This window comes from Helobdella robusta, assembly GCF_000326865.2.
Source record: "Helobdella robusta unplaced genomic scaffold HELROscaffold_78, whole genome shotgun sequence".
Classification (NCBI taxonomy): domain Eukaryota; kingdom Metazoa; phylum Annelida; class Clitellata; order Rhynchobdellida; family Glossiphoniidae; genus Helobdella; species Helobdella robusta.
This window is the reverse complement of record NW_008705446.1, coordinates 420,850-492,938: the sequence shown is the minus strand read 5'-3', so window position 1 is coordinate 492,938 and position 72,089 is coordinate 420,850. Positions and strand designations below refer to the sequence as shown.

Genomic DNA, 72,089 nt, shown 5'->3' with positions numbered 1-72,089 from the left:
CGTCAACTATTAAAAAAAACCAGCGATGAAAAAAAAATTTATTTTTAAATAATTGTAAAAAAATTTTTCTTGGTAACAATAGCGAGAACAGAAATGATGATGGACGATGACGTCATTGTCATCCATGACATCTGCTTGTTTCTCTCAAGAGATGGTGCTGACAATTGTTAGGATAATGCTTATCATCTTGAATATTATTATTATTATTGTTTTTATTGTTTTTATTAATATTATTAATATTTGCAGTTGTTGTTGTTGTTATGAATATCATTATATTATTATTAATACGGTAATTATTATTATAAATAATAATTATCATAATTAATATAAAAAAATTGGTGTGCGAACATTTCAAAAGTCATAAATTTGATATGGATTAGTAATATCATTATTATTAAAATTATTATTATTATTTATGACATAAATTTGAATATATTTCATCGCTCTGTACTTTTATTTTGAATTGAGTAGTGAGCATAGTGGTCTTATATTGGCATTTCATTATTTTACCATTCCATAGTTTTTACCATTACCCTGACTTTGAATAAAAGAGTTATCATTATTGTTACTGTTTAATTATTACAATAATTACTTTTTTTTTTTTATCAATTATTTTTTTCTTATATTACTTCTAGTTGTGGTAGTGGAAGTAGAAGCAGCAGCAGTAGTAGCTAGCTCTGTCGGTTGTAGCCAAATATTTATGATGCTGACAATGAGGATGATGTCCATGGAGAAACGATGATGACGACTTCAATCATAACGTCATATGCCATCAATCATCAATATGTTAGATAGCGAAACGATGCATTTTTTACAAAATTGCTTCAGATGATTATTTTACAAAACTTGTAGACCGTTGTGGAGGAAGCTGAAGTGAACAAAATGGTGATGAAGATGGTGTTGAAGATGGTGATGAAGATGGTGATAATTATGTGGTGATGGACAGAAAGAAGTGTATAAAAACTTTCGCCAACAGAATGAACGAGAAGAAACGTACCAAAAACTCTTAAATCAATAACAATATCGACGAAGTTACTACAAATAACAAAAAAAAAACGAACGAGCGTTGACGGTGATGTTTATGTCGATATAGTAAAAACCGGTTAATAAAGTATCGATTGGAATATCGACTTGACGGTATCCGGTGATTAGTACATCCCTGTTTGGCATCATTCACGTAAATGTCCATTCGGACGATGTCGAGCAATCCTCTCATATTTAAGCTGATTATTTAATTTGTAATCTTAACTTGATGTCGAATTCACCACGATCTAGATGTCAAAATGTTTGAATGCTTTTGAAATACGTTTCCAACTTTGAAGAGATTACTTTTATGAAGTTTAAACTGTTTAATATTTGTTCATAAAAAATCCAACGCTAATTACTGTCATCAGAATTTAAAATTTATATGCCTTTTCATTCTATGAAGTGATTGAAAATTGTTTAAAATTTAGTTCGAATTAATTATTATTTATTCGTGACTTACAAACAAAGAGATCGAAAACTTAACTGGGTAAAATACATCAATGAAATTATACACAACAAATTTGTTTACAAACTTTAATTATCAAAAACGACAATTTTGAAAAAGGTTTCAGAAACCAATAGAATTCCATTTAATTTAATTGAGTGCTAAGCTATTCCATACATGTTAGAAAGAATAAACTGAATCGTGAGAAAGCTTCGATGGAACTGATAATGTTTGAAACATAATCATAAATAACACAGATGTTTTTAATAGGGTACATAAAATTGTCTAATTTCCGTATTTAATGAATAGTGGATTTTCAAAATGATAAAAAAGTATGAGGCATTTATTATACAATATTTAAAATTGCATATGGCTGTTTCGAAAGAGTTTTGAAATGATCTCCTCTGTATTTTTATTTCTTTTAACTTAACCTGCTCTGCGTTGCGTTGCTGTGTCTTTGAAATGTTCAACTTTTTTATTTCATAATAGACTATATAAATTACCATTCAATTCTAATGAGTATATAATTGTAAATAAAGTTGCAATACATTTAACAGCATTCAAACAACCGTATTTTTTGTTTCTAATTTTTAAAAAATTCAGCATGTGTTTTAACCACATTATTCATCATAATTTTTAATTTTTGTACTTTCGCATAGTAAAAAGTTGAGTGGTTCTAGAACAAAATAACAAATCATTTTTTAGATGAGTAGTTGGAAAACATTTAGTCCTTTATTTTACAGTAAACAAAAAAAGAGTTGAACCTAGAATTTCACAAGCTTGAAAGCTGCCACCAAAAAATGCAATCGCGATCCAATCGATTGAAAATTTAGAACCATCTGTGGATAGCAGTTAAAATTTTGCTCCAAACTTCATAGAAAAAAGGGGCTGCAGAGTTTCATCGAAAACTTCCATTCTGTAGTGACAGCCTTACCAACATCATCAAATCTAATTTCACTTACTTCGGCATTTTTGTTGATGATACTAACAGATTGTTTGATTAGCAGTAATACAAGTAGAGTTGGAAGTAGTAAGAGAAGTAACAATAGTAGTACTTATGATGATGATAATAATAATAATGTTATTAGCGCTGAAGTGATAGAATTGCATTATATGATTAGTTTCATTTAAGTATTGTTATCTTGTTATATCTGTTATCCTCGCTATTTGTCAATCGATTGTAGACCATAGAATCTTTTCAGACCCTAGAAGCTATATAAGGGGCAGGAGTAGCGAAGTCAGGCAGCGAGGTTTGAAGAGAAGTCGTAATTGTGATTCATGTAGTTACTTGGATTAGTTTAGTGTCATTATAATTGTTAGTGTTCAAATAAACGTTCAACAAAGTTTTCGTTTGATGCAGTTGTGTTCATCTATCGGGAATCTTGAACCTACCCAATAACGAACACTTGACGATCGTTGGAAGCTACAAAACTGGTGTTGGAAATATATAAAAATCATTGAAGTTGGTCTTGGTAATTAGGAGAGTCAAAGCTTACAACAGCAATAATAATATTATAATAATAATAATAATATTAGTAAGTGCAACTGTAGTTGTATAAGTAGTAGTGGTAGTAGTAGTAGTAGTAGTATTAGTAGTATTAGTAGTAGTAGTAGAGGTAGCTAAAATATTTACTGGAACAACTATTATAATTTTGATAAAGAATATCTTGGTTGTGGTAAAAGAAGTTAAGAAGAATGTAACAGTAGTAGCAGAAAGTTCATTGAAAATATTCAGAGAATTAATAACAAGTTTGATAAATTTATCAATTTTTCGGCAAATTTTTGAGTTTAAAATTTTAAAAAGATCATGTTTTCTTTCAGTTTTCATTTGTTTACGAATCTATACAACTGAATTATACATTACATAAATAAATTGAACTTTTATTTCAAGATATTCTTTTATTCATCAAAGAAAAAAATCATTTAAACTACATTTTTAAAAATGTGGTTGTAGCGATGACTGAAGAACTGGAGTAAAAAAGTTTCATTTAATGATGGAATGATTGGCGAAGTGAGTGATGCAATGACGCTTGGAATGAAAAACTGCACTCCGACTAACCTCCAACCATGTTGAATGATGACCTCACTGGACGAGTTTCTAAATTTTTTATTTAAGATTTTTTTCCTCTTTCTTTCTCTTTAAAAAAATTATATTTTCCGCGCAACGTAGCAACAAACTTATAAAATATATCGGTTGATTCTATAAAAAATAAACTCTAAATGCTATAAAAATAAATTACAACCAGCAGATTGTATACAAAAATAAATCAGTTTTTATTTTATTATTCCTCCAAATTGGATGTTGTGTATGATTTATTGAACAGTTCGAATGAAAAATTTTATCAAGAAATGAGTTCAACAGTATCGGCGGATGACCATCATTCACGAAGCAACATCCAACTGACACAAAAGCACCAAGGAACTGAACAATATGCTGAACGAGGTCCTCCTAACTCTTATATCAGTCAGCCAGCAAAAATATTAAATGTTAAATATGGTAAAACAACTACAGATGTATTATTAGAAAATAAATATTCAGAGCAACACGTAGCGGCGAATCGATGTTCCTTATTGAAATGTCAGCTCAACTTTTCCTTATTAATTACAAATAAGACGAATAATGTCGCTTGCTTCCTCCCTACACACACGTGTGCACGCCACACTCTCTCTTCCATCCTCCTCTTCCTCTTCCTCCTCCTCCTCCTCCTTTCTTATATCCAGCAATGAAATATCAGCGGCTGCATACATGCATGTACTTGTGTGTGTGCGCGTGTGTGTGCGTGTGTCTGTTTATATATATGTGATTGTATGTTTGTTTGCATGCATGTATGTATGTATATGTGCATTTGTATGTGTGTCTGTTTATATATATATATATATATATATATGTGATTGTATGTATGTGTGGGTGCGTGTGTACGTGTGTCTGTTTATATATTTGGTTGTATGTATGTATATGCGTGTGTGTGTGCGTGCTTATTTATGCAAGATTGTATGTATGTATGTATGTATATGTACGTGTGTGTGTGTGTATGTATGTATATGAACGTGTGTGTGTATGTATGTGTGTGCTTGTGTGTGTGTATGTATGTGTGTGTGTTTGTGTGTTTGTGTGTGTGTGTGTGTGTGTGAGTGATTTTTTATTTTATACGTCTAAATCTTCAATTCAGTGCGCTGAGCAATACTCGAGAGTGTGCACGTTCGTTTTGCTTCTTTGAATATTTAGAACTACCATTGAATGGAATAAAACAGCCAGCCAGAAAGCATTTCATTTTGTTGTTTTGTGTAAAAATTAACAATTAACAACAAAATTTATTAAAAATTAACACGAACACAACCATACCAGTGTAGTGGCATTGAATGAATGAATTAGATGGATGAATGAATGAATGAACGAACGAATGAATGAATGAAGAAATGAATTAATGAATTGATAAATGGTGAAAAGTAGTAATGACAATTTTGTCAAAAAAATATAACGTTATTTTTATTTAAAAGAAAAAAATCAGAAGCAACACAATCAAATAAATACGAAACATGGATGGCATGATGTAATAGAAAGAAGAACAGAACCTTGTGACGAAGACGAAATTGATTGGTTAAAAATAAAATGTACCAACAGTCGATAATTTTTAACAACTCAAACGTGCAACAATCCAGATGCATGTCTGCAAGTTGAGCAAGCCCACTCATATGGCACAATTACAAAAAAATATATAACGCACGAACATTCAGCAACGTCCAACGCTCTGAAAACTTACAAACATCACAGCGTTATTTATTTAACGCAACAACAACACAACAACACACCTTCAATTACTTAACACAACAACAGCAACAACAACAACACATTTAATAAACTTGGAACTACTCGGTGAAACAAAACTGAAATCATGGGCATTGTTCGATACAAAGTAAGATAGAACCACAGGCAAGAAGAAAACGAAATATAACATCCACCGCCTAGCTCTGAACACAACTTAAGAATGATGCTACGCGTACACTCTTCGTATCGGTCAAGCCATCTTGTGATGTTTGTATGCTTTTCTTGTATGCTCAGTTGTATAGTTTGCCTGTTTGTATGTTTGTTTTTGTGTGTACGCTTGTGTGTGTTTGTCATTGGCGTGTACATCTATTAACGTACATATGTTTGGATGTATGTGTGTGTGTTCGTGTGTGTATGTATGTTTGTGTGTGTATACTTGTGTGTGTATGTGTATGTGTGTGTATGTATGTGTGTGTGTGTATGAGTGTGTATGTATGTATGTCTGCATGCAGATATGCGTATACGCAAGCATTTTCAATTAATGTGTTTAAGAAGAAGGAACAGGTATCAGAGTGTTGGTGGGTCGTGTGGCAGCGTGTGGTGATGAGAAGGATGAGGTTTTTCTGATTGAGCTAGTTCGTGCACTGAGAAGATACTTTGAAATTGAAACAAAATTTTTAATTAATAATTTCGTAAAGATTAACATAATCAGCAACAACGATCTCAGCAACAACGAGAACAAGAGTAACGACGAAACAACAACGTTTGTGGAACATTGGAAGTGTAAGGACGAAAAATATAAATAATGTTAGAGCGGTGACAAACCAGGCGACACATTCGCGTCGAACACGTTTCGCTCAACAAACTTAATGCGACAATACACGCAACGAGAACAACATGTTTGTACATGTGCGTGAACGTATGCGTGAATGCCACGCAACATTCAAGTTGTACGTCCCACCATCACTTCTGTAAAACAAGCCCATTTGTTCCGTGTGTTGTACGTTCGTTTTGTGTACACGCATATACAAATTATACATGAAGACATACACATGCATGTTACATTACAATTTTAATTGTCTTCTGCTCCTTGCGATTGTGTCGTTGTTGATGTTGTTTTTGCTTTTGTTGTTGTTGTTGATGTTGGTGGTGGTAGTGCTGTTGTTGTTGTTGTTGTTGTTGATGTTGGTGGTGGTAGTGCTGTTGTTGTTGTTGTTGATGTACAAAATTGTTTTTATGATTTTATGAATGTCAAACACTTCATCAGGCACAATAAAACATCACGCTCCAATAACATATCGAGTATTGTGCAAAGTTGGGCGCAGATACCTTCAAGTGTACAGCACACAGTACCCAAGGGTAGGTACACTAAATATGTACAATACACAAACAAAACACATACACACGTGTTGAAGGTGTGCAATACATGAACAACAAACATACACACAGATTAAATGTATACAATACACAAACAACACACGTACACAAACATATTGACAATCTCCACAGAGCTTAAACTAACAAATTAAAAGATAAACTAAACACTTGAACATTTGAAAAACACAAAATATTCATAGTTTTAAACATTTGAAATACATAGCCAAATTGTAAAGAAACAAATTCAAACTCAGAAAATATAAACACCAACAGACCTACTCAACACACCAGCATACAAAAATACACCAACATACAAACACATACAAACATACATTACACTTTGAAATCTGTCTGAATTGTTTTCTGCATGTTTTTTTTATGTTGCTGCTGTTTTCATTGTTGCTGATGCTGTCATCTTGTTTGAGTAATTAATTTTGCATAACTTTTTTCCGTTGCTTCGGTGGTTGTTTGTTAACGACACGGATGAGAAGCAGTACTGAAGATGATAAGAAGGATGGTGCATCTGTTTGTGTGTGTGTGTGTGTCTTTGCACATGTATATTTTCGCATTTATATTTGTATTATTTTGTATGTATCTTTCTTATCCTTTTTTTAGTTTGTTTGAGGATGTATTTGTGGTTATCTGCAATTGAATGTTCGTTTAAATAAAGCAACATTTGTTTGTGTGGCTGGCCTGTGTGTGTTTACTGTTTATGTCCGGGCACTTGTGAATGTGCACGTGTGTGCATGGATGTACGTGAACTTGTGCGTATGTGCGTGTGCATAAATGTATGTGTGCACGTGTGGGACTGATGATGGCCCAGTGGTTAACAGGATTAGGATGCTAGAATAAATGAGTTTAGAATGCCTATGAATGCATTGAGACTTTTATTTTTATGTGTTGGTTTGTAGGTAGGTGTGTATATGTGCGTGTGTATGTGTGTGTGTGTCTCTGTGTGTGTGTGCTACTGCGTGTGTTTAAGTTTATTTTTGTTCACTTACTCAGAAATATTGGAATATTGTAATAAGGTCATCAAGAAATTATCGAAACCTCAGTTTTTGCAGCCTCTCAGTTTAATTTCATCATCTGCGCTCAGCAACCACTTATGTGGCACGTCTTTGAACCCACCCCCTTTGATCTCATCAATCTGCCATGGTGACGAAACTCTTGCAGCGATTTCAAGTTTAGATCTCATCAGTGTCTTGTGCAACAATATAAAAGACTTCTTAGTGAGATATTTAAAATTTTTTTGAATCAGTTCCTGCAGCATGAAACTTGTGTTGAATGTTTCGCGGATATGAATTAAAAATGTTAACGAATCCTGAAAAGATAACCCTTTGTCCTTAATTTCGTTGCAATTATTATTTACAATTAAAATTATTTCCATTAAAATTGTAAAACCAACCATCATCATATTTGTCACGACCACCAAGTTATTTACATTTCAATCAAGCCTCCATCTGATTTAACAACCATAAAAAAGTTTTGTAAAAGTTCCATCGAGTTTATCGAACAAAACAATTTGGCACCACCATCGAAAGGGCATAACTGGACAGAAATACTCTGCAACTTAGGACGTGTCATTAATGTGGATGATAAAGAGAACAAGTAAAACGAAACCGCCCGATATGGGACTCGAACCCATGACCCTCAGATGACTTGAGGTACTCAGCTCTTAAAAGTCTGATGCTCTACCGACTGAGCTAACCGGGCTTGTACTGGTTGTGTGTAAATAGTTCTTACGTAACTGCATGCGTTAAAGTTGGAATGATGACGCAAGTGTAATGGGGATGGTTGTGGAAGGCTATTTGAAATCTTTTGTTTTTTGAATGAAATGCAAGGCATAGAAATATAGAACCACATAAACCCAACAATTGAAATGAATGCTTTATTTAAGTTTCAGTTGTTGCTTTGATTGTAGGTTTTCATCTGTTTTTATTTTTGTGTTCCTCTGTTCGTGAACTTTCAATTTGAAAAGTTGGTAGTTTTCGTTTCGTTTCGTTCTGTTCTTCTTCTCAAGTTGGGTTTGTGTGGTGCTGTTTGTTTATCAAATGCGTGTGCACCACATATTTCCTCTCCTCGTCTTCCGTCTCTGCTGCTGCTCTGCGAGGTGTTCAAGCGGGGTTGATAAGAAAATTATGCGATAACTAATGCTTCATGGATGTTCGCATTGAAATGAAAAGGTTCTCCCATTCGACGGCTTAATGTTGGTTTGTATTTGGTTGGTTTTGTTTGTTTGAGTTTTGTTTGTTTGTTTGCGTTTTGTTTGTGTTTTGCTGGTTTGGGTTATTATGTGATTATGTAAAAAAATGTTTAGAAAAATTGAGTTTAAAAATAACAAATCTTTTTTATAAACATATGTTTAAAAAATTTATTTGATATTGAGGTCACCTAGAATATGAACCAAGCTAAGGAACTACCTAATTTCATTTCTTATGAAATAAATTTGTTAAAAAAATCAAAAAACTGATAAAACTGATTTACAAAAAACATTCCAATCATAAAAAAACCAGGCTAAGTTTGAAAACTAAATATACAACTTAGAAATAATTTCTTAAAAGAAGTATTTGTTACAAGCATCGCCGTGAAGTAACGAACATCTGAATTAAATGAGTTCTGTCTTAAACTAATTCATTTGTTGAAGTTGTCCAACGAAGATTACAAACAATTTATGGATATTTTAATGGTTTACTACTACATTATTAGCAAATCAAAACAAATTCATCACTTGAAAAAAACATTAAAAACAAAGAGATAATTACAATAATTTTAATAATTTTTATTAAGTATATTTACAAATATCAACTAAATATGAATAAATATAAATTAAATATAAATATGAATAGAAAATATGACATACAAACAAACAAACAATAGCAGCCAACCAAAACAACAACTGAGTATGACGAAAGAACAAGCTTCAAGAGACACACAAACATATAACCAACCAAACAAAAAGGCTTACTTTTCCGAAAGATGAAATGTCAACCCAGTGGCATTGCCTGCTACTGCATGGCATTCTTTATAATGCAGAAGCATAAAATACATCAACACCACACACGCACACACATCACACACAACATTTACTCGCAAATCAAGAAACAACAGACACACACACACACAGACACAGACACACACACACATACACACACACATAACAAGATACTATAAAACACATAAACACCTAAACGTCACAATACAACAGAAACACACACACATCATCATCACACACACAAGCACAAGCATACATACATACATAGCACAATGCTTCAAATACAATACGACACCCAACCTTCAAACTAAACACAGTTGAATACAATTCTATAAAAGTCAATTAGAAAACCGTGACGAACAAAAGATGTGAAGAACGATGTTCGCACGTTCACAGCAAACAATCGATGAACGTGAACATCGCTTGATACATAGAAAAAAAATTGTAAAAGTTAGGATTATATCTCTCAAACACAAAAAAAAAAAAAAAACAAAAAAGTTATATTAGAAAAATTGGAGCTGCTGACAAACATATAATACCGTTATACAAACATTCAAAAATATGATGCAAGTAACTTGACACAAATAAACTTCTTGAACATGCGACACAAAGACACAGATATAAACACACACATACTAACACAATGGCATTCTCGCTTACACACACAAAGACACACAAAAAGACAAAAGCACCTACATAGGGAAAAATACCAGATGCATATAGAGACGAAAAGACTCTCACCGACAGCAAAACAAATGTACAGACATAGAGACAAAAAAACAGACATGGGTACATACAGACATAAAAATACAAACACAGACAGAAGAACACTCGCAAACATAAACTCACATACAGATAGACAATGACACACAAATAGGTTTAAATACACATTTAGAACCATGAAGACACAAACATTTACAGACTTAGACACGACAGACAAAAAACAAATATACAGACAGACAGACATGGACTCACATACAGACATAAAACACGCCCACAGACACATGAACAGGCATACAAGCAATGACACACACATACAGACAAGCAAACAATATTTGATACACATCCATTTTTTTGGTTTTGGTTTAGTACGCTTCGTGTTAGTAACGATGGAAGATTTTGTCTTCATTTAATTTTCTTTCCTCCATTGATCGATCAAAGGCCTTCAAAAAGAGAAGGAAAGAGCAATTAAGTGGGCATACAATTTCTTCAGCCATGCAACTCTTTTCCGTGCACGTGTTTGTCAATACATCCAGCTACATCAACCAGCTATCGTATAGCATTATTATTATTATTATTATTATTATTATTATTATTATTATTATTATTATTATTATTATTGTTGTTATTATTATTATTGTCATTATTATTATAATTATTATTATTATCATTATTATCTATAGTATTTATTGCGAGAGAAATAATGCATAATTAAATATATCTTTCATCTGCATGTTTCAAAATTGAACCAACAGTTTTTTAACTTGAAATGCCAAACGGTAGGTATGTGAATATGATCGAGGATGTTCTGGAGCTGGTGCGACATTTTTGTGATGGTTCGATCTGGTTAGATTGAGTGAAAAATTACTCTGCCGTCTCCAGGGGAGATGTGGATCCAGGTAAAATTGGATGGTGCTTGGTGTTTGAAGATGTAAAGATTACACTGGTCTGGAATTAATTAAGAACAAAAATGAATATTTTAAGTTGAAGTGTGTAAAATAAATTTTAATGGTGTGTGGAGTTGTAGGTGTTTTTGACAGGCAGGATAAATTTGAATCTAGGGTTGGATGGTTGATTGTCAAAGGTTTGGGAAAATAAGGAACTAGAAGATAAATAAAGTTTATTATTTTTTGAAAGTTGCTGGAGCAGTAAGTTGAAGATGGCCGTGGTAGGTCTTGTGGGGGAATGTGAACTGATCAGGTAAATGAGGTTGTGACTTTGAGGAAATTTAACATTCATGATTAGAATAGCTTTCATCGTTAATAATATAAAAACGTTATCGTATTCTTGGTCATCATCATCATCGTTGTTACCATCTTGTTCTTCCTTCTCACCAACAACGTCGTCATCATCATTTTTTCCATCCCTTTCTTAACGTCTTCTCTCTTTTGAGAATACTTTTACTTCAGACTTCTATTGCACAATTTGATTCAGAAATGTTTTCTCATTTCATTTTATTTTTTTTTTCTTTTGGAAATTATTCGGACAAACTAGAATAGATTATAACGGAAAATTCCTAATTGCAAACGTCAGTCAAAACTGTTATTTCAGAATTTTTGAAATCTTCAGAAAGAGACGCATGCACGCACAAACAAACAAGCGAACAAGCGAACGAACGACAGAACGAACAAACAAACACAAATGTACAAACAATAATATTCAGATGAAATTTCATTCACTCGATTAAATGTTTAGTATTGAACATACACCTTCATTTGAATATGTTGCATAATGTGTTTCATTGTGCTATGTTGGATAATAACAAAAAAACTCTTAATAACAATAGTGTAAGGGGAGGATATCTTCAGTTTAAACGCTGTTGTTGTGCAAGAACGCATCCATTACAGCTGTCTGGTTCATTTGACAACTGGCTATACAACATTTTCGTTGCGTAATTGGATGACACATGTGCGTGATGCGGTTTACTAGGGAGATAGTTGTGAGTTCGTTGCTTGAAAAAATTTGTTCTAAATGTATTCATAAATTATTTTATCATATGAAAAATAAATAAATAAATTTATTGAAATTTGTGACCAAATAATAAAATTTGATTAGTTTAGCAAAGTTTGAAAATATAATGAAAACAATCTGCTCGATATGCGAAGAAAAAAGTTATTTAGAGCAAATTAATCACCGCAGATGGTTAGCAAACCGAAATAGACGACTTCCATATTTCATTCCGCTCTTTTTTGAGTTTGTTGGTTGAAACAAATTTTAAAAATAAGAGCAGGTACAAAGTTTTTCTCATCATTCAAAAATAGGAATTTAAAATCTATTTCTTAATGAACTTGACTTGTTCAAAATAAAAACAATAAAATTAAACTTATCCAGTTCTTCGGTTAGTAACATGGAAGATTGCAGGGGGATGTAGTCTTGTTAATGATAAGTTAATAAACTTCTTTTTTTAGTGGATCTAGTCACCTCCCCAATAAAAGTTAAAAATCATTTATGTAAATCTTTCCATAATTCAATTTTTATAATAAATAAAATTTGAATTGTTTACCAATTTGAGCGTTCAACATGTTTTGAAGATTTTATATAAATTTTTTAATGTTTCAACACGTGTCTGTGTGTTTGTGAAACATGTCTGTAATTTGTATTCTTGTGTTTGGCATGGCCGGTGAGCTCCGAGGCATCCAAAAAAGGTGGTCCTCACAAAAAAATGCAACTTGAACACAATTCTGTGTGCAATAATTGTTAAAACCGCTGGATTAAGCAATGAAATTTGCGCCGATTTTAATAACAAAAATTGTTTAAATAATTGAAAAATATCAGCAGAGCAAAAATGGAAAAAACGCCAGCCTTTTTACAAACCAACTACTGCAATGTTAACGCTGGAAATGAAAAAAAATAATTAAAAATAAATTATTGTTTAGTTAATTAATTAGAGCCTCCATTTAAAGTTTAAATGCATTCACATTTTTGTAACCCTGAGCTCTCCACGTCTGTGGACCAGGCATTCTAATTTTGGTTGATGTGGATATGTTCATCTTTCCCTGTGCGTGTCCGCGTCTTTCAATTACCCATCATTCCATTCAACAGTGCTGGAGATAATTATTTGACGTCAACACGCCACTCCAAGCTACGTGCACTTTCTGTATATTCGAGAACAAAAATATTAGACGAAAATAAAAAATTATATAGTGAAAAATTCAAAACTTCTAAAAGCCTGCTGCTTCCAGCAACTTTTTGCTTTAAAAAACACAGACCGAATCTAAAAAAATTTTAAAACACGTCAACGTAACTTGCTCATTTGACTTCTAAACAGAAATAAAAACTACGACAATCTTATTTCAAATTTGTAATAATTTAATTGAATGCAAATCGTCCTGAGCACTTTTATCAAATATCCCATAATCAAGGTTTCTATTATTATTTATTTTCATTATCGTTCGTTTTGTTGAAGATTTTGTGAAGGATACCTATCTCTAAAAAAAGCAATTTGAAGCAAAGTGCATGAGAACAGTGGCGAATCTGAGTGAGGCCGAAAGGGGCTAATTTTGGCTACACTGCCATGAAGTTGGAAAATTTTGAAAGTTTTTTCGTCCCTCGTCGAAATTTCAAAATTTAAACAATTGCAAAATTTTGCCCTGTTGAAGTTGTTCAGATCCGCCACTACATGAAAAAGGTATGAATGAATGAATAACAATTCGGCTATGAGAACCTATTTTTTATACCATTCATCCACCTTTCTACCTACAGCAACATTTTCTTCAGCCACCAAGGTACACCAATATATCCAGGTGTCTGTTTTTATGCGTTTGATTCATTAGTTCGTTCGTTTGTTTGTTTGTTTTTTATTTGTTTTTTCATTCATCCATTCACTCATTCATTCAGTCAACCATTATTTATTCATCTTCTGGAATCTCAAAAGACCACCCATTGACGAACAATTCAGATTCACCAATATAATAAATATAAATGATACAGTTTCAACGTAGAGAGTATGGATCGGATAGATCATCATAAAGCCGCATCAGGCCGACTAATCAATTAGTTATCATATAAGTCCAATCATCCTATTAAAAGTTAACCTGTCTTAATGAGTGTTCCCCGCGTACGTCAATTAACGACACCGCCCTACCATCGTCTGTAATGACTCAAAGCATCATATCCAACACGCAGACACGTGCGTGCTGTAAATGAAACATTTTTCATATACTGATTTTTTTTTGTTTATTTTTGTTTTACATATAATTTGGATTATATTTAACAGTAATACCGCATATTAATGGTAAAATTATTTCTCCACATTTCAACTTATTATTTACAACTATAGTATTACAATATATACATGTTTGCACTATTTTTCTTTTTCTTCTTCTTCTTATTATTATTAGAATTGGCCAAAAAATTTCACGTGTGTGTTAGAATTGAGTCAGCAGCAAAGGCAAAGTCCAGCAAAAACGAATAAAGTGAAATAAAATAAGCAATATATAATATAATATAATATAATGAATAAAATGAATAAACCTACGTATCCACATTTACACATAATTCACTTAGAAGTTTAACTTCTGAACAGACTAATGTTATTCAATTATTCGGCGATTTTTGCTCGTGCGCATAAAATGGTCATTTGGGAATAAGTTGGAAATGATCATTTGCAGTGGATAAGTGTATTGCGCTAATTACAACCAGGCTTATTATTAACAAATGATGGATGATCACTTTGATCTGTCACTTACGAAACCATTTGTCCGCTCGTTCATTCTATTCATTTGAGTTGGAAGCATGTGTTGTAGACATTTTTAGTTGAACTGTTCTAAAGAGTGCTATGCTATTTTAATATTAAAATACTTTTGAAAAGTTGTAATGGGTGGAATACTCAAATTTCATTCTTTTTAAATGGATTAAGGGAAATTATTTTCATTTGCTATTTACAATTAAATCACTCAATATTCTAATATGGAAAAAACATAGGACAGGGAAATTTGGTTAAAAAGTTCAATTTGGTAGACTATTTGAAACTCATTTATGGCTTGTGAACATTCATTTCAAAATTTAAAAGACATTGTATACGACTTCGCTGGTGTTCATAAAATAGAAAATACGAACTTGTACTGCCAAAAAAACAGAAGGTGGAGGTGCAGAAGGTGCCAAGAAGACTGTACCACATATCTAAAATAATTTAAATGCACAAACTTAACTCGTATGTATGAATGTATGTGCATACACGTTGATATATGTGATGTATGTTGGTTTAAATTATCTATTTAACAAACTAGCAATCTCAAACATATACATATATGATTATAGATACAAAAGTGTACACAGCGAGCACAAACGAACGAACGAAATAAACAAGGAGGTATTGGTCATTCACATGCAGACAACATGGTGCAGAACAAACACGAATCTACAAAACGGCGCACGTGACTAAATGTATTGTCGGAGAAATTGTCATTCTTACGCTATCGTGTTGCAATAAACAAACAGTGCACTGTACATCTAACAAACAAACAAACACACAAAACAAAAGAGAGAGAGAGAGAAAGAGAGAGAAAGAGAGAGAGAGAGAGATAAAAATTGTGAAGGTCAAGATTATTATTGATAGCATAAAAACACTAAACTAGAGACGCATAAAAGCAATAGGTACTTTTTTGAAATATCTTTCTTCACGTGTACAGCCAACGTAAAATTTGAAATATAACCTGCAAAACTGAAGCAGGTCTGTCATTATATTTTTCTGGTGTCTCGTGAAACTGTAATCAACAACGGTGATGGTAAACACAAAGATGATGGTATGCAGAGGAGAACGATGAAGATATTATGAAGAAGAAGGAGCATGATAACGAAGATGAAAATGATAACATCTGTAATGATGATGACGACTACAAAACACCAGTTGATTAATATCGATAGATGTATTAACGTAGACCAAACAAAGCAATCAATCAAACCATTTGCTCTAACACTCGCTCTGCTTTATAAGTCATTATCCCGCAGTGTCTTCATGTCAAGCAGTAGTTTTAATAACTTTTCAACTTTTTTCCATTTTTAATTCTTCAATAAATACGGTGCATATTATGGAAAAATACAGTTTAATACTAAAAAGGGTCTAACGAAATTAAATGAATTAGACAAGATTACATATATAAATCTAACTAAATTGATTTGTTTTCTCAACGTTCAAGTTAAGAGATGTATAAAATTACGCAAAGCAGATGTTTCAAACAGATTTCAAATAACTTTATTAAACGTTACGTTTATTTTTTTAATTGGACAAAACCCACGCATCAATCGACAATAAATTGTCTAAAATAAATTAAGTTGGATTTATTTTTATGTGAAAAAATTGTGTCACTTTTTCAAATAAACAAAACGTTTCTGTCCGTGAAAAGTTTGGCCATCTTCAACTTATTTTCAATTGAAAATTTTTTATGTTTTTTGCAAAGCAATAATATTAAAATTGAATTTTATTTGAAATTTAATACCGATTTTCATGTTACTATGCTTGGTTTCATAATTTCTGTTTAAATTTCTAAAGTCTTTTTTTTTTAATTTTTCATTGAAGACGAAAGGGTTTAAGCTACCCGGAAAAATGTGTCACTAGTCACAGAGCCAACTAGCAATGTTAATAATACACGTGACGTTTGCAATGCACATGATAATACCTCGAGTCCTCAATCTTTTGGTTATTTTAAATAGAATAACAGACAGACTACTTCATCTGGTAGCATACAATATTATAAATTTCTTTTTAACCAAAAAAAATGTAATATAATTTATTATTTTCGTATTTATACATTAAAAGGAAAGTTTCCTTTTGTTTGATAGGGTTCTAGCAATTAAATTTCATACATTCAAAACTCCAATTCAAAAAGTTCAATTAAAAGAATTTCATTGTGATGCAAAATCGTTTGAAAGTTTGCATTTGCAAAATCTTTAGAGGTTATTTGGTCAGACTGTAAACTTTTTAATGTTAAATAATTTTCTAGAGTTTAAATTTTAACAATTTTAAACAAAAATAAATACATAATTACCCGAAACATGTTATATTTTATCGATTCTCTATTTATATTCCAAAATTTTTAGTTAAATAAAAGTTATTTTATTGTTTTTATTAGAAATAAACGTCATTAAATGAAAAGAAATAAGATTTAAAAAGACTTTATTCATAATCTGTAGTTACAGCTGAAAGAAATATCTTTTCACCAAAGTAATAATAATGTAATTATAATGTGAACGCGAAACTCCCGGACTACTGAAATCTCTACTATCCTATATTGGAAAAAAAAGTTTGTGGATGAAAAAACTTAGCCTGTATACTGGCTGTTGACACTTTGGAATATGATCATGTGGAAGAATTGTGTGGAAGAATTACATTGGTTGTTATATGGATGTTGGTTTGCCATGTATGTGTGGATGTATCAAGAAATGCTGTCATCTCAATTTCTTTCTTCAATTTTATTTATTTCAATATGAATTTTTTTTACTTGATTCTTTTCTGTTTCCATTCATATTGTTATTTATCAAACATTCATATGATGATCTGAAGAAGAACTGCTTAAATGGCAATAAGATTAATTCTTCTCTCTTAATTACAGCGTATACATAATGTTACAAGGTTATATGAAATTTTTGATGAACAATGCTATGGGTATATAAGACGTTGATGCTGTGATATATCTGAAAATGTGTGTGTGTGTGTGTGTGTATGTATGTGTATGTGTGTGTGTTTCATAGAAACACGTTCTTTATCAGTCTGGAATGAAAGCATGCAGGCACACATACACATCGTCCGGGCTACGCGTTAATGAATCCCTTTGTGCCTTGCATTTCATTGTGTCAACGTTAATTGTCCAACAATTCGTGCACCATTGAACTGGCTTCGTCGTCATCTGCTTCAAAGTCTGCTTGCCTTCTCTTTCTCTCTTTCTCTCCTTCTCTCTTTCTCTCCTTCTCTCTCGCTCTTCCTTGCTCTCTTCATCCTGGCTGTTGTCTTCATTATGCGAAGTTGTTCCATTTCAAAATTTTCATATAAAAAACCTCAAACTGTTTTTTTTTCAAATTGACCATTTTTTGCTGAATGTCAACACGATGCAAAAATTATTTCTTAATTTAGTTAATAAACAAATTTGTCAAGGAAAGTTTCAAAATATAATTGCCACTTATCGATTTTTCAAAATTTTTGAAAATTTAAAAACGTCTGCATTGTTTTGAGAGACAACTCAAAATTAAAAATCGATCAATCATGAAACTTCTAACGCGTTGTTGTTGTTGCTGTGTGTAAAAAATGAAAGAAAAATTTGTTCATTATTCCAATTTTCATTCTTGTCAAAATTCTTGTTCATTCATGTTTTATGATATACTTTTGTCACCATATTTGCACAAGCACGGAACCATAACACACGCACACACACACACACACCCACATACGTGCACACACATTTTTAGATATATCACAACATCCAGACACAACCAAAAGCATACTCACAGCATTACATCGTACTAAACTCTATACAGCATCATGCACACAACAACACACAAACACAACACACACAACACATCACATCACATAACAACTTTAAATACAACACATACAACAAAAACACATCACATACAGCATCACACACATCATCACACACAGCCAAAACACAAACAAAACACACGCGACTAATTCAGTTCCAATTATGCAAACTCAGGCAGACGTATTGACAGAAACACAATGAACTTTCTATCAAGTAAATATTTATTAATTGACGTGTCGGTTGCAAGCGTTGCTTCAGTGTTATACAAAGTCTATTGAATAAATACAGAAAGAAGGATGATAACGAATTCTGAACATTGCTCGTTGTTAGGCTTGCATTGTTCCCTGGAACTTTAGCAGTCGTGAATACACTAACTTTGTGGAAACTGATCAGTTTATAAAACTCCATTTACATCTACATTTCAAGAAACAATCACCAGTTTTTGCAAGTAAATGAATATATCAGGAGACATCTATCCAATATCGAATCTGGTATTTTAGTACAGTTATTCCATGATGATGAAGAACAATAACAAAAATCTAACTATGTCGAAATCACTGACACCAAACTACCGAGAAGACTTATTAGGCACGTTCAATCGGGCGCTATCAAAAACCACCTGAAAGACAAACACAAGACAAAATCCACTAGAGACATCCTTGACAACAATGTTGAAGTTTTTCATGATATTGATATTATTAACAAATAAAAACTACAAATTGCAGACCCACACACTTTTGATTGAACAAAGGCATCCCATTATAAATACTCAACAAAGGGACACTGGCGTTCTACCATCCCATAAAAATGGAAATCAATTTTACCGAGATGACACACAAAGAGATACAAAGAACTCATGAAAAAACTTTAATTCACACAAAGAGTTACAAAGAAGTCGTAAAAACTTTATTAACATAGGAACAAAGTAAGAGTAACAAACATAAGGTCATAAACAACACGAAAATTAGCATTCATAATGAAAATAGGAATTTTCGAAAAAAGCTTTTATATCTTAAACATGCACACTAATTTTGTGTACGAGTTAAATAAACTTAATAATCAACTGAAACTCATCGTAAGAAAGATTGAAGAGTTGAAAAGAAAACTAAGCAACGCTGAAAATGCTGTGACTTTCTTAAACAATTGTATGTATGTATTGTATGCATGTAAGTATGTATGTATGTATGTATGTATGTATGTATGTATGTATGTATGTATGTATGTATGTATGTATGTATGTATGTATGTATGTATGCATGTATGTATGTATGTATGTTTGGATGTATGTATGTATATATATGTATGTAAAAATCGGTCTGGTAAGCACGGTGGTGGAATCGGTTTGTATATTGATAACGATATTACGTATAAAACAAGAGACGACATCAATAGCATTAGCAGCATAGAATTATTCAGCATAGAAATAACAAACGATTGTTCCAATAAAAATGCAATAATTGTAATAACACATCGGCCTCCTACCTTTGACGCAAATATGTATTTTCAACAAATCGAACAGGTACTACAAATCATAAGTCTAGAGAACAAATTAGTTTATCTGATCGGTGACATGAACATCAATTTACTTGATGCTGATTCAAATGCCAGCAAATTCCAACTTCAACAATTATTAACATCATACAACCTATCAACTTTAATAACAACCCCAACAAGAATAAGTTTAAATAAAAATTCAGTCATTGATAAAATTTTCACGAGCGAACCAAATGCAGTAGAATTATGTGGTACACAGGTATGTGATCTTTCGGACCACCTACCAATTTTTATAATTGTAAATATGAAGTCTAACAGAATCAAGAACCATTTTCTGAAGGAGAAATTATACTCGTTTACAAGTGAACGAATCAACAGACTGAACGAATATTTAATAAACATGGACTGGTCAAACGTTTTAAACTGTGAGGATGTAAATGTCGGGTTTCAACGATTCATAGAGATTTTTGTAAAGAATTTCAACGAATGCTGTCGTATTTCATCAGTAAAAAAAATTAAAAAAATATCACGTGATAAACCTTGGATGACTGATGATCTGAAAATAATGTTAAATAGAAAAACTAAACTGTATACAAAATATCTAAAAAATTAAAGTCAATTAGACAATCTTGCATCAAATTTAAAAATTAACTAAAAAAACAATACTACAGCGACATCATAGAAAAGAACATAAAAGATAACAGAAGAACGTGGTCAATTATTAAGAACATTATCAGCACAAATAAAATCACCAATACCGTCACATCAAACAGTGAAATTGTTCGTTCTCCTGCGGACGCCTTAAACGATTATTTCATCGGTATAGCTATAAAACTAGGTTCATCTTTCAACAATTCAACACTCTGGAAAAAATCACCTCACTAATAAACTTCAAAACTCGTCTGTCGACCTCAAGCGATGAAATAATTGCAACAACCAGACTTCTCAAACCAAAAACAACCAGTGGATGGGATGGCATTCCTATGAAAATAATAAAATCTACCATACATTCAACAGCTCACATTTTGGAATTCCTAATTAACCTTTCTTTCAACTCCGGCACATTCCCACAATGTTTCAAAGTCTCAAAAATTGTACCGATTAAAAAGGATGAGGGATGCAATGATTTAACTAATTTTCGACCCGTTGCTCTTTTATCAAATTTTTCGAAAATAATAGAAAAAATAATGTACAAAAGGCTAAATATCTTCTTCTAAAAAAATTCCATAATTAACAATTTACAATTTGGATTTCGAGAGAAGTACTCGACTGAGCTGGCAATAATAGAATTGATCAGAAAAATAGGGATCGCAGCAGAAGACAAAAAATACATCGTAGGCACGTGCCTTGATCTCTCGAAGGCATTCGATTGCATCAACCACAACATCTTGCTGGCAAAACTAGACCATTATGGAATACGTGGCTCGCAACTGAAATGGTTCAGAAGTTACTTATCGGAGAGAAGTCAATTTGTTAGCTGGCAGGGTACATGCTCGAGCGAAAAATTAAACCAAATTGGAGTACCTCAGGGCAGTATTTTGGGTCCATTGCTATTCATTGTCTTCATCAACGATCTCCCGAAAATTTCAACATTCTTTGATTACATTTGCTTCGCAGATGATACTGATCCATTCAGTACAGGCAAAAACATCGATGAACTCATCTTGAAGACTAATAGTGAAATTAAAAAGGTCGTCTCATGGTTTGAATGTAATATGTTGACATTGAATAGCAGAAAAACTCAAATGATTATTTTTGGCCCAGTCCAATATTTAAACTACAAGGAGCCATATAAGATCGTAATAAATAATTCGGATATTCTCAAAAACTGTTAAATTTTTAGGAGTAATATTGGATCAAAAATTATCGTTTCAACAACATGTTCGATATGTTTGCACAAAACTAGCAAGATCAATTGGTCTATTAAATAAAATAAAATTTTTCTTGCCTAAAAGAATTCTTAACATGCTATATAAAGCCATCTGTACTCCATATATCTCATACTGCAATACAGTCTGGTCAAGCGCCTATCCATCTACAACAAATCCAATAAGAATAATCATGAAGAGAGCGATGCGAACAATCACACTTTCCAAAGCTCAATCCCATTCACAACCGCTATTCGCCACGACAAGCAATCTGACTTTCGATCAAATGAGTACATATCACGCGGCAAAATTCATCGACAAACAATTGACTGGTAAACTACCTCCTATTTTTGACGGTTATTATAAATGAACGAAGAATCAAAGGCGCATCAATTTCATCTGTTCCAACAAATCAAAAACGAAAATTTTACATCAACACATCATTTGCAGAGGACCCAGAGTTTGGAATTTTTTATTAAATAAAGGATTTAATTATGACAGATCGAACATGCAGAACTTTAGCCATCATTTGAAAGCATTTATTAGTTTGATTAATTAAAATCACTAGTTTTAAGAATATAAATTACATTTTTATAAAATATTTATGACATCATGTATTCTCAGTTGTATGTATGTGTGTGTGCTGACGTGTACGTAGATAGTTTTATATACGTATGTGATCCTATTCTCTTCTATCTATAGCTTATATAGATAGATTCAATCAGGTATTCTATATGCAGTTTTGTATATAGAGAAATATAGACCTAACTTATTATTAAGATCAATTAGTAACATTTCAAAGCTAATACATTCCATTTAGAGAATCTGAAGTTTTTTGTGGTGCACGATGATAATATTTTTATGAACAGTTAGTAACACCATAAATATAATATACTCCAATTAGAGAATCTGAAGTTTTTTGTGGTACTCGATAATTTTATTTTTACGAACAACTAGTAACACCGTAAATTTAATATATAACATTTAGAGATTCTGAAGTTTTTTGTTTGATGGCTGTGCCCGATGATTTTGTTTTTGTAATCAATTAGTAACATCTGAAGGTTAACATATTTCATTCAGAGATTCTGAAGTTTTTGGCTTAGGTGGCTGTGCTCGATGAGTTTTATACTAACTCCTCACAGTCAACCTGCACCTTATTTTCTTTATTGAGGTCAAATAAATTATTTCGTTTCGTTTCGTATGTATGTATATATGTATGTATGTAAATATATATATATATATATATATGTATATATTATATATATATTTTATTTACACAAGCATATATATATTAAATTTATTCATATATATAACTCATGCATAAGTGTACAAAGCGAGTAATAATAGTAATTATTTTACAAGCACTTGGATGTACGACTATACGCATACAAATTGCATACAAGCCACATACAAACATGCATACATCCAAACGTACATACATAATGTGTATGTATGTACGTACATACGTACGTACATACATACACATATAGCGTACAACGTAATGTATGCTTTCCTTGTTCACTTAATAATCATTGTCGCCTCTGTTTGCAGCAAATCTTGCTCTGCTGCCTCACACTCACATCTTCCTCTTGTACACACAACTCTGCTGACTCTCCCACTCACTCTCTCTCTCTCTCTCTCTCTCTCTCTTTTGTAACTGTTTGCATATATGTAAGTAGGATATATATATATATATATATATATATATATATATGTGTGTGTGTGTGTGTGTGTGTGTGTGTGTATGTGTGTGTGCGTAAGTGTGTGTGTACGTATGTAAATACATAAGAAATATATAACCTCTATTTATATCACAGTTAACATTGTGGTTGTGTGCGTGCGTGCTTGTTTTCTTGTACGGTGGAGCATCAAAGAAGCTGGTTGCTTGAAATGTCTTCCACACAGACGTATTCACGCACACGTACCGTACATACTCACACCATGCAGATACACACACATGTACACACAAACATACACACACACACATTCGTTGTACGCAGAGCGTAATTATTCCAAAATGCGTTGCGTGTGTGTGCGTATTGTTGTACATGTGGTTTATTTGTAGATTTCGTTCATCTATTTTTCATTTTGAATGTTGTTGCGGCTGGTCAGCATCTTGCAGGGAATCAACGTAAATTTTCAAATGCAAAATTAATTATTTGGAAATGGGTTTCTATAACTTAAAATTTCAAAATGTTCAAAATAAAAATTCTATATTAGCAAGAATAGAATTACATACATATACTATATACTCACTTTGTGCACTTTCATTATTGCACTAATCTTCCAGCTTCTTGTCTCATTTTTAAGTTATCACCAAATTATCATCATCGTCATCATCATAATCGTCACAATCATTATCATCATCATCACCAACAACCCCATCATCATCATCATCATCATCATCATCATCATCAACAACAACGTCTTCATCATAACCATCATAATCAACATTACCATCATATTTTATTATATTCCTTATTATCATCACTCAACTCCACTCCACTCATCATCATTATCATCGTCAAAATTGTTACTCATTCAGTCGTTATCAACGCCACGATCAGCATCGTCAAATAAAATTCCTATCGCCATCTTCTGATTCTCATATTTGTAGTATACAGATTCTTGAAGTTTTGCTCAAATTCGTGTTTAAATGAACGCTTTTGGTGAAGTCGTTTTTGTAATTTTTTATCCTTACCAATGGAAACAACATTCTAAAATTATTTTGGAACTTTTGAAAACAAAATCGGTGTGGTGTTACTTTTTAGAAAACTTTCTCGAATCTATTTTGCCAAGCAGTTTATGAATGAATGAATGAATGAATGAATGAATGAATGAATGAATGAATGAATGAATGAATGAATGAATGAATGAATGAATGAATGAATGAATGAATGAATGAATGAATGATTGAATGAATGATTGAATGAATGAATGAATGAATGGAGGAATGAACGAACGAACAAACGAACGAACGAACGAATTAATTAATATAACATAACATAAAATATCAATCCGGAAGAGGTTTCTGTAAAGTAGTTTCTCAATGTTTTTGCAAAATTTACAAATTTATTCACATTATCAGTTGAAAAAATATCAATGAAAGAATAAGTAAGCAGTTTGAAATTTGGGGATAAAAGGTGCTCCTGATAGCATAAAACTAAATGAAGTATAAATGGCGGACCTAGGTGGGGTCTGGAAAGTCAGAAAAAGGACCGTTTTAGGTAGAAAATTGGAAAAATAGATCAAAAATTGGACGTTATAAGCAAAAATAAGGTTGTCAGCCACACTACTAAAAATTTTGACCCCTTGAAAATTTTGGCTGCCTCGTGAAAATTTTGACCATCCCGTAAAAATTTGATTACTTTCAAAAATTTTGGTCCCCCCCGTCAAAGTTGTCTAGTCTAGATCTAGCACTGAACATGTCTCAAGCAGAAAAACTGTGTAAAAATTCATTGAAAAAATTAATTGACGATGGAGGCCAGCGGGTTGTTCACGAATAAAAAAATAAATGAAATAAACCTGCATCTGCTTGCGAAATTGAAACTGCTGTTTTAAGTTTTTAATCTAATGAGAATTTATTAAAAACGATAAGGTCTAACCTAATTTTAAAAAGTCATTATTCAACACTATACGTTTCTTAAAGTTTTTTTGAACAATCATTTCTAATTGCTAAAATATCTTCTTCAACATTAAAGTACCACTGAATTGAATTGACATCAAGATAGTAATGAATGAATGAGAATTCGTGTTGCATATTTCGGCTGGTAAGTTTTGAAACGTCCGAGAGAGGTCAGTGCTGTGAACTCATTCATTATGATTTTCTTCTTTATTACCAACTGACCAGGAACGTGTATATGCTTGATTTGAAAAATGAAGCCTCTATCTAAGAAGTTCACCTTTATCAATTTCAATCCTGAGACGTTCAATGTTTTTAATTTTTATCATTCATCTCGTGTTGGCTGGGTAGGTTAATGTCAGGTCTAAACAGATCAGTTAGATTTTTCGCTATAAACTTCAATGATTTTCTTGAAAATTTAAAAAATGTTCGCTTGGAAGAGCATAAGTACAAAATTTTTAAATCTAAACCTTCATAATCAAAACAAATATTTCAAAATCAGTCAGCTTTACTAAAACTCTAACACTCTTTTGCCAACACTTCTAACACTCTTTTCTCTGGAACTCTCAACCTACTTCTCTGACTACTTCTCCATCACTTGCAAAGTTCAGAGCGGATCTCAAGACTCATCTGTTTTCAAAATTAATTGAGGAGCGCTGTTGAACATCGCGGAAATAGCGCTTTATAAGCTAATTGATTGATTGATTGAACTCATATAATTTTTTTAACAGTAAAGTGCATATTCATTCTTGTTGGAAAAAATTTGTCGTGACAAAATTAATATTTATTAAAAGTTAAAAAACGGTCTTGTATGAAGTAAGCTGAAGTATTAACATCAGCACCGTATAATAAAATAATAGTCAGTTCAACAATATCTGCAACATCAGCTTCAAAAAATCGAACAAAAATCAACGTGAAAAGCAAAAAAAGGTTGCCATCAGCCTTATTTTGGCCACACTTGGCTAGTTTCTTGACTCTCCCCGTCACAGTTGTCTAAATTCGTCTCTGGATATAATTCTCGTCAGTGCGACATTGTTAAGATATTTTAAAAAATAAAATAATGCTCAGAATTGGGCATTGTCAAATTTCAGTGTTGGTTACATTAAACGAAGAAAAATGCATGCTTGACAAAATACCTGAACTGATTGGTTTTCTAGGTTCAAGATAACCCACCTCTCAGTCAGAGAATCTGAGGCGACAAAAGATATATGATATATTTTTGATAACTTTTCAGCAGTTCATGAATGTTATATGTTTGGACCAGAGGCTATCTACAACATCGATGGAACAAGAATTAATTTCTACGGTACATCGTCCGAGCAGAATTGTTGTCAGAAAGGAGTGAAGCAAGTTGGTACTATTGCAAAAACGTCGTGTTCATTTGGTCACTGACTGTTATTGTTAATGTTAATTAATATATTTTTTGATCTGAAAATATTTCATTATTAAATACCTTTGCAACAGTTATTAAATATCGGTTAAACGAGCCTTGGTGTTTGGTGAACGGGGTACGGAGTGAACGGGGTAGGTTGAACTTCATGACAAGCTTGCAAAATACCCTTCTGTTGTCAGAAAAACGCTAGAATAGAATATATTTTTGCGATACGTAGAGATATTTTTTTACATAATAATGACCTACTTCCAAAAGTTTTAATGCAATAATAAAAATTTAATGAGTTAAATAATAAAAATTGGTTCAATATGTCATAGTCTCCCCTATTCTTTGACTGTGACGCAACTGCAGTGTTAATGTCGGATAGTGTGACAACTTTTTCTGACTTTCTGATGACCAATGTTGCATATTGTTGGTCCTCTTTAAATAAGATTTGAGCCAACATCATGATCACTGTCGGAGTTAACATACTGATTGTCAGTTGCTGAAACAACGTTAGTGAGACTATGCAAATTGCCATTTTTCAGATCAAAAGGGATTTTTCAATTATTTTCTTGATGTCAATTAAATCAAGTTTGCAACTGATTGTCTCATTTCAACTAAGTTTAACATTTAAAGATAGTTGAATGCTGCACATTTATGATTTGTAAAAAAATAACTAGCCTACCAAAGCAAGTTTTGTTTATCAGTAGCGTTGTTCAAGTTGAACATTTTTTAAATTAAATTAGTTTATAAATTGAATTTGAAAAAATGCTAATGTGTTACTTGTTTCATAGTTCAATATTTAAATCCTTTTGTTGTTAATTAAATCTGCTACATTGCAACGAGTTAAAACCAAGGACATACCTGTATATGGTAGAACACTGTGTAAGTATATCGGAATAAGCACCGGATCAACTGTTTCCGCTTCAATCGATGTAGACAGTGAAATAATTTTTATTCCATAGACTTTTGTATAAAGTGTTTAGACCATCAATGGCTGCAAAATTGTGATCAACCTCATCAACTGCAAATCGGAAACTTCACTAAATCGGTGAATTTATGGAGCGCCGATTCGTTTGGAGCCCGGCGTTTCATTAAATTTCTGATTCGATGGTGCGTGAAACTCAAACTGACGAGATAACTTACCGAACGTTTCTATACGAGTTTCTTTGTGATATCCATGTACTTTTTTTAAAGTTTTTGCTCTGTTTTAGGGTTTTTCCGCATTTAAAATGTTTTTTATTGTCCGATTTTTATAATACTAATTTAATTTCACAAGAAAAGTGTTTTATATTAAAAATTAGATAAAATGAATTTTTTTTTGCTTTTCTTGGTAACCGCTGTTTCCAGATTTTATTTTGTAATTGTGATCTTTACATTTGCAAGAGGTAAATGACTTATTATTATTTAATAAATATATAATTAATACAATAATGATAATAATTATTATAATTAGTTTTGAAATTATTATTAAAATGTTTTTCAATATTTTACATTACAAGAATTGGATTTGAATTAATAAATTGAATCTAAAAGTTATAAAAGTTAATTAGTTACTATTAAATATTAATCTTAACTTAATAATGAATCATTATAGATTATCATTATTATATTATTAACATTACGAAAAGTTAATTTGTCATTAACTAACAACTAACATTACTAATGATCTGTTAACTTTTTAATTTAATATTTTTTAACTATTTTTTATTTATTTATGATGTTATGTTGGAATTAATAAATATAGGAAGGAAATCATGGAAGCAGAAACACTGATCAGTGACATGATCAGATCACTGATGTTTACTTAATGGCTTTAATAATTAATTAATTATTTTTTTAAATTTTTATTAGAAAAGCTACAAATACAAACATTAACGATTAACCTAACTCTACTTAAGAACTTAGTATATTTATTCACTGTCTACTTACTAATGCAAACTAATTACCAACTAATTACTAAACTAAACTTACTAAAAGTAAAAACTAACTAAATGAATTGTGTAAAATATTTCAATTTATTGGTAATAATACAAAATTTAATAAATGAATTAATATTTGAACCTCCAAACAAGTTAAATAAATGTTAAAAATGTATAGAAGAATTTATTTGAATTAATTCAATGAAACTTAAAGTTAAACTTAATTCAACATTTACTGATGGTGCTTGGACCAGCAACCATTAGAAAATAACTTTACCCACTAGTTTGTTTTCTAACATTTTGTTGGTCAAACGATCCCACCATCATGATCAGGATCACCACCACTTGACCTAACTATAACTTTTCTAAGTGACTAATAAAATGAGTTTGCTTTAGCATTTCTTCTCATTCCATTTTCAAATTCTCTTGACTATTTTTTAATAAATTAATATTAATTATAACATACAAAACTGAGGATAATTTTGGTCAACTTTTTTAAATAATGCAATCAGCAAAGCTTTGAAAAAAATTTTTTTCAACATTCATCAAATCATCTATCTTGTAATGTAATGTTTTGAAATATTATCTACTTGAGTTATTAGTAACAGCTTCAATTAAAAAGTTTGAAATTGTAGAGGGAAAGCAGAACGTTTTTATAAGTAAAATTATAAGTATAATATTGTTCTTAACTCATTATGGTATATATCTATGTTTAATAGCCAATTGAAACTGGTTGTCTATTCATAGTTTTGTGATTGTGCGGTACCTGAATACTTAATAAAGGGTAGTTTAGTTATTAAGTAGTTACACTCTTACTTTTAACTATGCATCTAAAAGTCAATTGCAAGGCATTTTAATTTATCTATTTTAAAAATGTTTCATTATCTGTCAGGTGCAAACAAAGTTTCAGCATTAAATCCATCTTCATCATTGCAAAATCGAGAGTTGAGGGATGTTGAAAAATTCAAAAACTTCATACCAGATGGCATTGTGAAGAGTGGTGAGGATGAGTTATTTTCTGAATTTTTATTCAAATTTCTATTAAATCCCATCATACTGGCAACAATAGTAACAATATTTGTAAATATTTGTATATATATATATATTTGGATGCCATTTTATAACTACTTGCAAGTGCAACTCAAAAAATATATTTTTTCTCAATTTATTCCCGGTTTTTATTATTTGAAAATTGTATCTAACTATAATTATTAAACAATTTATTAATTCTGCTAATTTTAATAGTTTCTTGTAACCTACAATTGTAATCATCCCAGAACATATATACAACTGTTATCCAATTTCAGAGTTGAATAAATTTAAGCAATTTATCGATTCATTATTACCTTATCATTTCTACTAGCCAGGCTTGATAAGCTTTGTAACAACTTTTTGTGAATTTTTCAGCAACTAAATGAAAGATCATTTCATTAGAGTTTGTTATGTATGAAAAACCTATCTCTTTTGTATCTTATCTGCTTGCTGTATTTATTTTGCATCATATTTGATTGCTGTACCTCATTTGTTTTTCATTCAATTCTAGTTGTGCTATCCTTAAGTTACGCAATCTGTCTGGATGTTATATTTTCCTTGGTTGTTCTTTTTCTAGATCCTGTGGTTATTAAGCTGAATGCTATCTTTTGCTACATAAATTTACCTGTTCTACCGTACAGAATATATTCTGTAAAATTCAAGTCTCTCAAAAAAGTTGAAAATGGCCTATAGATTATATTAATAATTTGATTGAGAAGACATCATACATCATAAAGATGAATTGATTTGTAAAAAAACTGTCAAACGAAGTTCTAATTAATTAACTAACTAATTAATTGAATAATTACTTACTGTATGAAATTCCATCCACATTGATTAAGATGTTGCTAGTGAGGATTATGACAAGGAGGAAATGGAATATGGTGGGATGAGTCATTCCAAGGAGGAGAACCGGGATCGTCGAGATTCCAGAGAGGGCAGTTCTTCTAGTGATGTGGAAGCCGTTGATGTCATCAACAATGTCACCAACGTCAATAACATCTCTAATAAGAAGAACAATGTCTTTGACAAAAATAACATCGGTAGTGAAAACATCAACAACGACAACACTAATTACAACAATGACTTTACTAACAACAACATTTCTAGTTTCAGTGATAACGACAGGAGCAATAGCAACAGCTCCACTATGGTTAACAATAATAACCTTATAAACAATAACAACACAGTCAGTGAAAGCAGTGATACAGTTAATGGTGAGTTATTGTTTTTATCTATTTCAAATTTTTTTTTACTTCAACTGAAATTTATGCAATCAATCTATAACACAGTTAAGAGTATTTATTTTACCAGGTAAGTACAGACAAAAGAGGTATCTTCAAGTTAAATGATAAGACTAGGCAAATATTATTTGGTACAATGGGTGCAATAAATTAATTTTCTCTGAGATTCAACAATGCTATAAGTTGTTTCACAAACATCCTGTGATAAGATTATGACAGGTTTATGAGATCTTGAGTCAGATCTTTGTAGATTCTCATGTCAGCTTCAATCATTTCTATTACTATTATTATTTTATTTTTATTATAAGAATTAAAGAATAAAATTTCAAATAAGGGAAAATGCTAGAAAAATTTTTGACTTTGAATAATATTTGAAAAACATTGTAAGAAAAATTTGTTTTTTCATTGAAATACAAAAATTGATATTACCTACAATGATGTGTTACAAACGTTTAGAATAACGAGTCGTTTTCCGCATGCTACCTCTTACTAGTCTATAAATTGAAAACTGAATAACTAAATCATCATCAAGAAGATGTGGTGTGCCTGGAAATAAGGATGGGAACACTTTAAAAGTGTGATTATGAATGGCAAATTGTTTTGACAATTTCACTAAATCAACTGAAATAGCATACTTTGTTGCTGCTGATTAAAATCTTTTCTCCATGACTTTAATATCATGGTGTGAAGTTTTTTGCTTTGTTCTGCAAATTTTTTTTATGCTTGGATTATAAATTTTCATTAGTGGACTAGGCAGAGTGAAAATTATGTTAGTGCGTGAAGGCAGTGATGGCGTTGGTGATGATGGTATTGATTGTGGTGGTCATGATGATGATGATGATGATGATGATGATGGTGTAGTTTTTTAAATTTTGGTTTGACCTTGCTAGAATATATTGCTGTCAATGAATTATAGCGTGAATGAATGAATAAATGAATGAATGAATGAATGAATGAATCAGTCAATCGATTAATCAATCAATCTGAAAAAAAGATAATACATTTCAATGTTAATGCTAATTATGTCAGTGATAAAATAAACTGCATTTAAAAAATTCAATTCAAATGTTGGATGATATGATATAATTACATGTGATGCAAAGTGATGATAATGTTGCATTTTTTATGATAATGTATTCAAGATGATGAAGAAGAAGAAGATGATGATGATAATAATAATGATAATGATAATTATTTAGTCTCCCTGGTTGATTTAAGGCACAAGTCAACAATTTCTGCATTTCTAAAATTGTTTTTTTTTAGATCTTGGGGCCATTATGGTGCGCTATTCAACCTGTGATCATTGTGCTAATTTTTTCTAAAGCATTTCTCCTAAAAATGCATACTCTCTGACTGCCTTTTATAACGTTTCAAAGCAAAAAATTTTATTTCCGAAATTTATGTCCTGTGGGATTTAAGGTCAAAACTATAAAGATGGAAATTATTTTTTAAAATGAAAGTTTAAAAAAAAAGAAATTGTAGTTGAAATATAATAAAGAAATGACTTACTTATGTTTAGATATGTAATTTCATAATTATAATTGATATATACTTGTTTATATTTATTAACACCTATCTATTAATTTCTCTGTTTGTTTGTTTGTTTGTTTGTTTGCTTGCTTGCTTGTTTGTTTGTTTGTTTGTTTGTTTGCATGCCAACGTAATCATCATGACATTATGCATAAAAATTATCATCATAATGATTAGAGAGAGAATAGTGCTTCATTGTCCTGTAGATTCATAACCTCTTGTTATTAATGTTGTCAGATAATAAATTGTACTTGTGCATTCATCATATCTCCTCTATAATTAAATATATACATACATATACTGACTGATATACTTACGTGTAACACAATTACGTTCTCGCTCACTGAACGTAATACGCAATAACATACATCATGTAGAAGCGGCGCACACAACAAAATACCACGAGCCATTCATCGCTAGTTTAACTGCAACGGCAGTACATCATTGTATGCATAGTTCAACTCATATACAATGGCATAACCCTCAATACAATGCAATGAGTAACGTGCAGCGCATCATCATTGGTGGACATCCAGTACCGCCAACAATTACTATTATAACAGCAACAGTAACAACAACATCAACCACAACAGCAACACTACAACAATAACAACAATAACAACAACATCAACAACAACATCAACCACAACAGCAACACTACAACAACAACATCAACAACATCAACAACAACATCAACAACAACAACAACATCAACCACAACATCAACAACAATGCAGCAACAACATTGGCAGGTTCTCCATCATTTCCTATCCACCAAGGAACACCATACAACTCTCACAGATACAATTACTTCAGCTGTTTATTTTTTTATTGTTACTCCTTTTCTGTGTTGTTTCGTTAACTTTTTTTTACTCTGTTGTTTACTTTAGTTACTTTTTATGTTCTTGATTGTTTGAGCAATTTCATCAATGTTTTTTAACATTGCTCAAGTTTCTTGATGGTCATCATTCTATATCGCGTCATCATTCTCATTACCATCCTTACTTCACCGTTATCTCGTTGTATGCATCTCGATATGATAATCATCAACGTTTTAATCATCATTCTTCACCTTACCATCATATTCATACCAGCAAACACATCAACTACACCAAAAGTTGGCGAACTAGAAATTTCATCAACAACAACAGCCACGACAACATCAACAACAATACCGCCATCGTTATCATCAGCGACAACGGCGTCTGCAGCATTAGAAACATCATCTTTAACATTGTTGTCAACGACAGCATCTACTGAAGCGACAACATCGACGACAACATCAACAACAACTACAACATCAATGCCATGGTCTGTTTCAGCAGGCAACACAACAATATTGAGACATCCAAACAACAACATTACGTTGTACGCAAGCATTTCGGTGCATGGAGTTAATGTTAGCGCAGGTCGGCATTCTGTGTTTTTGTTGTTGTTGTTGTTTTGATGTCATGTGGTAATGCAGTTGTGCAGTTGTTTCGATGTGTGGCTGTGTTGTTGTAGGACATTTGATGTGATGTTTCAACTTTTGCATGTTTTTGTTTGTTTTTTTTTGTGATATTGTTGTTGTTTTGTTGCTGGTGTTGTGTTATGCCACAAAGAGTTGACATGTTGTTTTGTATCATTTTTGTTTGTTATTGTATTATTTAGGTTCGTCTACTAAATTTACCTTGCTGAATCAAGGTTGCTGCAACAAATTGCTTATGAAAACGTCATTATTCCTTTATTGATTTTGTCATTAGCATATTTCGTTCAGTTTTTAAATGCTTCGTCGATATTTCTTAACGTTTTAACGTTTCGTTTCAAACGTTTTAATCTTCTTCTGTCACTCACACGAAGCTTCAAACCATCTTTTATAGATTTCCAGTCACATCTCATTTGAAATAATTCGTGTAATTATTCTTCATGATGAATTATAGTATGATGAATTATAGTATGATGAATTATAGTATGATGAATTACGATGATAATTTTTATATGACTAAACATGGTCATTCATTACTCAAGAAAATCTCACATAGACTTTGAAATAAAAATAAAATATTTTTAAATATTGTACTATGTACATATTTTCATTGTATGGTGGGTTCAGCCAAAAACATAACCACCATAGCTTAGTGTTAGAGCTAGTTTTGCCCGCCTCACAATTTTACACTAACATCACTGATTCAATGATTGATGAATGCTTTGGAATAATGTTTTGAGGTTGGAATGGTTAAAATAAATTAAAATTTTTTTTTTCTCATTGTGGACCACCACAAAGATGTGAAGTTACACAAATATGTTGCTTTATACAAAATTTTGGAGGTAAAAAAATTCATTATTCACTCAAATGTATTCTTCCACTGAAACGTTTGAATCTTACAGCTACTGCCAGTATAGTTAATACTGTTTGTCTACGAACTCTTAGCAAGTATTATAGAAATTTAATAAATGGTTAGCCAAATGAAAATGACAACCTTGCACCTGTTTGGCTGTTTATCTTAGGATAGTATAATGTTGTTGATGATGTTTTTAAAGGTATTGTATTGATCAGAGACCTGTACCTCATCTTAATCATTTGCTAAATGTTGTAGTGGATTGCGTGATGTGTCAAATATTTCAAGATAATCTGTGCATGTGCTAAATGCTTTCATCTTAATTGAATCTTGAAAATTACTTTTAAATAGCTCTCTTGTCATCTTCATCTTCTCATTAATGTATGATGACATCATTACGGTAATTCTGTGTAACGTACGATTACATCATTATGGTGATATTGTTAGTATTGATAACATCATTGTAATCGTCATCAATTGTTATATCATCATTGTTGATGATATAACGTCATCTTTCTATTTTTCACTCTTGTTTTGTTATCTCTGTGCAATCTTAGTAATTATAAACATGCACTCTTTTGGTAATTTATTTTCATCAATATTATCAACATCTTCATAAAAATCATCCTCACCATCATTCAATTCACATTTATTAACGTTATTTTTTCTTAATGTTTTTAAAAAAAATCGATAAAAATCGTTCTATCTTAATCACCACTAACCAACCAACCAACTAACCTTACCTTAACCACTACCGGTTTCATTATCATCATCATCATCACCGTTTTTATCATTACTACCACCTCCCTCAGCTTCATCATCATCATCATCTGTATTCCTTTATTACTCTTCATCATCTCTATTCTTTCATTACTCTTTTTACTACAACTTTCCTGTATAATATTTGTATCCATTGCTAGTGACTTGGATCAGTATTCTGTTACATGCTATTTAAAACAACATGGCATTAGAACGTTCACCTTGATTGTCATTATCGTTATCATTATCTCTTTTATTTTCATCATCAGCTTCATCATCACCATCTTCATCCTTCACACGTCGTCGTCGTCATCATCCGCGTCACCATATCGAAACATCACCATCATTAAAGCTTCATAATTGCTATCCTCATCATTATCGTAATCACTATTGCTACTGTTATCATCACTACTTCGCTACCATCCTTCTCACCAAGATGATTACAAGTTTCAGTGGATGATGGTTTCGTCGTCACCGCCCAACCAGCAGTCGGGCCAGATGATTGACATGAGTACATCATCACTCAAGCTCATCACGGTATGCGTCATAGGTGGTGGTGGTTATCATCGTCATTATTGTTATAATGTTGATATCGTCATCATGTTGATATTACTGTGCGATTTCGATGATAGTGTTGGTGTTATTGTACGGCAGGGGTGGGGTTATTGTATCTATGGCAGGGGTGGGCAAACTACTGCGGCCCGCGAAGCTAATTTATGTAGCCCGCAAAGCCTTGTTCGCCAAAAAAGGTTGTCAGCCAGACATTATGACCAAAAAAAGGAGCTACAAATCCTAAAAAAAATTTTCCCCGGGTCATAAAAATTTGCTTTTTAAGTACATATGCGGCTCTTCAAAGGTAATATAGTTCTCAATGTGGCCCTCACAGCAAAAAGTTTGCCCACTCCTGTTGCATAGTGATGCAGTTACAACCATAGTTTATTTGGGATGATGAAAATGATGATAATTGGGATGATGAGAATGATCATGTGATGGTAATATGATGGTAATAAAAATTATATTGAATAGATGTTGATAATAATTAATCTGACGCGCAGTTACAAGTGGGCAACTACACATTCAAAGTGACTGCAATGAAAGAACAAGATGCGAGGGAAGCTCTCGTCCATGTTGTTGTTCTACCACGTTAGTTGTAGTTGTTTCTTGCTGATCTACCATGTTGTTGGTTATGTTGACACTGGTAATAAAACTTCACAGTACAACTACATAGGTTTTTTTGCAGAAATTACTCAAATTTGATGATTGCAAATTGTTTTATAACAACTGTTTGGACTATTTTAATAAAATTCACTAAAATGTATTTTTGAACAAGTAAAAGTTATGTTCCTTAAAAACTTCTTATCTACAGTTGTTCCAAATTGCTTGCTCATTTAACATTCTGAATGAGCCAGGGTTTTGCATAGGTTCTCGGATTTTTTTATTATTTTATTTATTATTTAAGTTTTGGTCGTACTTCCCAAACAAATTTTCTAAATTTTTAATGATTATAATAATAATAATTTACGTTCGAATTTTTTTTATTACTTTGTCAATGCATTTCAGCAAATTTTTTGTTGGATTTCTTCAGAATTTTTGAGACTGATATCCATGTGTACTTTGATAGATTTGTATTTACAATTTCTCAATCAATTTTTTGAGCATTGTCGCTGGATCTTGCCAAATCAATGTTTTGGAGATGCAAAAAATGTGGGAAGATGATCCGAGATGTCTGAATAAATGACACTAGACAGAGATCATATTGTTGTTTGAAAAACATTATCAATTAATGTAGAAGAATGATCTGAAATCCGAGTGGCACTTGTTATTAATGGCACAAATTTTTTGTAGGGCAATTTTTAAAAGTTGTGGATTTTCTTGCGAAAGAATATTAATATGGAAGTCTTCGGTTATATACATGATTTTATTAATTACATTTTTACTAGAGCTGATAAAATTTACTAACTGATCGGTAAAGAGAATTGCATCATTAATTGGCGGTTTGTATACGACAAAAATAATGTTTGGCCTGAGCGTTTGAAAAATTTCAATGTTTAAACTTTTGTTCTGACGAAAAATGTTTGGGGGTGTTGGCTTTGATAATGTAGCATTGAAGGTCACAAGACCACGATCACACAGTTCATGACTTCAATGTTGTCTATGACGCATTTATGACGTTCCCATAACCATGGGAATGGGTAGAAAAGTTGATGTTCTGTTATTAAATAAGCCAAAGGACTTCAATTGTTGATTCAAGATGTCCCAGCAGCAGGCATTTTGACTTCTAAAAAAACAGGAACGGCGGAAAAAATAATTTAACAGTTCTAATGTAAAACTCCGAAATTCACGATGAAAAAATTAATCGGAAAATTTGAACGCAAATTTAGAGAACATTACATCGCTTGTTTACATAGATTGCATGTTCGACGTAAATAGTCTTTTTCAAGTTTGAATTAAGTTTAGTTTTCTTTAAGTTTGTTGAAGTTATTCGTTTGCTTATAACTTTTGTAATTTGTTCTATTTTTTGCTTGTATTGAATAAGTGAAGGGGCATCTAATTTAACAACCACAAGAGGAGGCGATCTTGATTTGACTTGCATTATAACAATATCAAATAAACACAACCAATTCAACACTATTCATACAATATCATACCAGCGTATAGTATACACTCATGAACGCCATGCAAATCTCTTAGTCAGCAATACAAATTCTTTGCCTATTAGAAATATTGACAGTTGTGGGATCGTAAAATTTATGCTTAGAGCTTCTTTCTCAATTGTTGAATAGTTTTGCTCTGCTTGTGTCATCTTTCTTTCTAGTTAGGAAACAAATGGATTCAAGTATGGCATCGATATTTTGCAGTAAGGCACCACCTATTAACAAGGCCGATGCATCACAAACTACAGTAAATGTTTTGTTGATGTCTGGTATTTGAAGAACTATTTATGTTCAGTTGGTTCAACATAGTTAGTAGCATTTTTCTTAACTACTTCTAGCAGTGGTTGTAAACGTTCAGTAATTTTTGGGATAAAGCTCCTATGGTAGTTACATAAACCAGTAGAGCTTCTTGTTTCCTTTTTTGTAGCAAGAGTCGTTATATTTAAAATTTTACTTATGTTGTTTTGTGTTGGTCTTATGCTGCTGTCAGAGATGATATGTCATAAGAATTTTATTTTATTCTGTTCTGTTTTGCTTACATTTACTTTCTAGGTTTAATTTTCAGACAATTTAATGCAATTTTGATGAAAATTTCAGCAGAACCAGAATCTTTGTCCTTGAGAAGGAACTTTTCATTAAACACTTGGATATGCATTAGAGAGTGTAATAGAATTTGACTTAAAATGTTCTTCAATTACATCTTTACTACAACAAGCAACGTCACCTGCATAATAAGCGTCTTTCTTTATTTTTTCTTGAATTGGTTTAGGTGGTTGAAGATCTATAAATATTTTTCTTTGTTGGTTGCAATAAATTAGTAGATTTAGAGGGGGCAGATATGTAGATATAAGCTTTTTTAATTTTTTTTATTGACAACTCCAATCAAATTTTCATTATCCGATAATGATTTAACGACCCCAGCACAAGGTACGTCATCTCTAGTTCGTAAATCTAATAATGTTTTGTAAAGTATGCAGTAATTACTAAGTATTAATAAAGTATGTAGATTGCTAGAATATGGTATAGTATAAACAGTAAGATTATTGCATGGCTCGTTGAACATATTAATACCACTTGTAATAAATTCGATGCCAGGGTACTCGCGTACTCTTGGTCAATTAGGTCCTGTGTACTGCTGCACGACCTACGCATATCAAATTTTATAAAAACGAACAACCCTTTGAATCCAAAAAAATTTTCAAATACACTAAAAAAACCGTGTCGGTAGGAATAAAACAGCATATTAAATTATTATTAGTGATTATTAGATTTTGAATAATTGGCGGTGCGTACCTTTGCATCCTGCCTACTCTTAGATAGCCCCATCCCATCGGGTAATTTAAAAATCAAAAATTGTTTTTCCCATTTCTTGGCCTAGCTGACGCCTTTTTTCGCTCCACAAGTTCTCCTACACGATCCTAAATGTTAAAAACACGGGCCAACGTCATGAGCAATTAGGTCATTGCAGGTCTTGCAATAACGTATACTTTCCACAACTTGTATAATGAGCATTTACACGTGGCTCAGTGCCTCAGTTGCACTAAATATTCATGCTTTGTTTTTCTTTTTTGTACTATTCTTCATTGGGCCCTCTCTGGCCTGATTGCAGCACAAACAACGATGAACTCATTTTTAATCGTCTTGTTGTTGATGTTAAGGTTACAAATTCACTTTGGCTTGACTGCATTAGTTGTTAAGATGGTAGAACCGCAGTTTCCATTGTCCAAATTTTAACGGTTTACTGCATTCCATTTGTAATATTTTTGCCGTTTCATCATTCTAGATCATTTTAATTTTTTTAATTTTTTGTTATCATTATCTTGATTATCAATGCTATCTTCATTTAATTCACTATTCTTATTTTTATCATCGTCATCTTCCTCCTCCGCATCATCACAATGACAGCTGTCCGCCTGAACAAAGCGCCAGTAGTCACAGTGATGCCTTCGGAACAGAAGCTCAGTCAACTTAATGATCTCGTCATCGATGGATCAGGTGGGTTGTTATTTGCCTCTAGTGTTGAGGTTGATGTTCTTCATGTTTCTTTTCTGTCGGCTCCTTACTTAATTTTGTTGTTTAACTTTTATTTTGCATGTATTGTTTTGTAATTAGTTATAACTTTTAAAAAATTTAAAACATTTTTTTTGTTAAAAGATTGAATTAATTAAAGCCTATTTTTGATTCGAATGAAATAATAAGCGCTATTGTTCTTTGAAAAGTCATATTCATAACGATTCTTGAATTGCAACTCAATCAAACTTCGAAATTAATTGTGAATTCATTTGAAAGAATTGGATGGACCATAATAGCAAACACAATCAAAAACCATCTACAGTATTTTTAATGCCGTGTGAAGCATAATGTAACAAATTCAATACAGCTTAAAATTCAAACGAGGAGAATTATTTTATTGTTCATTATTTGAAAATTGTTTAAATTAATTAAATTATTTGTATTAATTAAATTAAATTAAATTAATTGTATTAACTGTTATGTAGATGGGGGAACTGAATTAGGTTAGGTAGTTGATGGAATCTTTTTTTTTTGATCTTTTATGAATTACAGAATTTTTTTTAATTTGAAGGGGACATTCAAAATTTTGTGACAAGATTTTAATAAGTTTGAGCTGGTTTGTTATGTTGTGATATTTTTTTTGTTGCCAAAAAATTTAATTTGAAAAACCGTCACCACTCTCACCGACAATTTTCAATTCGGGATCATCATTTAATAGCAAAAATGTATGCGAGTAATTATTATTATTATTTGAGTATGAGTGAATGCTATGATGAAAAATTGTATTGTATTGATTGTATTGCAAATGCTAAGATGAAAAATTTATTGATTGTATTGCAAATGTTGGACGTTTATTTTCCGCAATAAGGCTGGTGATGTGCGATTGATTGACCGCTGTTAATTTTTTGATTATTAATCAGCCTTGGTATTTCAGCAACTAGTGTTGAAATTATTTTTATTCATCAACAGAGTTAGAAGTTTTGATATATTTTAAAAAATTACATTTGTTCAGCGGATGATTTCAACATAACTAACGTGATCCAAAGTTGCTTGCTTTTTTTTCAGTGTTTATTTTAAAGCCCACAAAATGAATTTTGATCATGATGAAGTTCTCAAAAAGCACTGAGAAGCAGATTTTTGCGACAATGAATGACTGAATTTCAGGCCATTTTGTTTGGATAAAAACTGTTTAGAGCAGGAGTTTTGGAATTGCTGATTGAATACTTGTGTTTTTAATTATGTCCATTGAAATTTGAATCAACTGCTGCTTGGATTGTAAAATCCTGAAGAAACATGCTTTTGTTATTTGTATTAATATTGTTTTAATGACAGGTCACTGTTGCGGAAGAACATGGATTAGATGAATGGTTTCCTGATTTTCCCCTATTTTTAAAGGAAAATTTTAAATAATCTAAAATGCATTTTTTCAAAACTCTCAAAAGCGCAATGACATTATTTGATCTTAAATATTTCGAAAAAAATTAAAAAAAGTTCAAGTCCATTGCATTCTTATAAAGCTCCAATTATGCAAATGAACTTGTACAAAACTACGCTAATAATAGCATTAAATATGTTTTCAATTTTCAAGGGAGTTCTGATGATGACCGAATAGTGTCATACAAATGGGATCTCATTTCGGGCCCAATTACGTCATTTCCGGTCGATGAGGGGGAGGCAACATTCACTTCGCCCACCCTCAAGTTAAAGGGTGGATTGGCCCCAGGATTTTACATGTTGAAGTAACTTGTGGATATTTTTTTATTTGAATAAAAATTGTTATATTGTGTGTAGGGTAACCGTTTTCAAATTTTTGAGAATTATTAAAATCGATGTATCATAAATGACATTATAATATTATCATCAGCATTACTGTTTACATGAATTTTCAATTTCTGATCAGCCTTGTATAAATGTATGTATGTATGTATGTTTATTTTATTTCTTTGATCTCATGGGGCAACATTGTAAACGACAATGCTACACTTGATGATATCCCAATATCACACTTTGTGTTGAGTGCCAATAGGCTTAAATATGTTTATGACAATTAAGGTGAAATATGGGCGTTTCATCTTATTGGTCATGCAATCTCGCGTGAATGAATTCTTCACAAAAGTTTGCACATTTGGGAAACCTTAAAATTATAACAATGATGATCATCATCATTATGGGCATAACGTTAATGATGATAACGATGCTGATTGTACTTTACTGCAACTGTAAAAATAAAAAATGAATGAATGAATGAATGAATTAATGAGTATTAACAAAAATTGTCATTAGTAAAGACATGAATACTTCATTAAAATTCAATGTAGTTTCATTCTTCAAAATATTTCATTAAATTTTCAACAGGCTGACTGTGACAGACAGCGATGGGGTGTCCAGTGCAGCATATGCCAATGTAACTGTCATCAAAGGTTTTTGTGCATATGTACATATGTATACGTGTACTGTGTGTGTGTGTGTGTGTGTGTGCCATGTGTGTGCCATGTGTGTGTGTGTGCCATGTGTGAGTGTATGTGTCTATAACTAATGTTTCTTTTGCGTACGTGTGCTAAAACCAAATCACGACGAATGACAACAAACAGTCAAACATCAAATAACAATTGGTTTAACAGTTTGGTATGTCGTTAGTCACACACGTTGACATTCAATTGATTATTTTCAATTACACAGACACGCAGGAACCTCTGCAATAAGCACGAAATGTGATTTATTGCAAAAACAGTTCTCTGCTGTCACTTGAAATAGCACTAATCAATTTACATATTGTTTTGAGAAATTTAAAAGTGTTTGTGTCCATGGGGCGGAGAACATCGACACGTATATTTATTTTGCATAACTAGACTGAGTCTGAAACCAATGGCAAATCTCACAGACTCGTCTTCGAGTCTGGTGCCTACAGAAGTATTGGGCCATGATCTAGCCTCCAACATTGAATCTCTTCTGTGTTGAAATATAATTTATTAAGACAGAAGTAATCAGAAATATAATAATTATTGACGATAACAATACACGTGCTCTTAAAACATTTTTATCATTTTTTTTCACTAAAATCTGTTTGCCTTAGACAAGCAAAACAAACAAATTCCAAAAACGAACGTGCATTGTTAGCGAGCAAAATTTTTTTTTTTTATTCTATACCTCTTTTAAAAATGAAATTGATGTAAGGTACCTTCTTAGTCTTGTTTTTTAAATTTACACTTTTTCAGATGTTGCATGATAAATTTTTGCTTTTATAATTTAAATTTATGCAAAAACGAATAAATTATATAATTGAATTTAAAAAAGCAACCGATTTCCCATGTAGCTAATTTTGGTAAAACAACTCACACAATCAAAAAGATTTTCTGCGAAAAAATGATATCATACTAGTAGGCAGATTTCTGTTGTAAATTTAACTAATTTATCGCATCATCAACATTGTTAGTTATTGTTTGTTTGAACAATTTAATGACAAGTTCAACATAAAATTTTTGATTTTTCAGTTTCTGGTAAATTGTTATTAGATTTTCATCACGAATAAATTGACATTAGTGAATAAATCAGTGCAATGTTATGTAATGTAATTAATGTTATAAAATGCTGGTCGACATCATGTGTATTCTTATTGCCGTACGTTAATGTTGTAAATGCTACTTGTGTTTCCATGGCTGGTGGTGTTATTTATTTCAGTTTGTAACTTCAATATTTCCCCTTTGTGTCCATGTAACATTTTTCAATTTTTAATAACATTTTTTCGAAACTGTAACAGTCGTCGTTATTGTTTCTTTCCCTCACTTTCATGCTATTCATTTTATTAGTCATCCTTATTGTTATCGCCAACGTTGCTGCACCGTTGATCGTTCTTCATCAGAATGATCTAAAGATCATTCATCATTTCAATCACTTTCATCGTTTTTGTCATTATATGATTGTCATTATACACACAAATACAATTACATATTTTATCGTTATTGTTACAAACAAAACATTCTAACATTGTTTAACATTTCACTTATTTTAATAATATCAATAATTGCTATCACAGAGGTGGACTATCCGCCAAAGGCCAATGCAGGCAACAACATCATCGTCAGCCTCCCTATAAATTCTGTGACATTGAATGGCAACATGAGTTCAGATGACAAGAAGATTGTCAGTTACGAGTGGACCAAGGTTTCTGATGAACTTGCCACTGATATGGTGGTTAGTTTCGCTTTGTGTATATGGGCTGTATGTGTTGTGGTTGTGTGTACGTATGTGAATGTTTGTCAGCGTGCTTTCTGGTTGGTTAGTTTCAATTTATGCGCGCGTGTGGCATTTGTTGTTTCTACGGTGATGAGTTCGTTTTTTGGTTAGTTCATAGATGTCTCGAAGCTGCTATCTGGATAGGAAAGTGTTAAACGTGAAGTTACATAAGAGGCATAATGTGCTGTGTGCGAAAATGTCACATTAAGTGGAGCACTTTTTTTATTAAGTTTAACATTTTATTTAAATAAATTGTCAATTGTCAAAATTGTATTTTATGACAGTAAACATTATATAAATAAAATAAGAATTTAAAAACTAGTTTTTTTTTATTTTAAAACTTAAACTTGAACTCTAAATAATAAATCAATCAATCACTCTTCGTTTTGCGTCCAGAGTCCCGGTTCCCCGAGGTAGGACGTTGTTTTCTTTGCCATCAACTGAACTGAACTCTAAATAATAAAATAAATTTTAAATTTGTCAAATAAAATTAACTTTGTAAAAAAAAAATAGAAAATTGAGAGTTGTTATAATATAAATTTGTAATTAAAAAACGTGAGATGAGACTCTGTGCCACTGTATAGTTAGTTAGTTAGTTAGTTAGTTAGTTAGTTAGTTAGTTAGTTACTCAGTGTTTCAGAAAGTATTTCACTTTTTTACGTATTTTTTATGATAATGTTAAACGTTCTTTTTTAAGATGCAGCTGATCTTACAAATCAATTTTTCAACAGGGAGTTCGAACTCCTTACCTGGCACTTGGCAATCTACAGGTTGGTGACTACACCTTCAAATTAACAGTAAAAGATCAATCAAATCAAACAGACCAAGCAGATGTGCATGTGATTGTCAAACCAGGTCAGTTGGATGTAGAGACATTATTTATGTGATAAATATGATAATGGTGGTGATGGTGTGATGATAAAATTTTTTTAAATATAATAATGTAGTTGATCAACATTTTTAAAGGTAACGCTGTCGATGTTTATTATTATTTTTTCCAACCTGAAATTTTTAATTGCTGAATATTTACGCAAAGAGTTTGTGAACATTAAATCAACAGAATTTTTATATTAATTTATCTCTATTGCTTTTGACTAGAACAATAATCATATGTTTATCTGGTTTGTTTCATTAGCAATTATCTTTTTTATTTAAATCATTGAAACAAACATCAATACATCAATTAATTATTTAATTATTTTAATTGTTTTTTCAACAACATCAAACCAGCTCAGAATCAAGCACCTGTCGCCAACGCGGGATTGAACCAAACAGTTGTCCTCCCCGTCGACCTTGTTGTCCTCAACGCTTCTAACAGCACTGACGATAAGAAAATTATTTCCTACCAATGGATCGTAATAAGGTTCTCACCTGAAGAAGTTTTCTATATATCAACATTTATTTCTTGATGGTCGATAAAGTAACTGTTTTATTTCTTTAAATTCTTGTCGAGACTGTTCATTTATTTTAAGTTGTCGGCCAGGGGCATGCTCAAGCCGGTTTTTTTAAATAAATAAATAATTTATTTTATTGATTAGATATTTTCATTGTTTCGTCTCAAGATATTTTCATTGTTCGTCTTTTAAAGTTTATAAATATCATGTAGCATAAACGTAGTTTTATGACCGTTTCTTTACCATGTTCGAACCGACAGCGGTCCTCCAGGTGACACGAAGATAGGGAACAGTAATCAATCAGTTGCTCGCTTGCTATCTCCACGTTTGGGTGTTTACGTGCTGCAAGTTAAAGTTACAGACGAGGAACATTTATATTCTGTGGCGAGCTCTGTCATCACTGTCAAACAAAGTTAGTGATTAGTTTTTTTTTTAATTTGATTTCCCGTATATATGTTATGTGCAGAAATTGTTTGAAAATAAGGGTATTGATAATAAAAACGAAGCAAATGTAGGTACAAAAATTTATATGAAAATTTTTGGTTGTTTTTGCTTGAAGTTTTTCAAACTAAATTTATTCACAAATGCGATAAAATAACACTCATTCATTATAATAATATCGGACCGAACATTTAAATTTTCAATTAACTCATTCTGATAGTTATATGTTATAAAATATACATGAAATTATTACTTTCTTAGTCACTCATGCGAGAATTCATTTCTACAGAACTTTCGTCATTATCATTTGTGCTTGAAACTCAAACAGCAAATATATTTACATTTTTTAGCTCGAATTATTCATATAGATTCTTATCATGATAGCACTGTTAAGTTAGGCTAATATATGTTTCATCACATGATCAGAATAAATGAGTAATCACGTGAACCACATATTGACATAATCATATCTCAATGAACACCACAGACCCCAATGCACCTCCAGTAGCCAATGCGGGCGGTGACTTTGCTGTTGACATTCAAACAGGAATGCTGGTCAAAATAAATGGGTCAAAGTCACGTGACGATCGGGGAATTGTTTCCTATTTCTGGCAGAAGGGTCAGAATAATCCCGCCGTGGGGGTTAGGAGTGGTGATGATAGTGATTTTATTAAAATTATTCTCGTTATTTTTGGCATATTATCATTATTGCTTCAATCAGTTGAACAAAAACTGACAATTACTTGTTGAAATAAACGAAGGTCAAATCTCAAACGGTTTGCGGTTTAGTAAATAAAGAATATCTCGTTTTGATCTACAAAATCCATTAAAAAAGTCTTAACGGCGCGTTTCTGATAAAACTCTAAGCCGAATTCGCTTAAAGGTTCAAGCCAAGCCGGTGGAACCGAATGTCGTTCAATAACTTCAAGTGATAAAAAAATTATCTATTCCAATCGGAACGAGTTTCTTTAATTTTATTGGTTTCATGATAATGAAAACAAATTAATTGGGTAGAAATTCGCATGTAATCATTATTTGTTGAAAATGGAGATCACCATCATTCACGATTCACGACATAATGACATTTTTTGCTCAGGATATTGAATTTTTTGTTTCAAAATTTAAATAGGATATAAAAAGAAAACTGTTGAAGCTTATTTCATTTGTTCAATAATTAATTGTAATGATGATTTAAATAGGATATAAAAAGAAAATTTAAATAGGATATAAAAAGAAAACTGTTGAAGCTTATTTCATTTGTTCAATAATTAATTGTAATGATGATTTATCAATAATCGTTGGCGATAGTCTCAAGACAAAGTGGACAAAGGAAGTTTCACAAGTAAAAGTAATAAAATTAATTTTGTTTCCACAATAATTAGTGATACTATGCAACTTAATGTAGAGAAAAGAACATGATAAACAACTTTTTCATTTTCTAGTTAAACTTTTAGCCTTAAATTAGATTATTAGATTTTAAATTAAACCTTTAGTTTCAGATTAATTTGTTGACCACCGACATTGGTTCCATCGGATAGCCGCGGCTTGAGCCGATCAAGCCAAACTGAATCGGCTTAAAACTCCAAGCCGAACCAAATCGTTTCCATCGACTTGGCTTGGTCTGGTGGTCTGACTCAGCTTGGACTTTATAACACCGAAAACATTTTTCATACACGGAAAACAACGCATGATACTTGCACTTGATACTTGGTAGGCGCGGAATCGAAAAACATTTGAACCAAGCCGCTGCACTGCAAAGCAGATTTAGCCCTGCTTAGCAACAACAAACAATCACACAGGAAGTAGTACCAGGCTCAGACCATTCCCCCATACTCCTGCTCATCAACCTGGTTCCCGGGTTGTACACATTCACATTGAAAGTAGTCGATGTTGAAGGATTGGTTGATACTGATTATATGGTGCTTACTGTTAATAAAGGTTAACTCGGCTTGTTTTCCTTTTGTTTTCGTTATTATTTATTAACATTATTGTTATTATTACCGTTGTCGTTTTTTGCTGTTACTGTCGTAACAGCGTAGATTCTTCCGAACTTTTTTACTCAAGTGTTTTTTCAAATTTTTAGCTAAATTTTCTAGAAACGCGTACCGATGCATTGCTCGATAGAAAAATATAAATTTTAACAATAGATTCTTATTATTTTTATCACTTTTTTAATTAAAATAACATGTAGATTTAAACTTTATTTTAATTCAATTTGATTTATGAAGAAAATATTTATTATTAGATAAATTGGTAAATTGTTCGTGTCAAAATTGTTATTGTTGGCAGTTTCTCCATCACCTAGCTAATTTTTTTCTATCAAAATTATTCGAAGTATGAGAGGTCTAACTAATTTTCATAATTCTTCTCAAAAACCACATCTCAGCAGCATTAATCTTTTTTTCGATTTCTTTAGAAGTTGTCTCAGAGCCGTAGGTTAGCACATGAAAAATGTTACACCCTAACAGTTTTAATTTTGTTGATATTCTAATTTTACTGTTGTTTTTCATTTTAGAATATGCATCTTTCGCCATAGCTATTCTTCTTTTGATATCCATATCTTATTTACAACCTGAGGTAATCAGACTTCCAAAATAATTGAAGTTGTTAACTTGTTTTGCCTGTTTACCATTAATGATTATGGAGCAGATCGGGGCGGTTTTGCTTTTACTGATAATATAAAAAGATTTGAACATTGTGGTCTAAGATTTGTCTAGTAATTTTAGTTTTGTGTTTCTCTTGAAATCTTACACTACAACAACAACAATTATAATTTACGACTAGCCGAATCAATACTCAAAGAACAAAGACATCCAATAATGAATATTCAACAACGGGCAATAAGAATTCTTCCTACCAATAAATTCAGAAACAGGAATCATCGATAATGAAAACACGTAAAAGTGTTATATTTAACGAAGTTAAAGATCGTAAGACTATTTGAATGAGCGTTAATATTCACTTTAAACAAACAAGAAATCAACAAAGTAAAGTAGAGGTATAGGAATACCGAAAAAAGCATTTTTGTTCTACCATGCGGAATTGTTAGCTTTTTGCCTGCACGTGATTTGTCCGGGTTCGGTAATTTTAACGATACAAGGTCGTTTCTTGATGGTTTTGAGTGCAGAAGATAATTCTGTGAAGAAGCCCCCAGAGTTTTGCATAAATATATCCTTATTTAAATGAGGATAGGTATTAGTTAAAAGTTTGAAATTTCATTATTAATAATATTTTGTTTGGCTGCCATCTTGACCGAAAATGTACGTATGTAATAGAAGTCAACAAACTGTTGAACAAACATACCAACAAACAAATACACAAAATCTAACCATCAAACAAACAAACAAACAGATATCAAGCAGGACTACATGGTTGACGTAGTTCTTGGAGTTGATGTCGACAAGTTCACTGACGTTGATAAGGTTCGGTTTATGATGTTGACGATGACGATGGTTGTTAATAATGAAAATGATGATGAAAATGATGATATTGATTGTTCTGGCAATGATGATGACGACGACGACGATGTTAATGATTTGTTTTTTATAGGTAATGATTACATTACATTCATTAAAAAGCTTAGTTATATTTTCTATATTTTATTTTAACTATTGAAATTGAGAGTTTCCAATATAACATTTTTAACATCTCAAAATGAGCATTGAATCTGCTGGCATTTCAGTATCACCATTAATACCTCATTGCTAATTGAATTTTTCAAGTTAAACATTATCGTTTTGTTTGCTGAACGGATCAATGTTGTTTTGTTAGGGGCTCACTCGATTGATTGTCCTGCCAATATTTTACGTAATTACATTATGAGATCAATAAATGCACATTATGTTTCGTTGAATATCACTATTAATATATATTCTGTAAGCGTTATTATTATAATTATTGTTTGTTTTTATATTTAGGTTAATATTTTCTTTGCCGTCAAATTTCGATAATATCAATCTTGCTGAATATTTACTCTATGATGTTGTTACTTCGTTATTTTTATCATTGTGTCATTTTTATTGTATTATTTTTATCACGTTTGTCGCTACCGTCATTCTATTATCATCATTCTATTATCGTCGTCATCATTTTAATCGTCGTCATCTTCGTCGTCATCATCAATGATCGCCACCTCACAATCATGATCATCACCATTTGTTTTATTGTCGTTCTTATCATCATCGTCATCATCATACTCGTCCTAAATTCTGTTATGAATCACCATCATCATCATCTCATCATGAGATTTGAAATTTAGATCGTTATCGGTATCATACATATCATCATCATCATCTATTTAGAACGCCTTGAAGTTGCATCTGGAGATGATGTTTCCATCAATGTTGGCCAATGTGACCTCATGCAAGGTCATCTTTCACAGGGTCACTTCAGAATTGGACACTAACAGGTTGTGGTTGGTAGGCTGGTTGGTTAGCTGGTTTGTTTGGCTAATTGATGCATAGATGAGCAAAATGTTTTCATTTTTTAACATTGTTTGAATTATAATGTTTCTCTAGCCAATGCCTTTTTGATTATGTAATAATAATAACAACAACACTAATAACACCATTCATGCGTTCCCACACCTACTTTGCTTATCCAACAGACTACATTTATCTATTGTCCATATTAGCTTGTCAATTAAATCTCAAGGCAGATATAATCTTTAAGCTATTTTGTTTTTTCTCTGTAAACCGCATATATAAATGAATGTCTTTCATGACGCAGAAGATAATGAATAGTTTAATATTATTACCTTCTTCCTGTAACCTACCAATCAAATTCTTCCAGAATCTTCCTACAGATGTACGTTCAGACATCAGACAAGAAGTTGAGCAAAAATTCAGATGCATTGCCGCACGGTATCAACAACGATGAAGACGACGGTGATGTGAATGATAGAAATATCGGTAAGGGTATGGAGTGGAAGATGAGGGATAGTGATGAAATAGTGAGGGTGATGAAGATGAAATACACAGAAGGATATATACTGGAGTTCCCATTAGTTAGAATTCTTCCTGTCGGTTAGTTGATGCGTGTGTGTGTTCGTGTACGTGTGTGTGTGCGTGTGTGTTCAAGTGTTTGCGTCATCGGCAGAAGTATTAGGTGTAGGTCTGGTTGTTTGCTTTTTTTTTATTCCGTAGTGTATGTGATGTGTGTGTATGTTTATGTGTATGCACGTGTGTTTGCCTGGTTTCTGTTTATTTTCGAATGTGCGTGCGTATATAAATGTGTGTGTGTGGTTATGAAAATGCGCTTGTTCATCTGATTTTGCAAACGTATATGAATTGTATGTACTCACCAAAGAACGTATGTCTATGCACCGTGTGGAAGGGATGTAAAATTTATGTGACATTCTGAAACTTTGAGCTTGAGTAAAAAACACTTTCTCTAGTTCTCCAGCCAGCAGAATTATAAAATGTTTTAAGCAGAATTATAAAATAATTAAATTTATACATTAACATATAATTAATATTAATACATAATTACTATCCAAACAGTGTGCCACAGCGCATGCTCGGGTCATGGCAAGTGTGACCAGGTCACCAAATTGTGTCAGTGTGATACTTTCTGGACGTCTAACTGGTTGAGAGCTCACTATGGCATTCAAGAATCCAACTGCGGTTTGTTTGTTTGCTGTTGAATTGATGGTGTTGATGTTGGACCAGTCTATCTATCTGTGCCGGTTGTGATTGAAATTGAGCGTAGAAATGTGTTAACGAGATTGCACATCCAAACTTCTTGATGATGTGGCTTTGTTGAGTTATTGATGATCTTACTAGGGTCGAACTGGTTTATCTAGTTCTTCATATTTATATGGTCAGTGGTGGTCTGTGTGCACCTCGTCGCTTTCATTTCATTGCTTATCTTTCTTCTATCTGATTCAAGCAGAACCTAATATTCGATGAACAATAACAACGCAGAATGGAGTCTGTTGTACGTGATAATCGTCATCGTCGTCATCGTCGTCGTCGTCGTCGCCCTCATCTGGTGTGTGGTGTGCGCCATAAGGAGGCGTTTCTTCAGGAAGGACTTCAAAGCCGGCAAGGCGCAGAGTTCGCTGAAGAGGAGACATCGTTACAAACTTCTGGAGGAGGCGCACAATGGAGTTGGTCCCGTGGCATCCAGTGCTCACCTCAATGGCACTCTCAATCAAACTCATCCTACAAGTGAGTGTTGTGTGCCTCTGAAGATGATGATGTTTGTTCATGATGGTGGTTTGATTTGTTAGGATGGTTATGTTGATGCTGATGGTGGGGGAGACAGTAATGATAGTAATCCTGAAAAAAATAATTTCATGACCGTAATTCATCAGAGCTTCGGGTCAGCAGGAGCGTGGTTTCAGATTCTGACACATCAAGTGAGGAGACAGTCTTCATCAACAACAACAAACTCAACACCAACAACGTCAACAACAACAAATCATCCGTCAACAGTGCCGACCATATTATTGAAGCTAATGGAAACCAAGACATCGGCGGTGCCGTCAATTCGGATGATGATAATGATGATGATGATGATGATGACTTGTTCAACGTGGTTGGCATTGATGACGACAACAATGATGGTGATAATGAGAAGAGACCACTCAATAAGAAAGATGGCGACGATTATGAAGCTGACCACGTTGCAAAGAAGTCCACAAATTTGATCAGCTCAAAAACTGCTCTGAAAAATTTAATTTCGTTGCAGCAGTTGAACAAGCGAGCTCTTTCAACTACATTCCAACAGCATAGGAACAATTGGCTCGAAAATCAACAGAAACAAATGCAACTGAAAGATCAACAACAACGACAATCACAACAAATTCAGCATCAGCTTCACACATCTCATCAACTACAGTCTCAGCAACAACTTAACCTGCAACAGCAGCAACCTTTTCTACAACAACCTACACCGCAACAACAACAACAACCTACCCTGCAACAGCAGCAACCTTCTCTACAACAACCTACACCGCAACAACAACAACAACCTACCCTGCAACAACAACAACCTTCTCTGCAACAACAACGACCTTTCACAGATTTCCAGCAACAACATCTCCATCACCAACAATCGTTGTTGTTCAACACACCGCACACAACATCTGATACATCTGTCGTCAACTTGTTAGCCACGTGATACTAACTACATCCACCTTCGCGTTCATCATATTTCACAGCCAGCTCTTCCGCTCGGTTGTGTGTATGTGTTTGTATTGTTTGGTTGGTTGTTTGTATGCAGTTGTATGCATGTGTGTGTGAATAGTATGCAGTTTTATCCATAGTTTGTATTGTTTGTGTGCTGTTGTATGCATGTGTGTGAATTATATTTTTTTGTAATATTATATACATTCAGTTCAAAGTCTTGACATGCTCGATTTTTTAGTATGTAAAATTAATCCGTCAGCAATTTTGCTCGCTCTATTGTTGAGTTATCTGGACGTATGGATCAGCTGGACTCTTTGGTGTATGCCTGTCATACAAATAAATGCATTGATGTTCACTGAGGGTCACTCCATTTTAAAGTCCAGTTGATGTTGTGCGAGTGTTTGTGGATGATTGTCGTCCATGGGGCTTTGTTGGCTCTTGTTGAGGGGGGTGGCATGGCATTACTAGTAAGGATCCTGGTTATGATCATTAACGTCGTCACCGTCGTCATCACCATCAACTTTACAATATAGTCTGGAATTAATTTATATTATTCTTGCGTACAGTATTGAATAATCTGTTGTAGTTTAGTTTGTGTCTGGATTATTATGGATTGCTAATCAGCAGAGAGATGTTACAAGCAGTTCGGGGATATCAGAATGACTGTTAATGATGTGGATTTTAGCTTTTAACTTCAGTGAAATGTGATGAAGAATGAAGTGAAACGAATTGAAATGTGATTATCGCATGACCGAACGGTCTCCATAGAGTCAGGTGGACTGATGCAAAGCGATGAAGATGACCTCACATCATGTTAAATGTGGTGACTGACATGTGTAGAATGCACATATCTTCATCTCTGCTTGTTGTTATTCCTTTTATTATTATTATTATTATTATTATTATGCGCCTGGTTTTAAACAGTATGGTATTGCATATAGAGAATTGACATTGTTGAGAATTAAATTAATTGAAATCAATTGGTGATTCATGTGCATGTTACATCAGCGTTCACATCATAAATGTTCGACTCATTTCACGATTTTAGGAGTAGTGTTGCACGTACATACATAGTTACGCGCGAGTATCTCTTTGGATTCCCAGAAATTTTTGCCTGCACATTTCTCTTATTTAAAACAGGGAATTTTTTTCTCTATTCATACTGGGTTTTTTCGTACGGATATATCCATACGGATTGTTAATTTTTGTCTAAACGGTAAAAAGTTTACAATAATATTGAGAATAATGATGGGCACATGTTGAGAAAGTGGTTTGCCATGATGATACTTGTGAATGTTACGATATTGCCGATCTAATTTTTATTGAATTCAAATGAGTAATTAATTAGAGCATGAAAATTGTGAACGTGTAAGAAATTAACAATATTTAGCTTCGTCTGTTTAGTTCATAACAATACATTTAGACGTTTGGAGGGTATTGCTTTTATATCGATTACTTTTATATAGAATTTTTTTTTATTATAAATCATTGTAAATTTGTTTTATTCCTTCAAACTCATCCTTCCGTCAGTTTTTTTTAACTTTTTAATAATCAATTTTATTTTTCTTTACCAATGAATAAATAATAAACACTAACGTCTATAAATTCATTGTGCGCGCGCGCGCGTGTGTGTGTTTGCATTTTTATACAGTTTGTTTATTTCATTGAGTAAATGTAATTATTGGCCTCAGTTGAAACATTTGAATCAATACACTAACAATTCCAAGAACACTTCTAACTTCCTCCTCGTCGTAGTCGTCTAGTTATTTATTTCGCAAGCCCTTTCGGATCAGGGCGGATTTCAATTTATCAAGACATTTTATATTCTGTTTGTGTGTCATATGGAACAAATCTACTGGTAGTTTTTTTATACATAATATATATATATATATGTACATCATAATTTATTTTATTTTTAATTTATTTTTCCCACCTGATTCCATTTCCAGCTCAATTTTAATTGCTTTTGGCTTTCATAAAAATTACATAGATGGGTGACAGGCTTGACTGGATTCCTGCAGAGATGTCTTACATGCTTGTGTGTCTCGAGCCATATCATTCAAATGGGTGTTTTTTGTACTTTGTCAATAAAATTCTAACATATCGTTCGTCTTTTGTCGTGTTAGTTTTAAACCACGAACCCTAGCCTCACATAAAATATATATGGTTTACGAGTGGGTTATTAGTTGTACAGTGATAATTCAGCAGAATAGAAAGTTAAATTGCGCAGATTAATAAGTCTCTAACGCTAAAGCATTTATTTCCATGACATTGAACGTCATATATCTAATTATAGAATTTATTCTGTCTGAATCTATTAAGCTCAGGTCAGAAATGTCCAGTGTTGGTGGATAATATATAAAGAGAAGTCGTGTTGGCAGCGTTAGAATTGAACTCTACCTTACAAATCTACTGAACAAGACGTCAAATAACAGATAATTTAATAAAATATTTTTTTGATAAATTTGCGAACGAGCACCAACATATTAATCACAAATTGGAATATTGAAAGCAAAATTTTGATTATTATTCAACAACCAAGGTTGTTTGATAAAAAGAAACTCTTAGAACTGCAAATCATCTGCTGTCAACATCATATTCTTGACTGTTTCATATGTAACGGTAGAACATCGTAGAACCTTGTAGAACATCGCTCATTATCAAATGAATATTCATTTATCCATACCTTCGTTAATTTTCGTCATGCATATATATATATATTGATGAAAATCACAACATGTTCCGCGTTAGCTAACTTCCGGTTTAATTTTTCGATTTTTTTCTATCGTTGTTGAATATTTAGAATATTTATTATCGGATATCTTTGTTTTAGGAGTGTTGACTCGGCTAATCGTAAATCATAATGGTTGTTATTTTAATCTAAGATTTCAACATCAATGCCCACGACTCAGTCCCATATATCAAAACCTAGACCACTATAGCTTTGTTGGTCCTTAGTTTGACTTTATGTCCAGTATCATGTCTTTTGAAAACTTTGGTGCATTATCTCTAAAATATTCCTCCTGCTAGAGTTTTCCTTCTCTTCAATTCCTCCTCTATTCCACCTGTCTTGTTAATATGATTTCCAAAATAGATGAATTCTGATACTGTTTCTATTTCTTCTTCATTCACTTTCACCTGTGGCCATGGTTTTTATGTTTTTGTGATTGGCATTACTTTTGTTTTCTTGATGTTTATATTCAAACCTAATTTTTTACTTTCCTGTTGTAAAACGTCGGTTAGCTCCATTGCCCTTAGAAGACATTCAGCCATTTGGTATGTGTCATCTGCGTATTTTGCATCATGCATATCGGAGCCACGCTTCCATGATTCTCGAGCTTTTCCAGTCTTCTCAGTATGTAGTTCAGAATGATGTTGAATAAGATCGGTTATAGAATGCAACCTTGTCTGAAACCAGTTTCTATCTGGAACCATTCAGATTCTTCCCCTTCTACTCTTATATTTGCCCAAACCGTACCATATAGATTTTTCAGACGATTAGGCTTAAGATATAATGATATGCACATGCACCTGTTAGGTGTTCCTCACTGCCAGCTTATATTTGGTTAAAGAAATTTCTCGGTGGCTGGCCAGAAGTTTGGTTGCCTTGTGTTTAGATTTAGTGCGATATATAATTTCATAGCTTCGATGAATATAATATCCAATTCATTGTTGTTTTATAAAAAGGTTAAAAATACGGTGTATATTTACATTAATGAGCATGAATGTGTTTACATTAGAGACGCTAACTAATGTTATTAATTATTACAAAAGTCAACTGAATGACTAGCGGCCAGAAAATTTTATGAAATTTAATAATGTTTAGTTTTACTCACTTAATGTCAAAAAAATGTTGTCAGCTGTCGACTCCTTGGTTAAAATGTTCCAATTCCGACTCTTGGTCATTGGAGAATTTTCCGATCTCGACTTCTAACTTACAAAAAATGTAAATTTTGCTTTACAATTTTAAAAACACAACACCGGTATAAGAAAACAGCCACTTTAAAAGCATTAAAAATGGTTTGATGTAATATCTCTTTTTGTTCTAACTGTTCTATATTTATGTTTTGAAATTAGATCGAATATTACCAGCTTAATTGATTAGCGTTGATGCGACTGTTCAGAAGATGCGATTGTTTCCGCTGTATCACGTGATTTGATTTGCACCTACAACATCTTCCTTAATTGTGGAGCTGCACAACTAGCGATCATCGTCTACACGTTTGTTTTTTTAAACTCTATCATTAACCCTATGGTTTTATGTGCTCTGCCAGTTGTATTTCCACACACATTCTTACTTAAGGGGAAGTGCTTTCAACTTGCAACGATAATTCTTCGGACATGTTCCCTGCCCACTAAAGACGGAACACAAATAGTTGTTTGATATGAATAAAGTATTTGAAAGAAATACGAATGCTTAGTTAAAGTTTGAATCTTAAAATACGAATATAACGCTCATTCATTTCTAACTGTTATAAGGTAAACAATCAATAACATTTGATGTGTATAATGAGGAAGTGAGGTAAGGTTTGATGTGGGTGATGTCGTTCACAATTTGAGCAATTCACTCGTAACATTGAAGCGTAACATTCGAATGATTGAATCATTGTCACAACTTCTTTAATGATTCAACGATTCACCAAATTTAACCAACTTGTTTGAACATGCTTACTGAAGTTTTTAAAGAAAAAAATATGTGACTCATATTGAAGAACCTGAACAATGTTCGACTAACATGTCGGCACTTAGTTACTTCTTTATTTGCTCTCCACCAATCATCTGCATTATTTATCGCTAATTACAATCTGATAGAATAATTGCAACTAATACCGCAATGCAATCAGTACCTTCAACATTAATAATAATAATTGTTAACTGTTTTTGACCGAAAATATTACGCCTAAACATTCTTCCTCTTTGGAAAACTTGACTATGCATGCGTTTCTTCTTCTGCTTATACTAGTTACTACTCTTTGCACGCATTATATTCATGTACTTGTGTGTTTATGTGAAGTTTGTTTGTGATGTGTGTCTAGTGTTTCTCGTTAGTTTGATGGTTGCAAAATTACATGTGGGTGTGCGTGGAATTACACATGAGTGTTAATGTGGTATTTTTTGTTCTTGCGTGATTTCCAACGATTTAATTTATCTGTGAAAGTATAAACCACTAACTATGGTAATCTGAAAAAGCAGAAAAATTTTATTGTCATCCACCACTTCTATGGTACATTCTTTGCTGTGTGCGTGTGCTTCTTGCTATGTCTGTACATGTTTGTTTGAATGCACTTTTGTTTGTTTTCATCTTTGTCTCACTGTGTACCAATGTTTATTTGTACTGAAGTTCAGGCTAACTTAAACTTTTTTGTACTCGAGTGCGCACGTACTCACGTCCGTACTTTTACGAGAAGGTGTTTTTATTTCAAATAGAGTGATAGCTGGAATACTAATAATTGAATAAAAATTGGTGTAATAGTTTTATTTGTTTGTGCACTAATTTGTTTGTTTTTCTTTCATTAATTTATTTGTTCGTTTTTTTTCATTTTTATTAATTTATTTATACTTTCAATTATTTTCTTCTGCATGCGTTTTTTCATCAGCTTGTAAGTTCGCCACTAAAACTCTTAATTTGCACACTGAATTTGAAATGATAATTCTTCCGATCATAATTCTCACTTTGAATATTATTTTCTCAAAACTACCTGACATTTTAAAAAGATTCAATAATTTTTTTGTTTTCTAATTTGACAAAAAGAAATTTCACGCGTTAGCATTGGTTCTCAGTTTATTTGAAGACAAATCGGAAATAATTTAAATAGTTTTTCAGATATTGGTACAATTGCAATGACATTCCAAATTTCAATTCAACAATTCAAAGAGATGATATTTTACAATCAAGCGTTGGAAACAACAAAATCTACTTCGTTTATATGTGTTGAAACAAACATCCTTTCATTACTTATTAACGATTAATTGACATTTGCATCTAAATTAATATCTATGTGTATTAAATATATAAAAGCCCACACCTATATTCGTATATCAATGTATGTATATGTATAAATGTATGTATGTATATATGTATATACATATAATGTGTGTGTTGTGTATGTTCAAGTGTATGTGTGTGGGTTTGTATGTGTGTTTTTGTGTTAGTCATTCAAACTGAATAATTGAAAATTTGTATGGATGTGAATATTTCGAAATTCATGTGCACGTGTTTCAGTGTATGTAATGTAATGTAAATGTGCAGGCACTGTGTGTGTGTACGTGTATGTGCGTATGTGTAGGTTCTAGATTATTAATACATGGTGTGTGCGTACGTGAAAGTGTGTTGAATCGTGACTATTTTTCTGTGACCATAATCTGGTGTTAAAGTTGTTCGTATTGCATATGCATGAAAGTGTATGTATGTGTGTGTCTAGTGTTCGTGTGTGTGGTGAAGATATATTTAGGTAGGCTTGTTTTTTTCTATTTTAGTTCATTCACGGATTGAGATGTTTATTTGAATGAACACTTTTTTATTGGCATTGTTCACCTGTCTGCAACATTTCGAAATTATTCATTTTTAAAGAAGCAATCATGTATCTAAACTTGGTAATTTACCAAATGAGAAAAAGATCAGATTGGTCTTCAACTTTGATGTGTGAAATGATGAAATTATTCATTCAACTATGTAGACACGCATGCATGAGTCTAGATATCTGCACGGATCTTATTAATATGTGGTGAGTCATAATTTTAGGGAACAATTTTTGCGTCAAAGTGATTTGTGAATATATTAGAAAATAACCAAATAGATTTGCTCGTAAACAGAAGTTTGAAACTAGATGATTACGACGAATTGCATAAATTGCGTAGAAAGCTTTTCATTTAAAAAAATAATGTTGTCTGAATGATGAAGTAATGATATTAAATATCATATGACAGAAAGATAGATGATACCAGTCTCACAAACAGACGTTACAGACAAACTGTTCTTTGAATAAAAATAAAACAAAATTAAGTCTTTAATTTAACGTGAATAGATGAAAGTCGAAAAAATTTAAAAATGAAAAAGGACATTTACAATTTAAATATAAAAATAATAACATAAAGAATAAAAAATTCCTCGTACGACAATGTTCTTAAAGGATCTGATTGAACGAGAGTTCGAGTACGTACCTTCAAGACAATCCATCAATAAATGATTTTTAAATATTGAATGAAAATCCATTGACAAATTTATTGCAAACTGTTTGGGGTTTTTTTCCCAGGAGAATGTACGTTCACATCTTCAGTCACAAATATCGTTGCATACGGAAGTAAAAAATAAAATTGAAGTCAGCTTCTAATTCGATAAGTAAAATAAATTGAATTTAAACCAAAAAAAAAAAAAAAAAAAAAACATATATAACTAGAATGTAGTATATATTATAAGTAATCTTATGCATATATTCACAAATAACATACATGTATTACACATACATACATATATATATATATATATATATATATATGAATAAATAAATGTATGTGTATATAATATATATAAATATTATATATATATATATATATATATATATATATAGGAGCTTGTTCGTTCATATTGAGTGAAATACAATAAAATTGCTGGATCAGTGGGGAATGATTGATGTACAATGTGTTTGACCTTTTAGCAAAATTTTCCTTGTTGAGGACTGAATAAAATATTTCTATCGCAATAATAACATTTATACTATATATACATGTATATATACTTAGGTATATGTGTGTATGAATTTCTGTATGTATGTTTATTTGTATGTGTACATGGATCTATAAAGAAATAATAATTATATTGAAAACACGACCAATGGGTGAAGCATAAGCATGGAGGCTCAAACACGTATATGAGTGTATGTATTCGTTATAATAAGTTTCATTGGCAAGGAATGATGGATTGATTAATGGGATGATTAAATGGATGATCGATCACTGAACTATACAAAAGTGAGCTTGCAAAAACAAACAGAAATGAGTTCATCAAAAATTGTTTGATTATGATGAATAAATATTCATAAATAAATAAATAAATATTATTTTTATTATTACAATTTAAATAAATTAGAAAATGTGGTTTCCAGGCTAGTTAAATGAATACATTAAAAAATAAATTGTAACAATAAATTGCGCAATTAATAATTAACATAAATTAACAAAAACTAACATAAATTAACAAACATTAACATAAATTGACAAACATTAACATAAATTAATACAGTTTCAAACGACGAAAGATATGGATAACGAAGAATCACTAATCAGTTAAATTACGTCGAATAGTCGATGAAAGGAAAATTCGAAAGAGAAAGCTACCTAGTTAAAATAACAGACAACATTAAGGAAATTTAAAAGTAAAAAATTATTAAATGCTATTATGTGTTTAAATATATATATATATTTATTTATTTATATTTATATATATATATACACACATACAACATATATGACCCACACCATATACATATAACATATCAAAACGCGTAATATATTGACGTTAATAGGAAAATGGAATAGTTTAAACGGTAAAAAAAATAAAATCGTGCTAATACGTTATTGTGGAATGAACGTAATGATATCTAATTGGAAATTGACACTTAGATTAATGACAATAATATAACATTTTAATTTTTTTTTTTTGAAGCTTCGAGTACACAAAAATAATTTATTCTTATTAAAATATTCTAATGACTCGAAATCTTAAATGTAATTTCATTTTAGATTTGCATAGATAGACATGATAGTTGATTTTAAAGATAATGATTTGCTGAGAGATCATGTGGAAATATTTGTTAAACCCTGAAAGCAGATTGAAGTCAGTTTGGTTTCCGTGTAAATATAAGTCGTGAAAGCCTTTTATCAGATGGATGAAAGAAATTTCAACTCCTACATTTTCATTGAAATTTTATTAAATTAAGTTTATTAGTCTTGTTTATAGTATCAACTTAGAAATAAGCTAAACCAGGTCATTCAAGTTGTGACAAATACTTAACAACGAATTCGAAGTGAAGAAATATTAGTTGTGAGCTTTGGACATGAGATGTAACATGAAGTCGAATGCATCCACGCAGTTCTCACCACATCCATTGCACTGGAAAGGATTGAAGTAACCGTGATAGCCCATGTGCAGTCTGTGAGTCATCTGATCTGCAAATGCCATTTCGCAATGGCGGCAGATATGCCAACTTGAATCCACCATCAGTTTGCGGTTTTGCTCGGTTGAGGTGGTCGTTAAGGGCGGGCTTGATCTTTTTTCCTCTTTCTGAACAACCACGTTCTTATCAACGTTATCATTATTATGGTTAGCAACGCTAGTGCTATTGCAAACTTCTTCTTCATCAGGTTGATCAGAGTTTTCGGTTAGAAGTTTAAAAGCTCGACCCTTTCTAGCTCGTTTTTTAACATTCGAGTCTGGGGAGCTGTGGACAGAGAAAGGAGAGTCGGCATGTCCTGAATCTTTGTCTTCGTCTAATTTGCGCTTCGATGCGTTTGAAAGATCTAAAGCTACATTGTTAACACTAGTTACCACTTCTTCCTGAAGTTCACTTTTAGTTGGAGATGAAATTGAGTTTTCGTTCTTAATTGGCAGATTTTTTAAAAATGGTGAACTTTGTTTTGGTTGGTTGAATTTGAAAATCATTAAATCTCTGTAGTGAGTTTCTTCAACATGACATTTCAACTCAATCGGAGTAGTAAACTTTTCAATGCAAAAACTACAGTCGAACAATCTCCTCGGCAAGCAAACTGGTGGAGGTCTTGCTGGCAACGCTGGTGGCACTGAATATAAGCCTGGCAATGGCGGAAATGATGGTTTATTTGACATAATCATATTCTCATCCTTCGAAGTTGTTGAAGTTTCAGAAGGAGATCTGCTTCGATGAGGATCGTTCCAATAATAATCATCTGAGCTTTGCTTAGCAGCAAATTGCATTCTAGGATCAGTCAAGAACTTAAATGGGTCTGACAAGTGTGGTCCCATCGCAAAAGCATTTTCCATTCCTTTTGATTTTTTCATCGTCCGCGGTCCTCTGGGCGGTCCTCTTCTGTTGATGGAATCAAAATGACCCGTTCCATCTGCAGGCAAGCTACCGTCACTGTTCAGTACAACATCGGCTAGATGCTTTTTTTTGATAAGGTGTAATTTCAACGAGTGACTGTATTTAGTAGCATAATTACAATCTCTGCATCTGAATTGGTAAACATTTGTATGAGATTTCATGTGACTGTTTAACATGGACTTGTTCACGCAACTGTAATTGCATTTTGGACATTTGAACGGTTTTGAACCTATATGGACCCGAATGTGGTATTCTAAATGATGTTTCAGTTCGGTAACGAATTCGCAGTGCGGGCACTCCAGCAACTTTTCAGGCTTGATGTGCTTCTTCAAATGAACCCAAAATTCTACCTGTTGTAATACAAATCAAATGTTGAGATTTTTTTATTCACAAATGGCATGTAAATTACTTGACAAATATGAGGGCCCAAAGATGAAAGTGAATTAACTGACCTGATCATATGTGTAAAATTGACAATATCTGCACTTTCTCTTCGGAGCACTACTTTTAACCTTATGTTGCCCTGAAAATCAGTATAAAGATTGTAAATTCGTTAATTAATTAAAAAAAAACAATATTTTTACAAAACAAATGAAATATAAATACAATAAATTGTAATAGTTTGAAAAAGTTGACAAATATTAACGGAATAAACATTTGTCCTAACCGGTATAAATGGAATCTTCGTTAGAGTGGAAATCTTTGATGTGTCTCTTCAGCCTGCCTTCAGTTCTGGATGAGTAGGTGCAATGTGGGCATTGGTGCTCAAAATGCTGGGTCATGTGCGAGTTAAAATTTTCTTCTGTGGTGCCTAACATTTTTAAATTTTGAAAATCATTTAGAAAACATATTTTTGTTTATGATTACCAAATCAAAATTATTTTGGTAAAATCATAAAAAAAACTTTTTAAAAAAAATCAGATATTCAAGAATTCAAAAATGTTACATATGCACATACAATATAAAAGGTTATCGAGAAAAAACACTTTAATTATGTAATGATTCTCACCAACAAAAGAGCAAATATGGCAGCAGAAAATATTTCTTTTGTTACTCGATGAACTACTTTCACTTTCATTTCCATCATTAGATTTTGCAAAAGAATTATTTGGCAATGGTGCGGTGTCAGGCTTATAGCCAGAACTAACATTTAGGTTATTTTCATTGAATGAATTGTCAGTGCTGTTGCTGTTAGATTTGTACTGCTGCCAAAGATTTGCCAGAGGATGTTGCGGCAGTTTGAGAGCATGTTGATTTGAAGGAGATAGTTGAAACCCATCTTGACTAGGCTCTTTCTTAGGGAGATTCAAACCAGCATCAGAAAAATGTTTGTAGTTTTCGTAAGCCTTTTGCAAATAAGGATTGTAGAGAGGATGGTGATGGTTGAGAGTTGAAGCGTGCTGCAACAACAGATCTGGCATTTTACGGCCCTCGCAGTCTACATCGACATTATTCTCGTCATCGTCGTCGATGCCATCCATGTCGTCAGCGTCTTTGGATTCGTTGTCTGTGTTGAGACTGTTTAATCTTTCTTTTTTAAAACCAAACTTCTCAGTTCGACCTTGATCAGGTGATTCAGACATCTCGGAGTTGCATTCATCATAGTCATCATCATCGTTGTCTTCGTTTGGATTATCATTGTTTAAACTAGCACTATCGGCAGTTCCTCCTTCTACTTTATGATAAGATCCTCTAGCTGATGTGAAAGATGTTACATTTTTAAACTCAATCTTTGTTGAAGGAATGTCTTTATTGGAGTTTCTGGACTGATCGATTATTGTTTCAAGTGGCGTGCTAGGTGAGAAATCTTGAGTTTTTGATTCAGGAGTTGAGTTGTTTGATCTGCGTTCGTGTGTTTCGTTGAGCGACTGGTTAGAGTCAGCATTATTGTTCTCAGGTTGGCCAACAATGTCTGATTTGTTGCTGGTTATATTGTCGGGAGAACGGGTACTAGGAGTTGTTGTTAAGAAACTTTTCGCTAAGATCAGCTTATGTTTGTAGTCGTATTCTTTGTGGTTTGTTGGTAATGTTGTTGATGACGGTGACGAAGATGTTGTTTTACACTGGCTTGCTTTGTAGTTTTTCACACTTTCGGGCATTTTATCATTTGCTTCGATTGGAAATTGGCGGTTTTCATTCAGAATATTATTGTCGCTTGAACATTTGTCAGCGATTGTGTTAGTAAAACTGTCCGCAATATCATCTGAATGATTGTCGTTGTTGTCTAGGTTTTCGTCGACTTTGTTGTTGATCATTTTGCTCGGGTTTATTGTATTTTTGTTGTCTTCGCTGCAGTTAAAACTGTTGATTGCTCTGCTGTTATAGATGACGCCGTTTTTTAATAACTCTGAATCTTGTTCTATGAGATCTGGAGTTTGGTGTTTGCTGTTTTGTTGTTGTGTGAGTTGCTGCTGCTGTTGTTGTTGTTGTCGGAGGAGGATTTGTTGGCTATGTTGGTGATGTTGTTGATAATGTTGTTGTTGATGGTGTTGAAAACCGTGGAAAGTATGAAATCTCTGCTGAGTGTAAGGTCTGTCAATCTCAGATATCTGAAAAGTTAAATAGTGAACGAACATTTTAAATTAAGTCATCTAAGAGCAATTAAATTATTTAAACAAATCATGAACAATGTTTCAAACTATGTACACTGAATCAGTGATAAGTTTAATTATTTAAAAAAAATCCCAATATTGGTTAATAAAAAATTCATTAAAAACAATTATCGTTTCTGTAAACATTTATCTAGAAAGTCAGTTTTAAAAAATTTTCATAATTACTTAAAAATTAAATATCTTGCACAGTTTTTTTAATGCTGGTTGCTGCGAAATAATTCCCGGAAATTTATATAATAATTTTTATCAGCTGTGTAAGCGCGCGTTATGTCACTAATAATTTTTTTCCTACTGATAATGCTAATATTAAAAAAATATAATAGGCTTGAGTGCAGTTGAACGGTTGCGTTGTTGATGTTTATATGTTGTTGTGTTGTGTTGTTGGGTTGTTGTTAGTTGTTTTCCTGTTGTTGTAAATATTGACTATGATAGTGTCTTGAAGTGACGCAAGACCTTCATTCGCCATTCAATTCGAAGCTAACATCGAAATCCGCATTACATAATAATCAATTATGGTGGTTATGACAAAAGCAGGTCAGTTGAGAGACCATATTAAATTAAATTAAATAAACACACTCTCGATGATACTAACAAAAAAAATAATTGAAAACAATAAATTATCAGTAGTGTTTGCACTTTTGTCAGAATAAAAACGTTATAAAAATTGCATTCTATATCATTAACCAGCATATCATTGCTGGAAACAGTAAAGAAATATGATCAGAATATGATAGATTGCTAAATAAACACGCCACATAGGGTACATTAACATCACAGTGAGTTAGCCGGACGACGATGAGTTGAGATTAAAAGAGTATGATTATAAATTAGGATGATGCGGTTGTAAAATTATAACATTATGATGACGAAAGAATGTGGAAACTTTGATATTAGTTTAAAAATGAAAATATTTGACGAACGAGAAGACATATCTACCCACTTGACGAGACAACAGCATCGTTGACGATTGACAATTTTTTAAAGAATTCAAATAATTCAGAAAATTATTTTTAAATTTTAAAGTCAAAAAACAACGATGTATCTTTGAAATTAAAAGTTCTAGTAAATAAATTTTTCAATAAAATTGTTTGTATGTTTAGTTAATAATGTATTACAAAATCATTCAATAACGAATAAACTACTACGTTATGGTTATAACAGTCTTCAGATATTTATTAAACTTTTCAAAAGTTACTAAACTTACAATCGTGAATAAATTATTGAAATAGATTAACATATTAATGAATAAAAAAATTTCAAATTATTTTTTTAAAGACATCTAATAGTTTGAAACATTTCAAAATCAACTTCGCGACGAAGCTAGTCCATAAAACTATTAACTTTTATTCGTCTTATGCTAAAATCAAATATTTATATATCGCTCTAAAGTTTGCTGTATGTAACATGTAGGTATTAAAAACTATTCTCTAAACAATGCTAACAACTTTTATATATATTTATATTCATACATATCTACACAATCATATATATATATATATTTATATATATATATATAGAGAGAGAGAGAGAGAGAGAAAGAGATAGAAAAATGAAATTCAATTATCAATCCTCATCATCGTCCTCATCGTCATAACCGTCGTCGTCATCATCATAATGAGATTATTCATTTAATATACGTGATACGTTACGGCGAAAGTCATTCATTCATTCATTCATTCATTCATTTATTTGTTCATTCATTCATTCATTCATTCTATCAGATAGATAGATAGATAGATAGATAGATAGATAGATAGATAGATAGATAGATAGATAGATAGATAGATAGATAGATAGATAGATAGATAGATAGATAGATAGATAGATAGATAGATAGATAGATAGATAGATAGATAGATAGATAGATAGTTAGAGGTGCATTATATGGCACACATAAGTACGAGTTTTTTTTTATAATTGCGATTGAAATTATGCAAATTAAGGTTAAGCATAAACACATTTATCAAACGTAAAATACAATGGTGAATGTATTGGTGTTGTATACGCCTCTGTATTAAGTACATGTACACAAATACTTCTATGTATGTACACACAATGTGTACGTGAAGATTCAATCGTAGGAGTGTGTGCACAGTTGTTGATTTATGCAACCTAGTACGACTAGATGCGCCATTAAATACACACTTTAACGACGTTGTTGTATACAATTAAAAAATTCTTAGCAAACATCAGTCATGAATGTCGTTGTTTGTTGCTGAGCTGTTTGTTGTTGTTGTTGTGTTGTGAGTGGATGTGTTTTGTGTGTTGTTATTTGCGTTGTTTGTCGTGCCGGTATCTGATGAATAGGTAGGTGAACGTTCATAGAGTTTTTAAACAAAGAGATGTGTCTTTGTGTTTTTGTTTTGTTGTTCGCCGATATTTATGTTTGTTGTTTGTTGTTTCTCATGAATGTTTGCTTACCTGCTGATGTTTATTACAACGCTCTCCGTCTGTCTGCCTGTGCTAAAAAATTAACGTCTGAATGTTGCCATAAGATTGTATTTTTTTGTTATTTTGGTGCGACTTGTTGGTTGTTGTGCTGGTTTGTGTGAGTGTGTGTGTGTGTGTGTGTGTGGTGTGTGTGTGTGTGTGTGTGTGTGTGGTGGTTTGATTTTGTTTGTTGAAGATTTATACCCTGACACAGGTTGAAATTCTACCACTGCGATGTATTTGTTGCATGGGTTGCGTATGTAATCATCATCATCTTCTTCTTCTTTCCTTCACGCTAATTTCACTCCAATTCAACATCGTCGTGACTTTATTACGCGTCATAGCAGCGTCATTAATGCTAATAACTTAATTACCATTCCATTCTTTAGATTTGTGTGCGTGAGGTGAGCTATGCAAACAGATGAATAATTTTTAAAAAGTTCAAATGTTTCATTATATATATATATATATATATTCTTTCATTCTTTATATATATATATATATATATATATATTCTTTCATTCTTTATATATATATATAACATCATATATATATATATATATATATATATATATATATTTATATATCACAAGAGAAAATACAATATGTATACATATAAATACATTTACATAGTTTACCTATTCGCGACACAAAACTGAAATGTATATATCTATTTCTGTATAGAATCCTAATTTGTTAGATGTACGATCTGTTTTGTATTAGGCAAGCGAATGACTCGAACACGTGGCCGAAGTTACACGTTGGGACGTGTCCCGATAAAAAGTTTTGCTGCCTCGCACATGTGGGAAAACATACACGGATGTGTCTATGTGCCTTGCGAGCCTGTCAGTCAGGTGAGGGCTTCTTATGAAAAGTACATTCGAAAAACGTGAATGTGTTTGTGTGTCTCTGTATGTGTTTGTGTGAGTATGTGTGTGGTTGTGTGTGTGTGGTTGTATGTGTGGTTGTATGTGTGTAGTTGTGTGTGTATGGTATGTGTGTGGTTGTGTGTGTGTGTATGTGTGTGTGTGTGTGTGTGTGTGTGTGTGTGTGTGTGTGTGTGTGTGTGTGTGGGTGTGTAGGCATTTATTTGTTTGTGTTTGTTTGATTGTTTATATATTTGTCTACTTGTTTGTTTTCGTCAGTCCGTTTGTTGGCCTATGTATTCGTGTGTTGAGTTTGCTACGTATGAGTATATTATTTATTGATCTTCCATTAATATGTACAAATAAGGAGATGTGAATGTATGTATGTGTGCGTGTGCGTGTGTGTGTGTTCGTGTGCATGTGCAAGTGGTGTGAAAATGTATTTGTGCATGTGTTTTGAAGATTCAGCAGAGGACTCCATCGAAGTGAATTATATGAAGGGGGAGGTTGGTCGTCTAACATTCATTCTGCTCATCTCGTGCTCATTTATTTACTTTTGTTACTAGGAGACTAATTTCTATCGTTCCAATCGCATCTTCCTCATCTTCATCGCCATCTGTCTTAGCACAATGTGATCGTCATTATCGTCTGCATTATCAGGAAATGTTCTCTAATCAATTTTGTGACCCCTCATTTTCAACCTAATCTTCTGCCTTTTTGTTATGTGTTTTCTTTCTTATCAACTTCATCGCCGCGTTTTCACCGCTATAATAAACAAACATAAAAATAAAATCAACGTTTTTAGTAATCGGCATGCAAGTAGCATTGGCGTTTTCATTATTTTCATCTTAATTGTTTCTCTTATTACTCTTGCGTGATAGATTTTCATTTACTTCTTCCTAAATCATATTATCCTCGCTAACAAAATCTTCTTTATAACGAAATTCATTTGGAGAAATTCCCAACTCTATGCAATGTTGTTGAATCCACGCTAGCACACCGCGCCACAAACACATTAGGAACGGCAACAAAACATTTCCTCGTGCGATTTAATGAGAAATCGATCATTTTAAATAGATGGGCCAAAACAATTTTTTTGAACCACCACCCTGTTAATTTTTCAAATTTTATTCGTTTATGTTATCCTTAAAAAGTGAAATAAAAATCAAATTTTTTGAATTTTTGCCGCTGATATTCACTGAAATCAAAATTTGACAACCAAACCGAGTTTAGAAGAATGAGGTGATTTGTAAGACGTCAAATGAATTTATTCACACCCGTTCTGTCAATTCAAGGCCACCTAATAAATCTATCAAACAGTCATCCTTGGATGGTATTGATTTATTTTGTAGCCCACTTATATTAATTGTGCATAGTTGTTCGCCATAATAAACTATAAAAAATTGTTTGTTCCAAAAATGGCTACAAATTCACTCATTTCACAACCAGCTGATAAACTCATACGTCCATACCATACATCATACATACGGCCGTGCATCAAACGTTCAACTCTACTTATTTACTGATTAAGAAAAATATTTTTCAAATTGATTGAGTGTACCTAATAAAAAGCAACATGAATATAAAACAATGCGATGCTGCACTGCAAGCTTGTAAATCTGGACCACCAGTTTACCGTCAGAAAAACAGTTTGCATTTGTTCGTTCATTCATTCACTCGTTCGTTCGTTAGTTCATTAATTAATTCGTTCGTTCTTTCGTTCATTCAATCGTTCTTTCATTCCCTCGTTCGTTTGTTTGTTTGTTTGCTCGTTCATTCAATCGTTTTCAATTGTTTATTCATTTGAATGCATATTCATTCCATTATAAAAACAAACTGAACATTGAAGTCACCATTGCAGTTGATACAACCCGTCCAATCGCAGTTCTGTGTGTGTAAGCGTGCGTGTGTGTGCGTGCGTGTGTGTACATGCATACATGTATGTATAACCGAACACTTTATAGCAATTGGCTATAAAACAAGCATGTGAGTAGCTCCTAGCTGAAGATGGGTCCGACAATTAGTTGCACCAGCGTCGTAGAATGAACGAAAGTTTCAAAGGTGCACACTGCCACAAGTGTTTCGTGTCAGTTGAAGAAGAACTCGTTATTCGAATATTACAAAATAACAAAATGTACAAAATGTCGTAACTTTCAACTGAGTCTTGAAGGGTTTAGTGGGTGATTGTGTTGTAAAAAATCTTTTGCTTATTAAGTGCGTACTAATGTTAATTATTCGTTTATTCATTAAATAGATTAAAAACAGTTAAATGT

General features: G+C 32.3%; 5 protein-coding genes across 5 annotated transcripts; 2 read left to right on the top strand and 3 right to left on the bottom strand.

The window, feature by feature from the left end:
• Positions 1-7,665: 7,665 nt before the first annotated feature.
• Positions 7,666-9,633, bottom strand: HELRODRAFT_181995 (hypothetical protein; the record flags this gene model as incomplete). The annotated part of the gene is made up of 2 exons (XM_009031760.1): positions 7,666-7,956; positions 9,580-9,633. The coding sequence occupies 2 exons, from the start codon at positions 9,631-9,633 to the stop codon at positions 7,666-7,668; spliced, it is 345 nt and encodes a 114-aa protein (XP_009030008.1).
• Positions 9,634-29,954: 20,321 nt separating this feature from the next.
• HELRODRAFT_181994 (hypothetical protein) lies at positions 29,955-37,112 on the top strand (the record flags this gene model as incomplete). The annotated part of the gene is made up of 6 exons (XM_009031759.1): positions 29,955-30,081; positions 30,956-31,302; positions 33,540-33,639; positions 33,982-34,296; positions 36,401-36,501; positions 37,020-37,112. 6 exons carry the CDS (start codon positions 29,955-29,957, stop codon positions 37,110-37,112), a joined length of 1,083 nt encoding a protein of 360 aa, XP_009030007.1.
• Positions 37,113-40,516: 3,404 nt separating this feature from the next.
• Positions 40,517-53,824, top strand: HELRODRAFT_194484 (hypothetical protein; the record flags this gene model as incomplete). Its single annotated transcript, XM_009031758.1, has 15 exons — positions 40,517-40,613; positions 42,220-42,370; positions 42,987-43,051; positions 44,665-44,822; positions 45,596-45,719; positions 46,095-46,227; positions 46,519-46,670; positions 47,187-47,341; positions 48,499-48,637; positions 50,051-50,121; positions 51,001-51,107; positions 51,491-51,723; positions 52,201-52,323; positions 52,624-52,869; positions 53,016-53,824. 15 exons carry the CDS (start codon positions 40,517-40,519, stop codon positions 53,822-53,824), a joined length of 2,763 nt encoding a protein of 920 aa, XP_009030006.1.
• Positions 53,825-56,841: 3,017 nt separating this feature from the next.
• HELRODRAFT_181992 (hypothetical protein) lies at positions 56,842-57,267 on the bottom strand (the record flags this gene model as incomplete). Its single annotated transcript, XM_009031757.1, has 2 exons — positions 56,842-56,970; positions 57,067-57,267. The coding sequence occupies 2 exons, from the start codon at positions 57,265-57,267 to the stop codon at positions 56,842-56,844; spliced, it is 330 nt and encodes a 109-aa protein (XP_009030005.1).
• A 4,778-nt stretch (positions 57,268-62,045) lies between these two features.
• On the bottom strand, positions 62,046-64,690 carry HELRODRAFT_116286 (hypothetical protein; the record flags this gene model as incomplete). The annotated part of the gene is made up of 3 exons (XM_009031756.1): positions 62,046-64,258; positions 64,361-64,431; positions 64,576-64,690. 3 exons carry the CDS (start codon positions 64,688-64,690, stop codon positions 62,867-62,869), a joined length of 1,578 nt encoding a protein of 525 aa, XP_009030004.1. The 3' UTR covers positions 62,046-62,866.
• Positions 64,691-72,089: the final 7,399 nt, after the last annotated feature.